We start from the raw sequence: 57,826 nt of genomic DNA on the forward strand, positions 1-57,826 counted from the left end.
TTGTTGAGTGTTCACTTCACAGTGCCCAAGGTCCTGGGTTCCACCCCCGGTCCTCACCTGCAGGAGGAAAGCTTCACGAGTGATGAAGCAGGGCTGCAGGTGTCTCTCTGTCTCTCCCTTGTTTGTTTTTTGCCTCTAGGTTATCGCTGGGGCTCGGTGCCTGCACTACAAATCCACTGCTCCAGGAGGCTACTTTTTTTCTTTTGTTGCCCTTATCGTTATTATTATTGTTGTTATTGCTGTCGCTCTTGTTGAATAGGACAGAGAAATGAGAGAGGAGGGGAAGACAGAGAGGAGAGAAAGAGAGACACCTGCAAACCTGCTTCACCACTTGTGAAGTGACACCCCCCCCCAGGCAGGGAGCCGAGCCTCAAACCGGGATCCTTACACTGGTCCTGGGGCTTCATGCCACCTGTGCTTAACCCGCTGCACTACCACCCGGCCCCCATCTCTCCCTTGTTTATCTCCCTTCCCCTCTCAATTTCCTTGTTTCTATCCAATAATTAAGGTGTTTTTTGTTTTTTTACTCCAGGGTTATTGCTGGGGCTCGGTGACTGCTCCTAGAGGCTATTTTTTTTCCCTTTTGGTGCCCTTGGTTTGTGTGTGTGTGTGTGGTTATTATTGTTGTTATTGATGTCATTGCCGTTGGATAGGACAGAGAGAAATCCGAGAGAGGAGGGGAAGACAGAGAGGGGGAAAGACAGACACCTGCAGACCTGCTTGTGATGTGAACCCCCTGCAAGTGGGGAGCCAGGGGCCCGAACCTGGTCTTTGAACTAGAAAAAGAACAATGGGGCAGAAGGTGGTGCATCTGGTTAAGCACTCATATTCCAGTGCACAAGGATCCAGGTTCGAGCCCCCAGTCCCCACCTGCAGGGGGAAGCTTCACAAGTGGTGAAGCAGGACTGCAAGTGTCTCACTGTCTCTATCTCCCCCTCCCTCTATTTCTAGCTGTCTGTCCGATAAAAATAATAAAAAAAATTAAAAAAGGAAACAAAAAGGTCTCAAGTTCATAAAAAGATGAAGAAAAACAAAAGCTGAAATATATATATGATCAGAAAATTACTGCAAATTTTTATAAGGAATTGAAAGAGTAAGGAATTTCCCCCAAAATAAAAACCCAATGCTAGATAACTCTCATGATGAGCTTTTTTTAAAACAATAGTTATTCAACAACTTTTATTGCCCTTGTTTTATTGTTGTAGTTATTATTGTTGTTACTGACATCGTCATTGTTGGATAGGACAGAGAGAAATGGAGAGAGGAGGGGAAGACAGAGAGGGAGAGAGAAAGACAGACACCTGCAGACCTGCTTCACCGCCTGTGAAGGGACTCCCCTGCAGGTGGGGAGCCGGGGGCTCGAACTGGGATCCTAATGCCGGTCCTTGTGCTTTGCGCCACCTGTGCTTAAGCGGCTACACTACCGCCCGACTCCCCAAAACATTTTATTATTGGGTAGAAACTAAGAGGGGGTAGATAGAGAGGGAGAGAGGTGCACTGTAGTGTGTGCACTCAACCAGGTGCGCCAGGGCCTGGCTTCCGTAAGGCTAGATTTTTGTGTGTCATTTTTGTGTTTCTTGAGATAGGCCTGGATGCTTGTCTTGCTCCCGCTTTTTTTTGTTTTTCCAGTTCATCCCAAAGATTTTGGTGAGTCCAAGTGTCATGTCTTCAGGTAATGTTTAATTTCCCTTTTGATAGGAGAATCCAATGCTTGCTTGGTAGCATTTTTTTGTTTCCAAATACTTTATTATTTATTTTGCTTCCAGGGTTATTGCTGGGGCTTGGTGCCAGCACCACAAATCCACTGCTCCTGGAGTCTATTTTTCCCATTTTGTTACCCTAATTGTGGTTGTTGTTATAGCTGTTGTTCTTGGATAGTTGAAATGGAGAGAGGAGGGGAAGACAGGAGAGACAGACACCTGCAGACCTGCTTCACACCTTGTGAAGCGACTCCCCTGCAGGCGGGGAGCCAGTGGGGGGGGGGGGCTCAAACCGAGATCCTTCCGCTGATCCTTGTGCTTTGCACCATATGCGCTTAACCTGCTGTGTTACTGCCCTGCCCCCTATTCATTTTTTTTTTAATTTTATATTTAATAAAGGAGACATTAACCATATTCATTTTATTTTAATGAGAGAAAGATACAGCACTGGCTGATGGTGGTGCTGGGGATTGAACCCGGGAGCTCTGAGCTTCAGGCAGGATAATCTTCTGCAGAACCCCTGTGCTGTCTCTCTTGATCTCTCTGTGATTGTGAGATTTCCGGTACTGTTTATTCATCCACTGGACAGAGAGAAGCTGACACAGAAGGGGAAGGAAACACCTGTAGCACTATTTTAGCCACCCCAGTGGAGGTGGGGACTGAGGGCTTGAACCTGGATCCTTGCATTCAGTTTTTTTTCTGCTTCCAGGACCATCACTGGGACTGGATGCTGGCACTACACATCTACTGCTCCAGGCGGCCATTTCCCCCATTTTATTGGATAGAAAAACAGAGGGGAGATAGGGAGACACCTGCAGACCTGCTTCACTGCTTGTGAAGCACCCTCCCTGTGGGTGGGGAGCCATGGCTCGAACCCGGATCCTTGCACTCAGTACTATGTGTGCTTAGCCGGGTGTGCCACCTCCAGACCCCCACATCCAGTGTTGTTTTTTTTAAAATATATTTTATTTATTTTAATGAGAGATATGCAGAGAAAGACGGGGGCACTGCTCAGTTCTGGTTTCCAGCGGTGCAGGGACTGAACCTAGGACTTTGGAGCCTCAGGCATTAAAGTCTTGTTGGGGAACCAGGATGCAGCCTCCCCCTCGTCCCCATCTAGAATGTTACCTTCTCTATTATGCAATTTTTAAATAGATCTCCGATTTAACACTCGAGTCTTTTCAACCCTCTTCAATCAATTTGCTTCTGCTGGTGGTAGAAGACAGGTCTGGGGTTCCTGATAAACTATCCACCCTCTTACCATAGTTTTCTCTGATAAGAATGGAACTGTTCTCTCTCTCGGAATGAAATGTGCCTGAATACTGTGTATGTAGACACCATATCCAGCTTTTTTTTTTTTTTTAAAGATTATATTTATTTATTAATGAGAAGATAGGAGAGAAAGAACCAGACATCACTGGAAGACATCCTGCCGGGTACGAACTCAGGACCTCATGTTTTGACAGCCCAAAGCTTTATCACTGCGCCACCTCCCGGACCACCCAGTTTTCTTTCTTGAACCAGACGTTATTCTGGTACATGTGCTGCCGGGGATCAAACTCGGGATCCTATGCTTGAGAGTCTGATGCTTTAACCATTGTGCCACCTCCTGGACCACCCACATTCAGTTTTCTTATTGCTGATTGCGAGTGGAAGCCCCTCCCCTTTCTTTTTTATTTGATAGCACAAAAAACCTGAGAGGAGAAGGGAAAGTGAGAGTGAGTGGTGGGGGTGCTTGGGGTCGGGCCCCAAGATGGTGCCTTGTGAAGGCCCCTGTTGTTGCTCTGGGGTGACGTGTCCTAGCCACACCCCTTCACCCACCTGGGCGAACGCATCACGTGGGGCCAATGTTTCCTGTGGATGTTCCGTCTCGAAGACCCAGCCACCGATGCCAGCGGGCGTTACTGCCAGTGTCACCCTTTGGGTCAGCCTCTGTTTTCTTCCTTCCTTTCCTTTTTTATTATTTTATTTATTTTTTTATCTTTATTTACTGGATAGGAACAGCCAGAAATCAAGAGGGAAGGGGCTGACACCTGCAGCTCGAACCCGGGTCCTCGCGCATTGTAATACGTGTGCTCAACCAGGTGCGCTACCACCCGGCCCCTCTTTTCTCTTTCTAATAATTTGTTTACTGGATAGACAGACAGAAACAGAAGGACAGAGAGACCTGTGGTGCTGCTTCACCTTGGGAAGCTTCTCCCCCCGCAGGCAGGGACTGGGGCTTGAACCCGGATCTTTGTGCACCGTACTGTGAGCGCAAGCGGGTGTGCCACTGCCCGGCCCTCCTGGCTCAGCTTCTGCAGGGAGTCGGAGCACAGAAATATCCCAGAAGCTTACTGGTAGACAGCCCCCCCCCCCCCCCCGCCATCATCCTGACAGCTGCTTCTGCTCTCCATCGGCTTTCTATTGTCTCGTCTGAGCATAACTGGACAACTTTTTTTTTTTAATTGCCACTAGGGCTATTGCTGGGGCTCAGTGCCGGCACTCAAATCCACTGATCCCAGCGGCCAGTCCCCACCACTGCCTTCTTTTTTAAAAAATTCTGTTGCCCTTGTTTTTTTGTTTTTTTTTAATTGTTGTAGTTTTTATTGATATTGTTGTTGTTGGATAGGACAGAGAGAAATGGAGAGAGGAGGGGAAGACAGAGAGGAGGAGAGAAAGACAGACACCTGCAGACCTGCTTCACCGCCTGTGAAGCGACTCCCCTGCAGGTGGGGAGCCGGGGGCTCGAACCGGGATCCTTACGCCGGTCCTTGTGCTTTGTACCACCTGCGCTACCGCCCGACTCCCTCTTCTTCTTTCTATTATCTTGACAGGACAGAGACAGATTGAAAGGGGAGAGGGGGACAGAGACACCCGCAGACTTGCTTCATCACTCACGTTTCCACCCCTGCAGGTGGGGAATGGGGGCTCGAACCCAGATCCTAGTGCATGGTAGTCTGTGCGCTTAACCAGGTGTGCTACCGCCTGGCCCTGCACAATGTCAGTGACACCGGAGCGTGTCCCCGTCTGTGCGTGCACGCACTCTTAGTGCCACGTGCGCTTTAATCCAGCAGCTTCAGTTCACTCGCGGCTCAGAGGCAGCTGGGCCACAGGGCAGGGCGTCAGAGCCCAGATGAGAGGCTTTTCTAGAACCCGCGCCAGTAGCTGGGGGACAGAGGACTGGAGAGCGAGGTGGAGAAGTTCAAGTATTCTTTATTCAAAGTTGAAAAAATGTGCCATGCTGCACTATTGCAAAAAAATTCACTCGGCACAAACAAAAACACTTTGCAGCTGGTGAGAAGGCCATAAGAAAAGGTCAATTTTCCAAACCCATTATTATAAATTATTCTTACAGTACTTTTGCAAATTCAGAATTTCAAACTGCGTTATTTTCTTCCCTAAATCGCCCACAGTACTTGAGGTTCCTGAAGCTAAGGCAGCTGTTCCAGAAGGGGGGGGGAGGTAGCTGGTGTCAAGGGACCTCCATCTCGCGCTCAATGCCCACGTACTTGAGGGCGTCCGCCTGGCTGTATCTGGAGGGGCAGAGAGAGGGGCTGACACCCCGGCCTGTGCCACAGGGGTCTGCGGGGTCCCCACCCACGCCTCTCAGCTGTGGTCGGGTTGGGGAGGAGAGACTGGGGCGCTGGGGGGCGGTAATTCGGGGCCTCTGGTGGGAAGGTAGCAGCAACAGCAGCAGCAGCAGCGAGAACCAGCCTGTTCCCTGATGGCCCCCAACCCCGCGGTGAGAGCCGGGCACCCACCCCCGGAGCCCTGAGGGTCGCACCCGCTCTCAGCCCACGGCAGACAGGAGGCACGGGCTGTCGGGCGGCCGAGAGGCAGTCCCACCTGTAATCGAAGAACAGCTCCTCTCCAGTCTGGATGGCCCTCTTGGCGAAGATCCCTATCCTATGGTCGCCGTTGACCATCATGACTGTGGTGAGGCAGGGCAGGGTGCACGGTGAGAGGGGGTGAGAGGGCGGGGGGTGTGGGGTGTCTTCCCCGCTCCCTCGTCCCCGGGCCACCCGGCGCCCAGCACCCACCTTTTGCGTAGCAGTTGGGGTTTACTGAGTGATTCGCGAAGCGGATCTTGTTACCCTTGCGGGTGGCGTCCACCACGAAGTCTGTGGAGCAGCGCACAGGGGTGGGCGGTCAGGGAGGAGGTCACCGAGGAGGAGGAGGAGGAGGAGGAGGAGGAGGAGGAGGAGGGCCCGCAGCCTGTGCCGCTGCCCCGGGGGCACCTACCATTGTTGAGGTTGAACAGGAAGCTGCACATGTACTTGTCATAGACCTTTCCTCTCCTGTCCGCCTCGTCCTGAGAGATGATCTGGGGGGACACAGCGTGTGGGTGAACGGCCACCAGGCAGAACCCCCCACCCCCACCCCGGCTCCCTCCCGTGCGGTCTGCCTGTCACCTGGTAGCAAAAAGCAGCTCGCCCTGGTTGAGCGCACGCATTACTATGTGAGGACCCGGGTTCAAGCGCCCCTCCCCTGACTGCAGGGCAGAAGCTTCCTGTGGGTCAAGCAGGCCTGCAGGTGACTTTCTGTCTCCTTCTCTTTCTCTATTTTAGAAACAGTTTTATTTACTTATTATTGGATAGAGGGAGAGACAGAGAAGACACCTGCAGCCCTGCTTCACCATTTGCAAGACTTCTCCCCTGCAGGTGGGGACCAGGGGTTTGAACCTGGGTCCTAGTACTCTGCAGTGTGCGCGCTCAACCAGGTGAGCCACCGCCTGGCCTCTTCTCTGTCTCCCTCCCTATCTCTCCCCTCCTCTCAACTTTTCTGTTTATTCCAAAAATAAATAAGTAAATAGTAAAATAAATGAAATATGCTAAGAAATTTTCCCAAGACCTATTTGAGAAGATTTCTTCTTTTTTTTTTGCCTCCCAGGTTATTGCTGGGGCTTGGTGCCTGCACTATGAATCCACTGCTCCTGGAGGCCATTCCCCCCCCCCCTTTTTGTTCCCCTTGTTGTTATTGGAAAAGCCAGAGAGAAATGGAGAGGAGGGGAAGACAGAGAGGGGGAGAGAAAGATAGACACCTGCAGACCTGCTTCACCACCTGTGAAGCAACTCCCCTGTAGGTGGGGAGCTGGGGGCTTGAACCAAGATCCTTACGTCGGTCCTTGCGCTTAACCTGCTGCGCTACCACCCGTCCCCTTAAAAGGATTTCAACAATTTTAAAAGGATTTTACAGATTTCAACCATTTTAAAAGGATTTCAACCATTTCCACACCCCAGCGACACGCCCTGAACTCAAACCATTAACTGTACAGCCCAGTCTGGGGCTGCTGAACCTACTGGCCCAGAAAGGAGACACCTCAGCGGCTTGTCCCCAGCCGGCCCCGGATGCAAGGCCTGGCCTCGAGCGCTCACCTCTCCGCAGTACTCTGAGATGAACTCGTTCTTCTGCACCGGGTCTTTGATGAAGATGCCCCAGCCGGCCACGTCCGACGGCGCCAGCAGCAGGTGCTGGGAGCAGGCAAGCAGGGTCAGCGGGGGGTGGGGGACCCGGGGACACAGCTGAGCGTGAGCCCCGGGGTCCCCGGCCCCCCCCCCCAGCAGAGGCTGAGCTGCAAAGAGCGACCCCAGGACACCCCCAGGCCCCTGCACAGCTACCCCGCCCCCTTGCTTTCCTAAACAGGCCGTACTCAGTTGGGGGTTTAAACGAGGTCGCCCTCCCAGCACCTCTGGGACGCCCTCCCTCTGCCCCAGCACTGTGCCCCGCGGCACATCCCAGAGTCTCCACAGGGTCTCCTCTTCCTGCTGCGCTCCACACGGGAGGGGGAGCTCACAGCGGGCCCCAGTCCCCCCACCTCTGTGCTGGCCGCCCACCCCACCACCCGCGGCCCTCGCCCACCTTCTTGGAGCCGCGCTGGATGCTGCAGTTCTTGCAGGACACGTTCTTGCTGTCCCAGTGGTCGGCCGCGCCGCAGGTGAGGCAGAGGTCGGGGTCACACTCGCGCACGGCCAGGTAGCAGGGGCACTGTTTGGTGTTGCACTGGGCTTTGCAGCGGCAGCCCGGGAAGCGGTTCTGGCCTGGGGGGTGAGGAGGGGGGGTGCTCAGGGCCCGAGACCCCGCCCTATGACCCCCCCCCCCCGAAGGGAGTGCTTGAGCTAAGTAGCCCTGGCTCCTGACCACAGCCCTCAGCTCTACGTGTGTCCATGGGGTCTAAGTCCCACGTGCAGTTGCACTCGAGGATTGTGTTCGAATAGTTCCTTTTCTTTTTTTTACCAGAGCACTGCTCAGCTCTGGCTTATGGTGGTGCAGGGGATTGAACCTGGGACTTTGGAGCTCACGTAAGAGAGTCTGTATAACCATCATGCTACCTAACCCCGCCCTTTCTTTTTTTTTAAATAGCATCTTTCTTAAATAATTTTTATTTATATATTTTCCCTTTTGTTGCCTTCATTTTTTTTTTTTTTACTGTTGTTGTAGTTATTGATGTTGTCATTGTTAGATAGGACAGAGAGAAATGGAGAGAGATGGGGAAGACGGGGGTGGGGTGGGGGGGATAGACACCTGCAGACCTGCTTCACCTCCCCTGCAGGTAAGGAGCTGGGGCCTTAACCCACTGTGATACCGCCCGACTGCCAGTTTGTTTCTTTTAATAAAAGAATTACAGAGAGAGAGACAGATGGAAAGAGAGAAAGGTAGGGAGAGAATAAGCCCAAAGCCCTGATCAGCTCTAGCTCGTGGTGGTTCTGGGGACTGAACCTGGGACCTCAGAGCCCGGGGAGGAGTCTCTGAGAACCCCAGCCCTGACTCCAGCATCACAGCCCCCAGGTGCAGAGTGCTGGGGCAGCTCCGTCTAGAGGCCCCCTGCGTTCTGTGCCCGCAGAACTGAGACATGGCTGGCAGGGAAGGCTCGGAGCGCCACCGTGCCCCCAGCCCGGGCAACAGGAAGCGCCCTAGCTGCGCTGTCTCCGCCTCCTTTATGTGAACGAAAAAGCCACCGGAGCTGCGAGGTCTCATGTGTCAGGCCCTGGCTCTGCTCGCAGGGGAGCCGGGTGAGAAGCTGCCGGTCTGTGCGTAGACGCACAGACACACAGACGCACAGACGCACGCACCCAGCCCCGGGAGGCCGAGTCACTCACACTCCGAGCTGCACTGGCAGAACTTCTCGCAGAAGTTCTGCGCGATCACGCAGGGGCAGGAGCTGTCGCACGGCTGGCGCGGGTGGTCGCAGGGCTGGTAGTTGTAGACGTGGTTGGAGGAGCCGTCTGCGGAGACAGGCCGGGCACCGTCAGGGGCACGGCGGCTCGGGGCCTCAGGGCCGGGCACCGTCAGGGGCATGGCGGCTCGCCCAGGGCCAGGTCCCTCCACGCACAGTCGCTCCCGGCCCACCCGCAAGTGAATAAGCAGGGGTGGCGAAGACATGAACGGACAGGCGTACTGACCCTTCTTGAGCTGGATCTTCCTGCAGTGCGCAGCCCACAAGCTGCAGACAGAGAAGGGAAGGTCCTGGGGTCCCGTCCGCGGCACTGGGCACCGGGGCGGCCCGCCCCCCCACCCGCAGAGGGAACGACACGTGGCGTCCTTGCTCTGATCTCGGGCCTCGCCGGGCAGCCCGGCCACAGAGCGGAAATCCGAGAAGCCCCGACGAGCCCCCGAGCCCAGGGGGAGACCCCTGTTCCTGCTGCTCTGGTCAAGCTGGCTGTTTGCTTGGGACAAGCGTGACGTGTGCATGCGATGCTGGGGCGTGACTCAAGCCCCCAGTCTCACTCACCCCACACCCCCCTTGGTTTCTCTCTCTCAGAACATCTGGGTGCGGGGCAGGGAAGTGGCATGGCGGCAGCACACAGGGCTGGCGTACGAGGCCCTGGGTTCAACCACATGAAAGGACAAAAGCGGTGTGCTGGCCTCTCGCTCTACTCCCTGCGCGTCCAGCTGTCCCAGAGGCACAGTCCAGCCAGGGACAGACGCCAAGGCCACTCACTGTGTGCGCGGGCTCTGGGACTCTTCACAGCAACCCCCTCAAGCTGCTGAGTCTGTGGGGCACGGCCTCCAGCCCCCCTCAGGGGGTCGCCCCGCTCTGACCAAAGCCCAGGTGGCTGGTCAGGCAGACAGACAGACAGACAGACTCACTCACCGGTGTTTCCTCTTCTTCTTGCGGGGAGGCGTGTCCACATCCTCCGCGGGGACCGGGGCGATGATGCTGGACTCCTTGACTCGAAACTCGTACACCTGCCACGGCCACAGGCTAGTAACCTGGCGGCCTGGCACACGCCCCTCCCAGGAGCCAGCCAGCCAACCTGTCGGTCTGTCTATCTGTCTTTGTCTGCCTGTCTCTGGGACACAGCAGCGAGTCCCCGGCAGCCCCGCGGCTGTGCCAAGCCCGGGTCCTCTCTGGTTTCTCGAACCGCCTCTAGCCAGAGCGCCGGGGGCTCCGTGCTGAGACCCCCGGCCCGGCGCCCACACCCCGCCCGCCGCGCTCACCTGCCTGCACGTCTTGGTCCCGATCAGCCTGGCGATGGCGCAGAAGTTGTCGTAGTAGGTGCCGATGAGCACGCGGAACATGGAGGCCTCGGCGCCGCTCCACTCCACGTTCTCGGGGGGCTCGGCGTTCGGCTTCATCTTGATGGGTGTCTGACAGCGGGAATTGGCCTCTGCGCAAGGCGGCCGGTCGGGAATCAGGAACCCCGAGGGGAGCGGACCCGGGGGCTGAGCGTCCTGGAGGCACCCCGCCCGCCCGGGCCCCAGACTCACCCGAGGAGCTGGAGGTCTCGTCCTTCTTCTCCTCCTCCTCCTTGTCGTTGTTCTCACCGCCCGTCTCCGCGCCGGCCTCACGGTCGCTGTCGGTGTCCTTGGACTCGGGCGCGTTGATGGTGGGGGTGCTGGGCCGGCTGCTGGTGTTGGGGAGCCTCCCCCTGCGGCGCCCCCCGGGCCGCTTGGGCGGGGTCTTGATGCGCTCGGCCGTGAGGGCGGCGGCGAACTCCTTGGCTCCCTCCTACCAAGCGGAAGAGGCAGCCGTCAGGGTCAGGGGTTCGGGCCCGACTGGGCCCAGGGCGGGGGAAGGAACGAAATGAAATGGAAGCAAAGCAAATCGGGACGGCACGCAGCGAAGGCCGATCGGGGGAACCTCTGGAGAAACAGCCAGTTTCTCGCACACAACCCCGTGCACACCCAGACTCGCCGGCCCGGACGCACCGCCTACACGCCGCCGGCTGGGCTCGCACCCGGCAGGCCCGGGAGACACCTGACTCTGAAGCGTGGCCAGCGCCGGGGAGGCGAAGGGGAGAGATCCGAGGCAGACTCGGGGGGTACAGACATCTGGAGTCAGGCTCGGCCTCGGAGGGGGGGGTGCTGAGGTGAGGCACGCCGGCCCCCCCACCCCCCGCAAGACTTGGTGTGTGTGTGCATGTGAGTGTGTGTGTGTGCGTGAGACCGACCGACAATCAGACACATGCTGGGGCTTGGCGCTTCCTGCTTCACTACGGAGACACCCCGCATCCCCCCCGCCCGAGAGGACACATCACCCCAGGGAGATAGGACAGGAAGTTGGGGGGGGAGGCCATGAGGGTCACAGCCTGCGTGAGGCCGTATCCCCACCTCAGAAAGTATAAAACATTGGTAACAGACCACAGAAAGGTTCAGAGGAGCCGAATAAGATTCTGCCTTGTCAGGACTGCAACGAAACGGGGGCTCGAGAATTCTGTTTTGTTTTGGTTTTTTTGTTTTGGATGTTTTTTTCGGTGGTGGCAATAGGAGGGGGCAGTTTGAGAGCAGCCAACAGTTTTATACTTCGTTCTACAAAAAAAAACCAAATTGCTTAAAGAATCGGATACCTTCTGCAGGTGCCATTCACTGAATCTTCTGTCCAAAATCCAACAGGCAATCTATACCCACTTAGTTCCTAGGTAGGAGTGGCTTGGTTCAAAGAGGGGAAATGGTAAAAATAAGATAGTACCCGTCAAAAAGCAACCTTCCTACCTCCTTCCTCATCTCCTAGCCCCTTGCCTGGTCTGCTCGTCACTCGGGGCCTAGGATCTAGCTACCGACTCCAGTGGGCCTAGAACTCGAGGAGGGAGGGCCCGCGGCTGGACAGAGACAGAGCAGGGCGGGACTGCGGTGTGCGGCCCCGGAAGAGACAGAGGGGGCGAGGAGACTCGGCTACGCTGTGGCTACAGTGTGGGCCCGACGGGCCCGCTGACCTCGGGGACCCACCGGGACCCTCTGCAGCCCCCCGCGCCCGCTCACCAGGTGCTGGTAGCACTGCGGGCCGCACGGCTTGTTGTCCAGGGCGCTTTCCGTGTTCTTCCGCTTGTAGGTGTTGGGCGTCGCGTGGAAAGCTGCAAAGCAGGGGCCGCAAAATCAGGGACCCGCACGCACCTGCGAGCCAAGGCTCCCCGGCTGCTGACACCCCGGCTGCCGACACCCGGAGAGATTCTCCGTGGCCCCGAGAGGAGGCACGCTGGATTTAACACTGGACTTGCAAGCACGAGGTCCTGAGTTCGATTCCTGGCCTCGAACGTCAAGGGTGGTACTTTGGCTTCCCACCCCTCGTGAATAAACACACGGCCACAGGGGTTAGACAGCGTAGTGGTTATTACAGAGACTCTCATGTCGGAGTCTCCGACGTCCCAGGTTCAATCCCCTGCACCACCAGAAGGGCTCTGGTCTGTCTGTGTGTAGCTGTCATGAAAGTAAATAAATAAAATATCTAATAAAATAAAAGAGGCTGCGGAGATAGTATAGCGGTTCTGCTAACACTCTCATGCCTCAGGGCCCTGGGTCCCAGGTTTAGTCCCCACACCACCATCTGCCTGAGCTGCGCGGTGCTGAGCTAACATAAATCAATGAATCCGTGAGCACACGGCCACATTCACCAAGACAGACACGACCACCTCAGAGGCCGACCCAGCGGCAGAGAAGAGAGAAGAGGGCTTGGGAGGAGACAGTGCTGTGGTTTGAGGTCCCCACAGGACGCGAGGCAGGGCGCACAACCTCACCGCACTCCGGGACCCGGGTTCAAGGCCCCGGCGACCGTGTGGGGGTGCTGTGGACAGGGAGGCTTCGTGGGCAGGGAAGCAGCACTCTGGTTTCTCTCCCCCCGCCTCGGCCCCTCTACACAAACACACAGGAAACACCTATTTAAACCCAGTCTTTGATATCACCAGAGACGGTAAAATAGAGACAGAACCGGGGGCCAGGCGGTAGCACAGCGAGTTAAGTGCAGGTGGCGCAAAGCCCAAGGACCAGCTTAAGGATCCTGGTTCGACCCCCCGGTTCCCCACCTGCAAGGGAATTGATTCACCAGCGGTGAAGCAGATCTGCAGGTGTCTATCTTTCTCTCCCTCTCTCTGTCTTCCCCATCTCTCTCCATTTCTCTGTCCCGTTCAACAACAATGACAACAATAATAGTAACACCACCACCAATAAACAACAAGGGCAACAAAAAAGGGGGGGAAGGCCTCCAGGAGCAGTGGATTCTTGGTGCAGGCACCGAGCCCCAGTGATAACCCTGGAGGCAAAAAAAAAAAAAAAAAAAAACAGACAGAACTGTGCAGACGGGAGCCAGGCGGTAGTGGTGCGAGTTAAGCGCACGTGGCGCAAAGCGCAAGGACCAGCATGAGGCTCCCGGTTCGAGCCCCCGACTCCCCACCTGCAGGCGCGTCGCTTCACAGGTGGTGAAGCAGGTCTGCAGGTGTCTGTCTTCCCCTCCTCTCTGTCCAGCAACGACATCAGTAATAACTATAACAATAAAACAAGGGCAATAAAAGTGAATAGAATAAATTTAAAAAGAACCATGAAGGCACAAACAAAAGCAAAACTAAGCCAACCCGACAAGCAAAACGTACCAAACCAATAATAGCTCTGTGGTTCTCAGAGTGTTGTGATGAGTGGATCTTAAACTCCATCACATCTCCATGGTTTTGTTTTTAATTTTTATTTATTTTTGCCTCCAGGGTTATTGCTGGGACTCGGTGCCTGCACTATGAATTCACTGCTCCTGTGACCACTTTTTCAATTTTTTTTTTTGATAGGACAGAGAGAAATTGAGAGGAGGGTGGAGACTGAGGGGGAGAGACAGACAGACACCTGCTGACCTGCTTCACCGCTTGTGAAGCGACCCCCCCCCCCCAGCAGGTGGGGAGCTTGGGCTCAAACTGGGACCCTTGTGCTCTATGTGCTTAACCAGTGCGCCACTGCCTGGCCCCCTCATCTCCACACTTTATGACCCTTCAGCGAAGTCTTTCTTAAAATTTAATTTATGTATTAGACAGAGACACAGAGAGAGACTGAGAAGGGAGGGAGAGACAGAGACACACCTGCAGCCTTCCCCCTGCAGGTTCAACTGGGGGGCTTGAACTTGAGTCCTTGTACACTGTGACGTGTGCGTACAATCAAGTGCGCCACCGCCTGGCCCCTTCACTTCTCTTTCTTTGGTTCTGTTGTACAACAACAACAAATGGCCCATGAAACGCTCCAACCACCACCAGCAGATTGGAGATGTCACTTCACTGACTGGAAAAGTCTCCTACTTCCTGCCACAGTCACACGCGAGCACAGCTTGGATATTCTCAACCCAACTCGGAGACACTGTGCAGATGACAGTGTGCCCAGCAACTCCAGAGACTGGTACAGGGACAGCGCAAGGACAGCGTCACAGGCCCAGCAAAGATACTGGCGAGATGTCGAGGGGCTGACTTTTAGTAGAGACTCTTCAGGCTGCAGAAGCAGGAGCCGACTCAGTAGAGCACACACCAGCCACCACTCCCAGGGACCTGCGGCTGAGCCCTGAGTCTCCATGGGAGACAGCTGGCGGGAGGGTGGGGAGTGAGGGTTTCATGGGAGTGTGGCAGCGGTGAGATGTCTCTCACTCTCCATCAAGGCAAAGAACCAGGCGTGTGTCCACGGGCGTGGTGATGTCACGGAGGCAGCGATAACCCTGGTGACAACTGTAAAAGTACAGCCCTAGCGGGAGTCAGGCAGTGGCGTAGCGGGTTAAGCGCCCGTGGTGCAAAGCGCAAGGACCGACGTTAAGCATCAAGGATCCCGGTTCGAGACCCCCCCGCCCCCGGCTCCCCACCTGCAAGGGAGTCGCTTCTCAGGTGGTGAAGCAGGTCTGCAGGTGTCTATCTTTCTCTCCCCCTCTCTGTCTTCCCCCTCCTCTCTCCATTTCTCTCTGTCCTATCCAACAACGACATCAATAACTACAACAATAAAACAATAAGGGCAACAAAAGGGAATAAATAAAGAAAAAAAAGTACAGCCCTAGCTACCAGGACCCCTTCAGTGGCCGGCAGCCTGAGAGCATGGCAGCGTGACTCAGGACGTGGACCCCCCCCCCCCCCCCCCGGCCAGGGGCGGTTCAAAGTCATCGTGAGTGTGGATGACAAGAGCTAAGAGGCCAGATACAATGATCCCAAAATCTCTCTTCAAAAAAAAAAATTATTTGTTTATTCATGAGAGAGAGAAAGAACCAGACATCACTCTGGTACATGTGCTGCCAGGGATCGAACTCGGGACCTCATGCTTACGAGTCCAGCGCTTTATGCACTGTTCTACCTCCCAGACCACTGACCCCTAAATCTCTATCAAGATGTTTCCAACACGAGAAAACTACACCACTAGTGTGGGGGGCTAGATAGCATAATAGTTATACAAACAAGACACTGATGCCTGAGGCTCTGAAGCCCCAGGTTCAATGCCCTGCACCACTACCATCAGCCAGAGCTAAGCAGTGCTCTGGTTAAAAAAAAAGTTTAAACTGCTGTGTCTAGACAAAAGAAGGGGGGAAATACTGTCCGATAAATTAAGAGCTAAAGCTAATGTAACGAGAAAAAAAAAAAAAATCCAGGAAGCTTCACAAGTGGTGAAGTAGGGCTGCAGGTGTCTCTCTCCCGACCTTCCCTCTCCCCCCAATTTCTGTGCCTGGGTGAGGGGGCCAGCAGCTCAGAGCCTGTGGGTCAAGGGGGAGGCAGACCCAAGGAGACACAGAAGCCACAAGGCAGGGCCAGGCCTGTGGCCGCTCAGCTCAAAAAAACCCAACGTGATACACAAGGTCCCAGAGTCCCCGGGGCAGAGCCGCCCCGTGGGAAGCGAAGGCTCCGCAAAGGGGCTGGTGCTTGTCCAGCTGATCTGGAAGAATAAAGTTACCTGCCAAGTTTTCCCAGAAGCTCCGGTCCCCAGCAACGTCAGGAACACAAAGCAGTCTCGTTCTATGCACAACCCCACCAACCCCACCAGGGGCACTTCATGCTGCCTTGGGCTAAAACGCAGGCACTCTGTTTCCCTTCCCACTGCCCACTTTGATTTATGTGTTACTGCCAACACGGTTACTTAATGCTGGGGCTTGGTGCTTGCACGGCAAAACCACCGCTCCCGGCAGCCTTTTTCTCCCCCCCCCCTTTTTTTTCTCTATGATTGGAGAGAATCAGAAGGGAAGGAGAGAGACAGAGAGACACCTGCAGCCCTGCTTCACCACTCATGACGCTGCCCTCCTGCAGATGAGGAGCGGGGGCTTGAACCTGGGACCTTCCTTGCACATGGTAACGTGTGCATTCGACCGGGTATGCCCCTGCCCAGGGTCCCCTGTGGGTCCTTTAAAAAACCCCCAACTTTGTGGTCCAAGAGGTGGCGCAGTGATAAAGCTTTGGACTCTCAAGCATGAGGTCCTGAGTTCGATCCCCAGCAGCACATGTGCCAGAGTGATGTCTGGCTCTTTCTCTCTCCTCCTGTCTTCCTCATTAATAAATAAATAAAGTCTTTAAAAAACAACAACAAAAAAAACAACCAAAAACCAACTTCCTCAGAGGACCACATAGAAAAGAGACTTGACACTGAAACAGACAAGAGGGTCTCGGGACACGCTTTCTTAGCTACAGTCCACTCGTGCCCCGGCAGCTGTCTGGCGGGAGTTTGCGGTTGCGGGCAGCCCACGGACACCCCCCCCCCGCCCCACCATCGTCGGCAGCCCCCAGAGGCAGAGCCACGGCGCCCTTCCCCTCCCTCTCAACCCGACTCGGTAGCAGAGAGAGAAAAAGGCGACGTACAAGGACTGCACTTACGATGGAGGAAGCAGTCGTACTTGAAGCAGCGCCTGCAGAACAGCGTGTGGAAGGAGTGCAGGCTCTGCTCTCGCTGCACTGACCTGGCGTTTGGCCCGTCGATGTTGGGGGTGCACTCCGGGGGCAGGGCGCCTGGGAGCTGCTGCTCCGTCAGCTCTTTGTACCTGGTGGGGGGGAGGAGATGGAGGTGGAGGGGCAGGACCGACCGACCCCTCGGGCAAGCAGGGCCCGGGAGGTGGCCTCGCATCACGCCCGGCACCCCCCGTTTGGCTTGAAGTGCGAGAGACCTGCTGGCCAGGGGTCCTCGCCGAGAAGACACAAAGGTGGGCGGCTCACGCTGTGTCCGGGGTCAACTTCAGATCTGTCTACGGGACTCAGACCCGGCACGGAAAACAGCATCATTGAATTTTTTTAAATTTAGTTAACTGATTGATTTTCCCTTTTGTTGCCCTTGTTGTTTACTGGTGGTGTCGTTACTATTACTGTTGTCGTTGTTGTTGGACAGCACAGAGAGAAATGGAGAGAGATGGGGAAGACAGAGAGGGGGAGAGAAAGACAGACACCTGCAGACCTGCTTCACCGCCTGGTTAGCAACTCCCCTGCAGGTGGGGAGCCGGGGACTCGAACCGGGATCCTTATGCTGGTCCTTGTGCTTTGCATGCACCATGCGCTTAACCTGCTGCGCTACCGCCCGACTCACATCATTTGAATTTTAAATCCACGCTAAGTGTGCTCTGAAAAGACATCTATGGGGGCTGGGTGGTGACGCACCTGGTTGGGCGCATGTTACCATGCCCCAGAACCCGGGTTCAAGCCCCCGGCTCCCACCTGCAGGGGGAAAGCTTTGCAGGTGGTGAGGCAGTGCTGCAGGCGTCTTTCTGTCTCTCTCCCTGTCTTCCCCCTTCCCACTTGATACCTGGTTCTCTAGCCAATAGATAGATTACAAAAAAAAAATAAATAAAAGACATCCACCAGGTGCCCAGGAATTAGCCCGCCAGCGTCTCATCCTCTCTAGCAATGGTGGTGAGATGCAGAGCTGCCCCGTAAGGTTCAAGTCCTTTGCAAACGCTGTCGGTGAGTGCCATGGGGGGGCTCAGGCCAGCTGCCAGCGGCTCATCTCTAATTAGCAAACCCGACGGCAAGTTCACACACGAGGTAGGAGGGCCTCAAAAAACCATGTCTTACTTTTCCTTTAGCTCTTCTGCAGTGCCCTTATCTGGAAACATTGAGGAAATGGCTTCAAAGATTTTATCGGAGGGAAATTTCCGAGGCGGACAGCTTTCTTTGTCTGAGGAGGAAAATGAGAGGGGGGTGGGGGGAGAAGAAGTAAGGAGAGTGAACCAATTTGGAGTCTCCTGTTTCCTTCACACAATTCCTGCTAAATGTTAACACTGATTTTCTCTGATTTGGGCCAAGAGACAGCTCACGTTACCAGGTGCCAGGACCCGGGTTCAAGCCCGCCAGCACCAGATGGGAGCCAAGAGAAAACGCGGGGAACGCGGGGGCGGCGCTGTGATGTCTCTCCTCCTCCCTCTCTCCTACTTTTTATGTGAAATTAAAAGGGAAGAAAAAGTTCGAATAGGAGCAGTGGAAATCAGAGCCTTGGTAGCCAGACAGACAAGCAACAGCAGCAACTCATGGGCTCTGTGTTCCGTTTCCTTGCCGCCTACTCATGCCTGTGTGGGGCCAGTCAGCCAGGCATCCAATTCAGACGGAAGCAAGGGCAAACCTCATGGGCAGCGGCCGTGTAGGCGCCACCGTGGCCCTGCTACTAAGTGGGTGCGTGCAAGCTTGGCTGGGTCCTTCAGCACACAGCTCTGCTCGCTCTGGATAGGGTTTTATTTTATTTTTTTATTCCCTTTTCTTGTCCTTGTTGTTTTATTGCTGCTGTTTTTTAAATATTCATTTCTTTATTCATTCCCATTTGTCACCCTTGTTTTATTGTAGTTATTGTTGTTGTTATTGATGTTGTCGTTGCTGGATAGGATAGAGAGAAACAGAGGAAGGGAAGACAGAGAGGGCGAGAGGAAGATAAGACACCTGCAGACCTGCTTCACCGCCTGTGAAGCGACTCCCCTGCAGGTGTGGAGCTGGGGGCTCGAACCGGGATCCTTATGCCGGTCCTTGCGCTTTACAACGTGCGATTAACCAGCTAAGCTACCGCCCGACTCCCTATTATTGCAGTTATTATTGATGTTGTCGTTGTTGCATCGGACAGAGAGAAATGGAGAGAGGAGGGGAAGACAGAGAGGGGGAGAGAAAGACAGACACCTGCAGACCTGCTTCACTGCCTGTGAAGCGACTCCCCTGCAGGTGGGGAGCCGGGGGCTCAAACCGGGATCCTTCCACTGATCCTTGCGCTTCGTGTCAAGTGCGCTTAACCCTCTGCGCTACCGCCCGACTCCCTGGAAAGGGTTTTTGTTTGTTTGTTTGTTTGTTTGTTTTCCGCAAGAGTGTGCCACTCAGCTCCAGCTTACGGGGTGCCGGAGATTGAACTCGGGGCCCTGGAGCAAGAAGGAACTGGCCTGGTTCAAGTCTCAAGGCGACTGTCGTCAGGCTCTGCATGTCCCTGAATGCTGCAGTTCTCTGCAGAGCCCCCCTGCGCCGTCAGGGTGACCGAGCTTTGCCGAGCCCCCAGCAGCGACGGTGTCCATCTCGAGGTTCACCGGCTTCCCAGCGAGCCTGCACTCGGTCCGGGGTTGAAGGCGTCCGGATCACCAGGCCCGGTGGCCATCGCCACGCTCTGGCTGTTTCTTCTGGGTCTGCACACAGTGCCCCGTCGGTCCCACTGGCTACAGGGGGTCCGGCTGCTGGGGGCGGGACGGGGGGGGCTGCTACAGCGATGCCCACGGGTCGACGGCACCGGGACTGACGTGGAGGTGACCGGAGGCGAGGGAGGAAGGGGCTCGGGTCCGGGGAGCTCCAGGATGCCGCCGGCTGGCCGGATAGACGTACCGTCCTGGGGGTCCTCCGGGTCCTTCTTCTCCTCTCTGCTGTCGGGGTCGTCCCCGTCGTCCCCGTCGTCCCCGTCGTCGTCGTCATCGTTGTACTGGCCCAGGGCGTTCACCAGCTCCACGAAGATCTCGTCGTTGATGAAGCCACACTCTGAAAGTCACCAAGTCAGACATCAGAGACACAGGAGAGTCCTGGGGCCGCTCCTGGGAGAGCCCACGTGGTACCAAGCGCTCGGATACAGGTTCGACCCTCAGCCCAGTTCCAATCTGGGGGTAGGGGGAGGAAGCTTCATGAGTGGTGAAGCAGTGCTGGAGGTGTCTCCTCTCTCTCTCTCTCTCTCTCTCTCTCTCCTAACTGTATTTCATTTGACAGGACAGAGGGAAATTGAGAGGAAGAGGGATAGAGCAGGAGGGAGAAAGAGAGAGAGGGAGAGGGAGAGAGAGGGAGAGACAGAGACACCTGCAGCACGGCTTTGCCGCTTGTGAAGCTTTCCCCTGCTGGTAGGGCCGGGGGTGAGGTGGGAGGGCTTGAACCGGGTCCTGGTACACAGTTAGGAACGTGCACTTAACCGGGTGCACCACTGGCCAGCCCCCAGTGTCTCCTCCTTTCTCTCCTTTCCCTGGCAATTTTCTGTCTCTCTCCAAAGGGAAAAAAAAAACTCATTGCTGTGAGTGGCAGGTGTGAGCAGGCACCGGGTCCCAGTGATGACTCTGGTGGGAACAGTTCTGAGTGTCCTCTGAGACTGGGGGGGGAAGAAAGGCTCCCAAGCTGCCAGTCAGCCTCCCGAGTTAACCAGGTAGGGGGCAGGGGCTCTGAGGTGTGCACTGAGGCCGGGTGGGGGCAGAGCTGGCCTCCGGCTCCGGGTACCCAGGGCCAAGCGCTGACGGGGAGAACCTGAGCCTGCAGACACCAGCGGTGCCGGCCTTGGCTCGCTCCTGTGCCCTGTGCCCTCTGCCCCGCAGGCCCCGCTTCCCACTGAGCTGGAGGCTGGAGGGTACCGTCACCCGGAGGCCCTTCCCCCAGCAACATCAGCTAAACGAGACTCTCAAAACCCACAAACATATCGCAACAAAGTCAAAGACTCTGGGGTGGGTGGGTGGGCAGAATACAGGTCCAAGGATGGCAGAGGACCTAGTGGGGGTTGTATTGTTAAATGGAAAACTGGGGAATGTTATGCATGTACAGACTACTGTATTTACTGTTAAATGTAAAACATTAATTCCCCAATAAAGAAATTAAAAAAAAAAAAAACAACCCACAAACAGAAAAGCCTCCTTAAAGACCAGAAACAAACGCCCAAGTCAGGACCCACTCTGCATGATTACCCAGTGGTGACCGCATTTCAGAAATGGGCGAAATAGGGAGTCGGGTGGTAGCGCAGCGGGTTAAGCACAGGTGGCGTGAAGCACAAGGACAGGCGAAGGATCCTGGTTCGAGCCCCCGGCTCCCCTCCTGCAGGGGAGTCGCTTCACAGGCGGTGAAGCAGGTCTGCAGGTGTCTGTCTTTCTCTCCCCCTCTCTCCATTTCTCTGTCCTACCCAATGACAGCAACAACGACAATAATAAAAACCACAACAATGATAAAAAAAAACAACAAGGGCAACAAAAGGGGAAAAAAATGGTCTCCAGGAGAAGTAGATTTGTGGTGCAGGCACGGAGCCCAGCAATAACCCTGGAGGCAAAAAAAAAAAAAAAAAAAAAAAAAAATGGGTGAAACCGGGAGTCGGGCTGTAGCGCAGTGGGTTAAGCGCAGGTGGCGCGAAGCACAAGGACCTGCATAAGGATCCCGGTTCGAGCCCCCGGCTCCCCACCTGCAGGGGAGTCGCTTCATAGGCTGTGAAGCAGGTCTGCAGGTGTCTGTCTTTCTCTCCCCCTCTCTGTCTTCCCCTCCTCTCTCCGTTTCTCTCTGTCCTATCCAACAACAACGACATCAATAATAACCACAACAATAAAACAAGGGCAACAAAAGGGAATAAATAAATAAAAAATAAAAATAAATTAAAAAAAAAAAAAAAAAGAAAAAGAAATGGGTGAAACCACTGAAAACTGAGGCTTCTGAGTCCAGGACAGCCCTCCGAAAACTTAGCTCTACTGCTAATTTCCTCCTGTCCTTAGGCTTAAAAACTCAAAGTGTCTCTCATGCCTCTGGTCCCCCTTCAAGGAGAATAAACTATGACTCACCTCTGTCTCCGTGGACTTTTCCATCATAATTTTTTATCAGTTCTTCAATGAAAGTTCCATCCTGGTCTAGCACTTCATCCCCCATGTAAGGAATGTTATGTAAAACAGTCTCATCTTCTACCTAAAGGGAAAAAGAAAAAGGAAACAAACAAACAAACAAAATCCTATGTTGGAAACGTCTGGTTTATCCCAAGCATCGAAATAGCTACACAGATTCACTAAATTAAATTAAATCCACCTGTCCCCACAAGCGGACGTAGTTATTCTGATACCATATTCTCCCTATCTAAAAATTACAGGCAGGAGAGAATCTAACAACTAAGAAATAGGGCGGGGGGAGGAAGAAAGCATAATGGGTATCTCATGTCTGAGACTCTAAGTCCCAGGTTCAATCCCCCGCACCACCATAAATCAGAGCTGAGCAGTGCTCTGGTGAAAAACAAACAAACAATAACAAAAAAAGAAACTAAGTTAAAGACCTCTTTAAGAACAGGCAAATCTGGGAAAACAAGTTGTTAGAAGGGAGGAAAATTAAGAAAAAGTAGTGTTATTGTTCCTATCAGTCATCATCATCATCACATTAAAACTTATTTTATAGACCTCTACGGAAACACAGTGAATTATTATATAATCCACATTCAGGTTACACATACACACACACACACACACACACACACACACACAGAGATGCTAGCTTAGCATGAAAGAAGCAATGCCAAGAAGTCGTGGGAAAGGGGTGCTTAGGGAATGGGGGCAGAGAGCTGGCACCCAGGGAGGAGGGTTCTCGGCAGAAGACAAAGAACACTGGGTCCAGATAAAGACCGCGGGCTTCTCGAGTGCACACTCGAGGAGACAAATTTAAAATGAGGCTCGATCCAAGTCTTGAGAGCCTGTGAGCAGGCTGCTGGGGTTGCCTCAGATGAACAGGAGGAGCCGGCAGACTGTGGGAGCCCACGGTCCATGGCGACAGCAGCTCAGGGTGTGTGACCAAGTCATCAATCAGTCGGGGAGGTGATCCCCCAAAGGGCCGTGAGAACGAGGAGCAGACAGGAAATGTGGAGAAAGGATGCTTTCAAATAAGCCCTGGAGAGCAAAGGTGACAGGACTGGAGACCAGCAGGAAGAAGACCCATGAGGCAAGGCGCCAACAGCAGACACGGTGACTCCAGTCCTGCTGTGTCCGTCTATCCGTCCATCCATCTATCTGCAGCCCAAGACCCCGGCCCCTCTGCTCTCACTGGATTAACAGGCAGGAATAAAGCCCCGCGTGAAAAACAGCAGATCAGAAGAAAGCAAGAGCCTGGTTCACCCTGGCTAGAAAGTGATCGGGCTTTTCAAAATTTCCAAATACTCGATTACCCAGTAAGCAGGAGAGAGACAGGAGTCACCTACCATGAAATTCTGTTGCAAGGGAGACCAGGAGTACATGATGGGGACCGAGGCCACCGCGTTGAGCGTCTTTAGAGGGATGACTTGCGTTGGGAAGTCCAAGTCACTGGTCACTGAGCACTGGGACAGAAAAGCGGACACTGGCTGGTCAGACTGGTCGGAAGGCCACCTGAGCGTCTTAAGAAGCAACAGCTTCGAAACTCATATAAGCGCATGTAAAAAGGGAGGGGGGGCTTCCTGCCCAAGTCACAAGAGCACAGAACATAAAAACCAAAAGGGGTGGTCCGGGAGGTGGCGCAGTGGATAAAACATCGGACTCTCAAGCACGAGGTCCTGAGTTCAATCCCCAGCAACATATGTACCACAGTGATGTCTGGTTCTTTCTCTCACCCTCTTATGTTTCTCATTACTAAATAAAATCTTAAAAAGAAAGAAAGAAAGAAAGAAAGAAAGAAAGAAAGAAAGAAAGAAAGAAAGAAAGATCTCCCTCCAACCCCACCTCTTCTATCTTTAGGTGGAGGGAGGGGGTTAAAAAATTCAGATCTTACAAATTTCCCTCCAATCTCTCGAACCCTTCCATACTTACCAGCATCAGAATTAAAACCTGTATGTACGTCAGCCTCAGCCTAACTGCTCCCTGCTTTCAAAACAGGCTTCCTGGTTCAGGATTTGAAGTTCTCTGTCTCTGACAAACCCTGAACATGCCAAACAGGGACGGCTGCCAACTTCTCTCTGTCTCCCTTTGGAAGCCCCAAGCATCACCGGCTGGTGTGACCAGGCGATACACGCACACCGGAGGGGAGGGGCATGAGGCTCAATCACGAGACAAGACTCAGCTCGATTCTGCAGAATCAGCACAACCACAGCAACGAGCTCTTCCTTTTTTTAAAAAAAAAAATTTATTTATTTCTCTCCCTTCTGTTGCCCTTGTTGTTTCATTGTTGTAGTTGTTATTGATGGTGTTGCTGTTGGATAGGACAGAGAGAAATGGAGAGAGGAGGGGAAGACAGAGAGGGGCAGAGAAAGACAGACACCTGCAGACCTGCTTCACCGCCTGTGTAGCGACTCCCCGGCAGGTGGGGAGCCAGGGGGCTCGAACCAGGATCCTTATGCGGGTCCTTGAGTATGTGCCACCTGCGTGCGCTTAACCCGCTGCGCCACCGCCTGACTCCCAGCTGCGAACGTTTCCTATGTGCGAGGCACTGTCCTGAACACACGCCCAGGTCCGGCACGGGCCTCATCACAGCTCTGCGAGGCGAGTCCTACTCTTGGTCCATTTTACAGGTAACGGGAGACTGGTCACCAGGGTACGGGCGTGTGCCAGACAGATTTCATTCAAACATGCAGGAGCCTGGCTCTGGAGCCCCTGCTCTGCCCACACAGAGGCACACTGTCGCCACACCAGGCTTCACTGAACGCCTGCCCCCTCGAACACCACGTTCCAGCCGGCGCACCGACACCACACTGACATCAGTTTTCAACAAGCACTGTTCTCTTCGTATCGATAGCCAAGTCATGTCGCCACCAGAGGAGACCTTCCTATCACAGCGATTCGGAGACGAGGGACAGTGTCAGACGTGAGCCATCGACAAGTTCTCGCACCTCTGAGTCTCGGGAACACAGTGCAAGTCTACGCCTGGCCCGCTGCGGGCAGAGTCCTCTCTGGGGACCCAGTTCCTCTCCGGGACGCCCACTGCCCAGTGGTCAGGCCTCCGGAGAACCTGGGCAACACCCACCGCAAGCTGGCAACTCTGAAGACAGAGCAGAACCAAGCCCCAGGCTGGACCCAGATGACTCAGGAGGCCTGAAAAACAGCCATGCAGGCAGTCGGGTGGTAGCGCAGCGGGTTAAGTGCATGTGGCGTGAAGCCCAAGGACCGACGGGAAGGATCCCGGTTCGAGGCCCCGGCTCCCCAAATGCAGGGGGGGTCGCTTCACAGGCGGTGAAGCAGGTCTGCAGGTGCCTGTCTTTCTCTCCCCCTCTCTGTCTTCCCCTCCTCTCTCCATTTCTCTCTGTCCTATCTAATGACGACAACAACTACTACAACAATAAAACAGTAAGGGCAATTAAAGGGAAGAAAGAAAGAAAGAAAGAAAGAAAGAAAGAAAGAAAGAAAGAAAGAAAGAAAGAAAGAAAGAAAGGAAGGGGAAGGAAGGAAGGGAGGGAGGGAGGGAGGGAAAGGGGACATTTATTAAAAAGGGGGAAGGGGGAGATGAAAAATTGCAAAGATCTTGAAGACTTACTTTGAAAGGATTTCTACGCCTTTCTGGAACCCAGAAATCAAAGGAAGACACTCTCATTTCACTGTATACACATTCACAACGTGAAAATCAAATCGCCAAAAATTACACCAAAATGAAAAGGGGGGTATCTACCAGACTGGCGATAAGTTGGGCATTAACCCCTGGATTTTTTTTTTAAAACTCTTCATGAACATGGAGGCTATTTGTGTCTTTTTCTGAGGCTGTAATTTATTTGACATTCTGAAGAAACCCCTTGCTAAAACACACATTAAAAACTCCGACGCTTTTCATTACTAAATAAGATCCAGAATTCTCACAGGAACGTTACGCTCCCCCTCCCCTGGGGACTGAGCAATCACATTGGGCAGGGTATTTTTAAACCAACTTAAGCCAGTCCTGCCGCTTACCCAGGAGAGAGACACTATTTGAGCAAGTCTCACTCACAGTCCAAGACAGAGAGGTGGGAAGATCCCGATTGGAAGTGTCAGTGAAGGGGGAAAAGCGTCTTGTGCTTTTCTTGGGAGAGATAAGAGATTAAAAAATATATATATATATATATATTTTTCATGTTAAGTGAAATAAGTCAGAAACAAAAGGATGAATATGGGATGATCTCACTCTCAGGCAGAAGTTGAAAAAACAAGATCAGAAAAGAAAACACAAGTAGAACCTGAAATGGAGTTGGTGTATCGCACCCAAGTAAAAGACTCTGGGGTGGGTGGGTGGGGAGATTACAGGTCCATGAAGGATGACAGAGGACCTAGTGGGGGTTGTATTGTTAAATGGGAAACTGGGGAATGTTATGCATGTACAAACTATTGTATTTACTGTTGAATGTAAAACATTAATTCCCCAATAAAGAAAGAAAAAAAAATAGGGGAGTCAGGCAGTGGCGCAGCGAGCGGGTTAAGCGCACATGCCACAAAGCACAAGGACCAGCGTAAGGATCCCCATTCAAGCCCCCCGGCTCCCCACCTGCAGGGGAGTCGCTAAGCAGACCTAAGCAGGTCTGCAGGTGTCTTTCTCTCCCCCCATTGTCTTCCCCATCTCTCTCCATTTCTCTCTGCCCTACCCAACAACGATGACAACAACAGAACAAGGGCAACAAAGGCAGTAAATAAATATTTAAAAACAAAACCAACAAAGAAATCACGGGGCTCTGGCTTGGGATTAAAATTCCACAGGGGACGCTGCTTAGGCTCCGCAGCCCTGGAGACAAAGGTGGCCCCCTGAGCTGTGGCCTCCGGGTGGGAGCAGCAGCCTGGTAGGTAGGTCAAGGCCGGCCCGGCCAGGGTGCGGGCAGGCCTGGGCCCCGGGGTCTGGGGCAGCGCCGCCGTCCAGTGCGCTGCCAGGCCTGTTCCGAGGACGGCCTTGGAGAAACAGGCTGACTTTCCCCTCCCACTCACTGCCTCTGACCTACTGCTCCAACTTCCAAGGCTTCAGGCACGTGCTCTCGGCCCAAAAGCAGGAAGGCACCGTGACTGAGGGCACGTCTGATGCCTCCCCAGAACTGGGACAGCAGCCTCCATCGGGTCGTGGTGACAAAGAACGGCTCTCAGGGCAGAAATCCGAAGCTTTAGAGCTGAGGGTGGCTTGAAAGGGGGTGGGGGTGGGGGGGCGCAGAGGGAAAGATGGGTCGCCTGCAGTAGTCTGCTGTCGAAGGCTGAGAGGCCTCTGTGTGTTGTTTCTTCTCAGCTTTTTAATTTTATTTATTTATTTATTTCCTTTTGTTGCTTTTGTTGTTTTATTGTAGTTATTATTGTTGTTGTCGTTGTTGGACAGGACAGAGAGAAATGGAGAGAGGAGGGGAAGACAGAGAGTGGGAGAGAAAGACAGACACCTGCTTCACCGCCTGGGAAGCGACTCCCCTGCAGGTGGGGAGCCGGGGTTCGAACCGGGATCCTTATGCCGGTCCTTGTGCTTCACGCCACTTGCGCTTAACCCGCTGCGCTACAGCCCGACTCCCTCTTCTCAGCTTCTATGGGGTACTGTGGAGGACTAAAGTTTCAGAACACTTTCGTTTTCTTCAAAGGCTCCTTCCTTCCTTCCTTTTCTTTCTTAAACCCAAGCACTGCTCAGCTCTGGCTTATGGTGGTGCGGACGACTGAACCTGGGACTTTGTAGCCGCAGGGATGAGAATCTCTGCGTAACCATTATGTTATCTACCCTCACACCAAATACTCATCTCTTCTCACGATGTCTGTCTGTCTCTTTCACACAGACACACACACACACTCACACACACACACACACACACACACACGATTACCCTTCCATTCAATGACTTGCCTCTCCGTTCGACACAATTTAAATTCAATTACTTAACCGTTCGTCTGGCCGCACAACCCTCTGTTTTGAGCAGCTCAAGCTGTACGTAAACAAGGAACTTCACTAATGTCTTTAATGCACTGAGCAGATGGGACTCTTCTGGGCCCACGTCAGATCATTAGAGCAACCAAGCTGACTTAATGCTTCGAGGGTTCAATTTCTTGGCGGGGGTGGGGTGGGGGCGGTGGTGGGCCGGGGAGGCCGGGGTGGGGGGGTGAGGGAAGGTGGAGGGTTAGTAGCAGGACGGAAATCAACCCAGTGAGGTGAAGTGCGCAGAGGACCGAGCTCCAAGCCAGAACTCCGCACGGCTTTGACCTGTGTTACAAACGCTAAACTGGGCTCTTGGTAGCATTTGAGATTTGTAATGGCTGTAAATATAAAAGATCCCATGAGTTTCTACTTTATTTCTCCAAATATCTAGGATTTAGTCGGCCAAGGAGAAGAAATGGGGCTTCTTTTCCCTTGACATCAAAATTTCACAAAGGTCACTTTACAAAAGTTTGCTAAGAGTGACTTAGCCCTCTTGAGGACAGACACCCTGACTAGCACAGAAAGACACTCCTTTTTTCTTCCAGTATCTAGGCCCTGATATGTCCCAGATTCTTTTTTTTTTCTTTGAGGGGTGGGGGGAAGGAAGGGAAGAGAAGAACTAATATATAGAGTACACAAGTCAGAACCCACACCTGACAAAATGCAGAATGCAGAAAAAAGATCCCAAGTCCCGTGTTGTCACCATCAAGACCACTGTGACACCGCTGAAGCCACTAGGATGCTGAGTATACTACGGCACACTGCTGCAGGCTCGGCCGCGCCCGGTGTAGGTCTGGGCCCTGTCAGCACACGGGCTAAGGGACATGCTACTCGCTGAATGGTGGCCAGTGTCCAGTCGCCTGCCACACCCTCTGACCTACATTCTAGGCCACTTCGTCCCTCCCATCCCAACGCGATTCACGTGCTGCAGACACCTCTTTCTAGGGAGAGGACGGGCACTCAACCAGACCCCTGTGACTGGGTCCACCCCATTTAAACTTTTTTTAAAAAAAATGTTTCTTTAATGTCTTATTTATTTATTATTGTATAGCGACGGAGAGAAATTGAGAGGGGAAGATAGATGGAGAGAGACAGAGAGACACCAGTAGCCCTGCTTCACTACTCATGAAGCTCTCCCCTGCAGGTGGGGACCAGGGGCTTGAACCTGGATCCTTGTGCACTGTTATGTGCGCGCTTAACCAAGTGCACCACCGCCTGGCCCCCCATTTAAACTTCTAACACTTTCTCCTCATCTTGCAACTGTCTGACTGCAGAGACCGCCGCGGATCCATCCCTTTCCTGTGAAAACAGGAAACTCCTGGCATGACTGAGACCTACCCCCTCAGAAAATGCCACGGAGAAAGAAATTCCAGTCTCTCAATATCCCATCTCAAAAGTCTTAAAGAGTTTCTGAATTGAGGTAACCTATGTACTAACAGTAAGCTTCTTGGTCCATGGGTATGAAGGGAAAGAGCCTTTTTTTATTCTCTCTTCTTCACAGCACAGCTAATGCATGCTGAGGGGAAGAAAAAGCAAGATGACCGTGAGCCAGAGATCCTGGTTCTGATGAGGACACTAAGGAGCATTTAGCGTGACAGTGGCATCCGGTCTGAAACACCCGGGTTCCGTCGCGGCCTTGCAGTGTCACCTCAGGGCCTGAGGTTGTGCGGCAAGAAGAGGGACCCTCTGAGGCCGGCCACCCTCCCTACTTCCCGACAGCAAAAGCCAGAACGCGCTGCGGCGAGGGCAGCGGTGAGGGCACCAACCTCCCGGGTCCCGCGCAATGAGCTCACAGAAGTCAGGATGTGCACGGGCTGGATCCTCCGCTGCTTCCACTCCTGGTTCAGGGTCTCCGTCCTTTCCAGAATTTTCTGCCGGTTGGAACTAAACATACTCTTGAAACACAAAGACGAAGAAAGGTGCTCATTGTTAGAAAACTGGCCGGGGTGGGGGTGGGGGTGGGGGGCTAAAAACCTTAAAACCTAGCAATTCCAGGAGTCGGGCGGTAGCACAGGGGGTTAAGCGCATGTGGCACAAAGAGCAAGGACAGGCTTAAGGATCCCGGTTCAAGCCCCTGGCTCCCCACCTGCAGGGGAGTCGCTTCACAGGCGGTGAAGCAGGTCTGTGGGTGTCTATCTTTCTCTCTCTGTCTTCCCCATCTCTCTCCATTTCTCTCTGTCCTATCCAACAACGATGACATCAATAACAATAAAAACAAAGGCAACAAAAGGGAAAACAAATAAATAATTAAAAAAAAAACTAGCAATTTCTTCTAAACGGTAACAGTGGTGATGAGGGCCATTCCCATGGCCCAGGAGGTGGCAGAGTAGATAAAGCAGTGGGCTCTCAAGCACGAGGTCCTGAGTTCAACCCGTGGCAGCACAGGCACCAGAGTGATATCTGGTTCTTCCTCTCTCTATTTTTCTCATAAATAGAATTATTTTTTTTTTTTAAAAAGGGAGGGAGTGGTAGCGCAGTGTTTAGAGCACAGAGCACGAAGCACAAGGACCGGCTTGGATCCCGGTTCGAGCTACCAACTCCCCACATGTGTGTGGGGGGTGGTCGCCTCACAAGCAGTGAAGCAGGTCTGCAGGTGTCTGTCTTTCTCTCTCCCTGTCTTCCCCTCCTCTCTCCATTTCTCTCTGTCCTATCCAATAACAACAACAGTAAGGTAGAAAAAAATGGCCTCTAGAAGCAGTGGGTTTGTAGTGCAGACACTGAGCCTCACCCTGGAGGCAAAAAAAAAAAAGGGGGGAACATTCCCTCGAGTGCATGTGTGTGCATTTTTTTGACTAAACCGTGGATCGTGGAATTTCTAGATACGGCTGGACAAGACCATCTAGATAAGGCTGGAAAAGACAATCTGTCAGAAATCGGTCCCTGCTTTTAGAAACACTGTGTCTATTATTTATGGAGGGGAACAGGAAATTACTTCCATCCTTTGTTAACTCTGTAAGACAGGCGTGAAACTCCACTCGGTCTGTGGAACACGGAAAAGCTGACCGACCCAGTGCGGAGCCCCCGCCCCACTGTCGGGAAGGTGCCTGACATCGAGGCCTGGGATGCGGGAAGGGCCTGAGCTGGGAAGCCTTCGCCCGTCGCGCTGCACACAAAGGCGCCCTTGAGAACCCCCCAGGGCTCCCCCTCTGGCAGACAGGACTCCCCCCCCCCCCCCCCCGCCCCTACCTTGACCTCATCAGCCCTCCGGAACCGCTTGAGCTGCCGCAGCCGCATGTATTCGGATTTCACACGCTTCCGCCAACAGACTGGTCCCTTCTCAGATTTCTTCCCAGTCTGGCCCATGATTATTCTAAAAGCAATGGATTTCATGTTAACAACAACAAAAATCACTCATCCGACCAGCCCCGACCACGATCGCTTGTGTTCCGACCCCTGGCCACCGGCAGACCCGGCTAAAGGAGAGGAAGAAAGGGACAGGTGTCCCTTCTCCCTGCCTCCGCCTGCTTAAACCTGCGAGCTCTCACCCGGGCCCGCTGGCTCCTATGTAGCGGCCATCCTGCAGAAATCTCGGCCCCCAGCACCGGGACGGCCTGGAGGAGGCCCACACCTGGACACACCTGGACACACCCTTCAGGGCTTCCAACACTGACTTTGCAGTTGTGGACGTCAACAGCCCACGGAAGACAAGGAGCCTCGAGCAGTGAGAGTTGGTCGTGCCCACAAAGCCCTGGGCCCCGCAGGTGACGCCCCACGCAGCAACGAGCCTGTCTCTGGACGTCTGCATGTCTGTCTGTCCTGCCACTCGACTCGTGTGGGGGCTCTCCTGGCCAGGCAGAGAGGAGAGGGGTGCCGGCAATCCTCTTATCTGTGGCTGCGGGTTCCAGAGCCCCCGCCTGAGGTCCAAACCAGGGTCCCCTTCTATCTTCTTGTCACACCCACGTCAACCAGTTGGACATTCCAGGCAGGGTGTGGGAAGCAGAAGCGGGAAAGGGGTTTTTATTTATTTATTCTCATTTATCTTAGCCGGATGGAAGGCCAGGGGCAGGCATTGTCCTGAGTGAGGTGGAGGATGAGCCTGCGTCCCAGGCCCCACACAAGAGACGTGACCCTGTCACCGAGTTGTGACTAGAAGACAAAGTCACAGACGGGGCCGGGGAGACGGCATAGTGGTTACGGAAAGACTCCTGTCTGAGGGCCCGGGTTCGAGCCCGAGCACCACCATTAAGCCAGAGCTGAACAGGGAGGGTGCTGGTGCCTCTGCGTTTTTCTCGTTAAGTTAATCAAATAAAATATGAAAAGAAACAAAGAAAGAGTGAAAGTTAAGGATCCCAAAGGTTTGGGGAAAGCTCTGCCAAAGTGTGGTGATGGGGGGACTGAAGAGGCCGGGGCTCTCTGATCAGAAAACTAGCCATGCACTCACACAAGGCAGGAGAGCAGAGGGGGTCATCCCAGGAGGGAGAGGCTGACCCAGGGGACTGAGGAGCCAGAGTGACAGCCCGGCCCGAGGAGACACGGGCCACGATGTAAGCCCTGGGGGAGCGCACAGCGGAGCCAGTCTGGGGGTAAATGGAGGCAGAGTGGACGGGGCCCTCAACCTGCTGGGAGAAGGACAGGGATGGAGGGCTGGGGTGGCCCGGCCCTCTTGAGAAGGAGTGAGAGGATGCCCTGAGGTGAACCCTGAGAGGCAGAACGTGAGGGCTAAGTGAGACCAAAGCTAGCACCGGTTCACTGATTTATCTATTTACTTATTTATTCACTCACAGAGCCAGGACCTCACATACACACAATTTCACTGCTCCTGGATGCCTTTTCATTCAGCCAGCGAGGTGCCACACCGCCTCCCAGACCCGAGCATGTGTCAGGGCCAACCCCCACCCAGTGGACCATCTGGCTCCGAAAGTTTCACATTCAAAGACAACTTGGTTGGCAAGTGTTTGCTTTCACGCCTGCTCTGTTAACAAATATGATTCCATGTAAATCACTTTCAGGCATCTAGCAGCTCAAAGGGCTAGGAGCTGGGGGGAGGGGGTGCAGATCAGATAAAGGAAAGGGGGAGGGGACTATCTGTGGCTTCATTAACTCTCAAGCAGTCCATCTGCTGAGTCCTGGTTCAGGGAGGGATTCCTGTGCTGAGAGGCCCGGTGAGGACTGGTGCTCAGTCTCCTCCAGAGGGGAGGCAGGTAAAGGCACACCAGCTCTGTGCCCCTCCTTGGATTCCCGAACTGCGTCTGGGGCCATGGGTGCTGCGAGCCATGAGACCCGCAGAACATTCCAGAAACTGCAGATGCAGCTTCTGTCAGACGGCACCCGTGGACTGGGAGTCCCCAGCTCCACCATCCAACCCAGGGCGAAGGCAGAGGGCGGCCTGCTGGGAACTGCAGAGCCTCGGCCCCCTGGAGCCGAAAATCAACATAGAAGGGGCCCTCCGGGCAGGGCCACACGGGAGACCCTGAAAACAGACGCACTGGGTCTAAGGATGTTTGTGCTAACACTCCTTCCTGCCCTGCTGTCTTAGAACTTACGACACAGAGAATCACATTTCCCTGCCTGTCCTCCACTTCATTCCCACTTCAGCTGACGGAGGCATTTCTACCTACTTGGAAAAAAAAAAAATCCTGGTGGGTCAGAAAAACAAACTCAGGGAGTCAGGAGGTTAGCGCAGCGGGTTAAGCGCAGGTGGCGCAAAGCACAGGAACCTGCATAAGGATCCCGGTTCGAGCCCCCGGCTCCCCACCTGCAGAGGAGTCACTTCACAGGCGGTGAAGCAGGTCTGCAGGTGTCTTTCTCTCCCCCTCTGTCTTCCCCTCCTCTCTCTCCATTTCTGTCTTATCCAACAATGACATCAATAACAACTACTACAACAATAAAACTACAAAGGCAACAAAAGGGAATAAACAATTTTTTAAAAAGGAATAAATAAATGAGTAGGAGGCAAACATGTATGTTCCCTAGAGAAGTAACTCTGGAGCTTGTAAGGATGCAGGCAAGAGGGGGGCAGGAGGCTGCAGATTCACCCAGAAGCCGGGGGCAGCCTGCCTAAGGAGTCATGCAAGGCTGGCGTGGTCCTCAGGCCCGGGGTGGCCTGGGGCCTGTCTCCCATCCTTCCAGCCTCCCCGTGCCACTGGCTCCGGTGCCCAAAAGGGTCCACCCGGCAGCTGATGCTCAGGATATGTGCAGACGAGCAGCTGAGGCCCGCTGTGAAGACCACTTCTGTCCATGGTGAGCAGGAGAGTGGACATGGACAGACAGACTGCCATCCCCACCACCCTCCTGAGTACAGACGCCACACCAAGGTCCTGGTCCCCCGGGCCGCTGGGGCAGGGAGAGGAAGGGCGAGTGTGGGAACGCTCACCAGATGCCAGGCTGGGGACAGGGCAGAGGCAGGAAACAACGTGAAGGGACCGCAGTGCCACAGGATGACGGGGCAAAAGAGAGACATGAGACCACCTTCCCCGGGAGATTCTGACACACGTGCTCTACGTGTCTGCCACCACACAGGCCCCTCCTTGGGGGGAAGTCTAGAAGCCAGGAAGGGCACCCCCAAACAGAGTCTGGAAAGGGAGCTGGGGTCCAGCGTGCCGCCACCCATCAAGCAGGGTGGGACACCAGTGACACCCCTTCTCTGTGGGAATCCTCTCCAAACACCAGAGCCCATGACCCAGCGGGGGGAGGAAGGGGAGTAAGAGGGGAATGGAGGGGGGAGGAGGAAGGGGGAGGAAGAGAGGGAGGAGTAGGGGGAGGCCCAAAGCAGCTAAGCCCCCAGAGAGCCGCTGTGACAGAGACTCAGGTGGACAGAGACGTGGCTTTCCCATGGGGCAGTGGCTGCTACAGACACAAAGTGCAGCCCAGCCAGGACTTCCTCCAGGGCACCACATACCAGAGGGTGGTCTTGGTGCTTCCTGGAGCAACCTGGTCTCCAGGGTCCCTTCGGTTTATCAGCACTGAAACTGAGCGAACCAGAAGTGGAAACAATTTAAAACATTAATTCATTTAAAAGAAATAGGTAACGGGGGTTGGGCGGGAGCACAGTGGTTAAGCCCACATAGCACGAAGCACAAGGACAGGCGTGGCGTTAAAGATCCCAGTTCGAGCCCCGGGCTCCCCATCTGCAGGGGAGTCGCTTCACTGGTGGTGAAGCAGGTCTGTAGGTATCTGTCTTTCTCTCCCCGTCTTCCCCTCCTCTCTCCATTTCTCTCTGTCCTAACCAAAAAAACAAATTAACAACAATAACAACTACAACAACAATAAAACAATAAAGGCAACAAACAGATAAAGGCAGATTAACATGGTGATGCCATTAGCAGCCCCTTGACCTCATAGGCCCAGTGCTAACTGTGAGGAGAGCTGCTCTGCGTCAGGGAGACAGCAGAGTGGCCAGAGACCACAATGCCGCCTCCTCACCCGCCGAGCAGAGCCCAGGACAGGCAGCGTGTTCAAATCTCTCTCAAAGACACACTCCTGAGAATGAAGTCTAGAAACCACCATTCTTGCAGAACAGAGAGCAAACCAACCCCCCTGAAGAACACTGGAGGGTGGGGGGCTGCTATCCTTGTCCAGCTGCATAGTCCAAATCCAGGTGAACGTGCGTGTGTCTGTGCCAAGCTCAGGGCCAGCCGTGGAGCAGAGCGTGCTAGGACCTTGGGGGCACTCCTGCCCCGTCACCCTAAGTCCACAGTGGCCAGGGATGCTCTTCTCTACTCCCGGCCTGACCCGAAGTCACCCCCTTCCTAACAACCAGCCCCTCACAGACTCAGACTCGGCTCCGCTCCCCATTAGGATAAGACCGAAACTGTGTTCCAGGGTCCTTTCAGCTCCCTGGAATGCCTCTATTTTTATCTTAAAAGGAGAATGACAAAAATACCCAAGTTGACTACCGCTGCATCCAAGGACTCCTGCCCAGTGACTTGCAAAAGCGCCGAGTGAGCGCTCAGCACGCAGGACGAGGTGCAGCCAGGCACAGACGTGTCATCGACCAAGTCGGGGGGATGCTAGGGGGCTTCTTGCGCTATGCAGGAGAGACCCTGTGTAAAATACCACAGGCGACCTGGAGTCTGACCCCCAGGGGTGACCACTCCGTGGGACTGACAGCAGAGAGAGGTGTCCTGAGGGAGATGGCGTGTGTGTGTGTGTGTGTGTGTGTGTGTGTGTGTGTTTGTGTGTGCGCGCGATGGGGGGGGGGGGACAGACCTTCCTTTCCTCCCTGGTGACTAGGATGTGCTGGAAAGGCACGGCAGTGCTAGAAGCACAGAAAACCACAGTGAGCTCAGTTCAGTCCAGTGCGAGAGAAGAATGGACTGGGTTATCCTAACAATTATGGGACAGACCTGGCGTTTCCACAGAAGGAAGGCTGCTTGCCTCTTCCCAGCTCCGGCAGGAGAGCAAACCCAACAGTCTATAGCCCAGTGCTCCTGGGTCGCCCCCCCCCCCCGTCTTCTTTTCTTCTCTTTTCTTTTTAGTGATTTAACACTGATTTACAGAATTTTAAGATAACGGGTATAATTCCACACTGTTCCCACCACCAGAGTTGTGTCTCCATTGGAAACTGCACTGGTTCTCCCCAGGTCACAGACATGGATTGACTGTTATTTCTATAACTCATTGTCTATGTATAAATATATTTACCCATTCTTTCTGCCTTCTTTACCTTTCTAAGACACATTTAAACCTATTCCAACTTCCAAATATCCTTCAGTGCACGCTACAGTGCACAAGGAACCAGGTTCAAGGACGCCCCCCCCCGCGCCCCATCCCCACCTATAGGGGGACACTTCACAGGCTGTGAAGCACGGCTGCCAGGTGTCTCTCGCCCTTCCCAGATCCACTGTCTCTATCCAGAGAAGGCTCTGTCTTCTCTTCCATTCTATGTCACATTTAAATCTATTCCTACTTCCGAGTATCCTTCCTTCCCTTCTTTTTCTCTCTCAAGCTCCGGATGGAGTTGGAGTTCAGAGCTCTGGTCATCTGGTCCTAACATTTCTTCCCTCCTGGGAATATGGACCCCAAATCTTTTTTTTTTTTTTTTTTTTTTGCCTCCAGGGCTATCGCTGGGGCTCGGTGCCTGCACTAGGAATTCTCTGCTCCTGGAGACCATTTCTCCCTCTTTTGTTGTTGTCGTTATTGTTATTATGGCCACTGATAATGTCGTTGTTGGATAGGACAGAGAGAAACGGGGAGAGGAGGGGAAGACAGAGAGGGGGAGAGAAAGACAGACACCTGCAGACCTGCTTCACCGCCTGTGAAGGGACTCCCCTGCAGGTGGGGAGCCGGGGGCTCGAACCATGATCCTTACACCAGTCCTTGCACTTTGCGCCAGGTGCGCTTAACCCACTGGGCTACCACCGCCTGACCCCCTGGACCCGAATTCTTTACAGGGAGCGAAAGGTGGGAGGTGTGGCTTCTGTAACTGCTTCTCTGCTGGACATGGTCACTGGGTGGATCCAGCCCCCCAGCCTGTATCTATGTTTCCCTAGTGGGGTAAGGGCTCTGGGTTTCTGTAAGAGTCTCTTCCATCAACTTACAGAAGCAGGTCTTAGGAACAGCCAGACACATTTACAACCACTGGAGTTCCAAACTGTCATAAATGTCTGAATGCACTCACCGGAGCAACAGGGAAACAGGCTAATTAGCCAAACTGACACCTAGGGTTTCTTTGAAAACTGCTAAACCTATCTTACAAACTAAACTGGTCTCCTGTGGGTGGGTATGTAAACCAGCGGACTGTTGGGAGGGGAAACAGAACAAAGTAAGTGCCGGAAACTAACACGATGGCAGGCGGCCCGTTAGAAATGAGTCAGATAGGGGGAGCTGGACGGTAGTGCAGTGGGTTAAGCACACGTGTCACAAAGCGCAAGGACCAGCGTAAGGATCCCAGTTCAAGCCCCCGGCTCCCCACCTGCAAGGAAGTCGCTTCACAAGCGGTGAAGCAGATCTGCAGGTGTCTGTCTTTTTCTTCCTCTCTGTCTTCCCCTCCTCTCTCCATTTCTCTCTATCCTATCCAACAACAACGACATCAATAACAATAACTACAACAATAAAAAACAAAGGCAATAAATGGGAATAAATATTTAAAAAAAAAGAAATGAGTCAGATGAGAACGTGAGAGAGATGAGAGAGAGAGAGAGAGAATGCCCGGTGGGCACCTCCCCGGGCTCTGAGCCTCCTTCCAGGAAGCCTTTCACATCCCAGGCCGGTGTGTGACCTCGGCACGCAGAGGAGTGTGTGAGGGAAGCGCACTCTACAGAACGGCCAAGTTCTCCACAGCTGTTCCACTCAGTGACTCGTCCCAGCAGTAGTGTCGCCGCCGGTGGCACTGCTGAACTCTTTCTAGAACGTCACTTCCGCAAACTACTGAGCCCTGGGGAGAATGTGCTCAGAGTAGCTGTGGGGTGCTCCCCAGAGTCCAGCGCAACTTGGAGCTGCGTGCAGAGCTTCTGGATTTGAGATCCTGGGCTCTCTGCAGTGGCCAGAGCCATGCAGGAGCTGCCCTTTAAAATATTATCTTCGGGGGTCGGGCGGTAGCGCAGCGGGTTAAGCGCACGTGGCGCAAAGCGCAAGGGCCGGCATGAGGATCCTGGTTTGAGCCCCCAGCTCCCCACCTGCAGGAGTGTCACCTCACAAGTGGTGAAGCAGGTCTGCAGGTGTCTTTCTCTCCCTCTCTGTCTTCCCCTCCTCTCTCCATTTCTCTCTGTCCTGTCCAACAACAACGACAACAATAAAACAACAAAGGCAACAAAAGGGAATAAATAAATAAAATAATTTTTAAAAATATATTATCTTCATGTGGGCCAGGAGGTGATGCTGTGGATAAAGCATTGGACTCTCAAGCACAAAGTCCCGAGTTCTATCCCCGGCAGCACATGTACCAGAGTGACGTCTGGTTCTCTCTCTCTCCCTCCCTCCCTCCCTCTCCTCCTAATAAATAAATCAAAAATCTTTTAAAAAATAGGGGTCGGGCGGTAGCGCAGCGGGTTGAGCGCACGTGGCGCAGGGACCAGCGTAAGGATCCTGGTTAGAGCCCCCGGCTCCCTGCCTTCAGGGGGGTTGCTTCACAGGCGGCGAGGCAGGTCTGTGGGTGTCTGTCTTTCCCCCTCTCTCCATTTCTCTCTGTCCTGTCTAGCAACGAGTGACATCAACAACAACTACGACGATAACCACGACAAGGCTGCAACAACAGGGGCAACAAAAGGGGGGGAAAGAATGGCCTCCAGGAGCGGTGGATTCGTGGTGCAGGCACCGAGCCCCAGCAATGACCCTGCAGGCAAAAATAAACAAATAAATAAATAAATAAATAGTCTTTAAAAAAACAAACAAACAAAACAAAATGTTATCTTCATAGTGTAACCTGAGCTATGGTTTCTCGGGGAGAGGAGGAGAGCTAGAATGGCTGCGACACGGTGCCTCCAGCCGGTGTCTCTCTGGCTTCTCTCAAGCACCTCACCCTCCCCGGCGGAGCCTCCACCAACCTCAGCAGAGAAACCTTCACAACGGGAAGCCGGTAGACAGGCCATCACAGGGCCGCCTTCCCCAGCAGTTGGGGCAAGTCAAGCCAGCAGCCCGCATGTCTGCGGTGTGCTTCTCTCTGATGCTCCACGCCGGAAGCCGAGGCACTAAAGTGGGTGAGACGGCCGCTCTGCCTCTATGACACCCCATTTCAGACTTACTGGATACATCTTGCATGGGCACGCAGATGAGCTTAGCTCCTGTGGATGTGGCTGAGGAGCAGAGGCCACCCTGAGGTCAGTCTGCAGAATCACTGCTAACTGCCGCCGCCTATCAGTGTCCCAGATGGGTTTCTGGCATAAACGAGACTTTAAGCTGACAGGAGGAAACACTGAGAGCAGGTAGCTAAGTGCACTCGGCGGGGTCTTGGAGATTCTGCTTTTTTTATTTTATTTTAATATTTGTTTATTCCCTTGTGTTGCCCTTATTGTTTTATTGTTGTAGTTATTATTGTTGATGTTATTGCTGTCGTCATTATTGGATAGGACAGAGAGAAATGGAGAGAGGAGGGGAAGACAGACATGGGGAGAGAAAGACAGACACCTGCAGACCTGCTTCACCGCCTGTGAAGTGACTCCCCTGCAGGTGGGGAGCTGGGGGCTCGAACCGGATCCTTGCATCGGTCCTTGCACTTTGTGACACGTGCGCTACCACCCAACTCCCAAGATTCTGCTTTTAAGGGGTGATCTGACAGCTGAAGGATTATTCACGACTGATCTCTAGTTGCTGTTAAAGAGGCAGTGTTGGGGCCAGGCAGCGATGCGCCTGACTGAGTGCACACAGTATAGTGCGCAAGGACTCAGGTTCAAGCCTCTGGTCCTCACCTGCAGAGGGGAAGCGTCACAAATGATGAAACAGGGCTGCGGGTGTCTCTCTCTTCCCCGTTCTATGTTCCACTCCCATCTCGATTTCTCTGTCTCTATCTAACAATAACTTCTGAAATACGTATTTAAGAAGAGGAGGAGGAGGAGAGGCCTAACGGTCCGATGGAGGTGCACCAGGTAGAGTGTACACGTCACCGTGGGCAGGGGTTCACTCTGGGCCTTTGCTGGTTTCTCCCGTTTCTCTTGGCCCACACCATGTGATCCTGCGCCTGCGGGGCTCAGTCAGACCAGTGCAACCAGTGCCACTTGGACATGTTTCACTTCGGACTGTGTCCAGAGACGCCAGGCCTGGGGTGTCTAGTCTCACTCTGGCGAGACCGTTCCTAGCTCGCAGGACTCCTTTGTTGCATTCTGGGTGGCGCACTTCCTGACCAAGTTACAGTACCTAGACATAGACCAGGGCCCATGAGGTGGAGCACGTGTGCACATGGATCACAAGTTGGGGGAAATATACACCTTAAAGTAGAAGTGCCAATAGTCTTCAGTGACTCAGTATGAGCAGCAAATACGTGGAAGGACAAAAAAGAAAAAGACACCATATAGGGGGGGAGTTGGGCAGTAGCACAGCGGGTTAAACGCAGGTAGCGCAAAGCTCAAGGACCAGCGGAAGGATCCAGGTTTGAGCCCCCGGATCCCCACTTGCAGGTGGGATTGCTTCAAAGACAGCGAACAGGTCTGCAGGTGTCTATCTCTGTCCTTCTCTGTCTTCCCCTCCTCTCTCCTTTTCTCTCTGTCCTATCCAACACAACATCAATAACAATAATAACTACAACAATAAAACAACGGCAACAAAAAAGAAATAAGTGAATCTTAAACAAAAAAGACACTATAAAGAACCTAATCAAATAGTTTCTAGTTAGACCTAGCTACCCTCCTCACCTACTTCCTATTTCACACCCCTCAATCACTCTAAGTCCAACCTCGGCAGATGAAGTAAGGACTACAGACGCTGGGTAAGGGCAAGAGACTGGCACACTTTAATGAGGGCTCTTCTTGCCGGGCTAGCTTCGCGGGCGGTGGAGAGAGACGACCAGGGACTCATGGCTGAGTGGTACGCAGTTCAGTCTTTATTCATGTGGAACGCAGCGCAATCTAAACTATCTCTAATCACAATCCTGTCCTTATATATCCTGAGGCAGAAGAGTCAGGTCTGAAGAGGACGTAAGTAGGATAGGGGGGTGGGGAGGAGGAAAAAGCGTGCAAAACAATGAGGATTAAACCAATGCCCTGGAGGGAGGGCGGTGCTTAGTTAACAGTGGTTATGTAAATAGAATGCAGTGTTAAGCAGGGGGGATTAAACCAATGAAACAGAAGGGGTCTTAAAAGCAGAATTTAAAAGCAGACCAACACTTCTGGTCACTACCAGGCCACCCCATCATCCAGGTCCTAGTCAGGGAATCCTGGGATTCCCACAGACATGATGGGCTGAGAACCCTAACAGATCCCTCTCTCTACCATCACTGGTCATCTCCTTCAGGGACAACATTCCCCTGATCCAGCTTTCTAGTCCTATTCCCAACTCTGACACGTCTTCCCAGACAATTCCTTTAGCCCACCAGCATGTTTAGCTATTGGGCTCAGGCAAACATTAGTAAAGTCATGGGCCCCATGGAATAGACCTAAAATCCATCTACTAGCTCCTCCAACATTAAGACCCCAAATTCCGTCTGCTCTATTCTTACCTTTAGGTTCCTGACTATTAAACCATTTATTCTGCTTGATATCTTAATGCTTTTCAGCCACCAAGTTGCAGACGCTGCCATGACGCCAACCTGACTTCCCTGGGCAGATGACCTCACACCAATGTATCCTGGAATCTCACCTCCCCAGAGCCCTGCCCCACTAGGGAAAGACAGAGACAGGCTGGGGGTGTGGATTGACTGAACTCAGACCTTCCACCCTCTGCTCTCCATAAAGAATTCTGGTTCGCCATGTCAGTAAGAGTAGTCTGAATCCAGCTCTCCCGTATAGCTACACGTCCCAGAAAGGAAAGGGAAGAGTGACCAGGTGCTGTGAGATAAGCTTTCTTCTCCAGCTGAGCTCTATTTTCAAGTTTATTCTTTGAAAGGTAGGGGAACAGGTTATTTTTTTTGTTTCTTAACATTGAAAAAAAAACAAAAATTCTCCTCTATACTCCCAAATTCTCTTGGACAAATCACACATTTGAATTTGTCCTTGTATTTCATGGTTTACGAAATAGGGAGTGTCAACAAGGGCAACAAAAGGGAATAAATAAATATTTTTTAAAAACTTAAAAAAAAAAGAGTGTGTGTGTGTGTGTGTGGTGGCAAATCTGGTTGAGTCCACATTACCATGAGCAAGGACCGAGGTTTGAGCCCCAGCTGCCCCCCCGCAGGGGAGACATCTCACAAATGAGGGAGGGCTATAGGTGTTATTGTTCTCTATCCTCTATCTCCCCTTCCTCTCTCAATTTCTGTCTTGTCAAATAAAATGGGGAGGAGGGCATCTTATACAGTATTTGTGATTAAAAGCAAACAAATCGTTTTTGCTTTAATTTTTTTTTTAATTGGACAGAGACAGCCAGAAATCGAGAGGGAGGTGGAAGAGTGGGAGAGAGACACCTGCAGCCCTGCTTCACCACTCGCAAAGCTCTCCCCCTGCAGGCGGGGGACCTGGGGCTCAAACCTGGGTCCTTGTACATTGAAACATATCCACTCAACTAGGTGTGTCACCACCTGGCCCCAACAAATTGTATATAAAAGGGATAGACTGAAAAAAAAAAAAAAAGGTTTTTCTGGCCTTTTATAATTCTCATTAAAGGGCAGGAGTAGATAGCATAAAGGTTATGCAAAGTGACTCTCATCCCTAAGGCTCCAAAGTCCCAGTTCAATCCCCTGCACCACCATGAGCCAGAGCTGAGCAGTGCTCTGGTAAAAAACGTAAATAAATAGGGAGTCGCTTCACAGGCGGTGAAGCAGGTCTGCAGGTGTCTGTCTTTCTCTCCCCCTCTCTGTCTTCCTCTCCTCTCTCCATTTCCCTCTGTCCTATCCAACAACGATGACATCAATAGCTACAATGGTAAAACAACAGGGGCAACAAAAGGGAATAAATATTAAAAAAATATATAATTCTCATTAAAGGATTATATGGCAACTAGAGTTATCTGCTTTTTTTAAAAAAGATTTTTTTATTTAATTGTTATTAGATAGAAACAGAGAGAAACTGAGGGAGGGGAGAGAGACAGAGAGACACCTGCAGCCCTGCTTCATCATTCGTGAAGCTCTCCCCCCACCCCACCCCCCCGCAGGTGGGGACCAGGGGCTTGAACCTGGGTTCTTGCGCACTGTAATGTGTGTGCACTTAACCAGGTGTGCCACCACCTGGCGCCGTTATCTGCTTTTAAGTACAACTTTCTGACTGGCCTAAATTCACTCTTCTTTGAGGCTGGTGGCTTTAACAGCCCAGGAGGCTGGGAGTGTCGCCCCCCACCCCCCCACGGCAGAGCCTGGGCGAGTCTTCAGTGCCCAGACCCGTCCCCTCACCCAGGAGGGACTCCGAGTGCATCCCTGGACCCGTGCCATCCCAACTGTTTCCCACTGAGTGCAGGACTTGGTGGCATTAGCACATCTGCAGTACTGCTCGAATAAGCCTGGCCCTTCACGGCAGGTCTTCACACACCCCCCAAGACACTAGGTCCAGCTCCTCCCCACCCCTGGGTGACACTTGTCTCCATGACGCCTGTTCTGCACCCCCCCCCCCCCCCCGCAATACACACAGAGGCTTCAGGTCTCCTTCCTCAGTGTCTGGCCTACTTCATTCAGCAGGTTTTAGGGTTCAGAGTGCCACACATGTGCCCACCCCTTCAGTGGCTGAATGACGGACCACTGTGCGTGTGCTTGGTCCCGCTGACCCTGTCAGTAACATATGAAACAGTAAGAAAGAAGCACCGTCGAGATGACCGTCGTCACAGTGAAAAGCTAACCAGCCAGATCCATGAACCTGGCAAAGAGCCGACACTGGATGCCACTTCAAGTGTCACTTCTGCAGCGGCAGGAGGCGCCAGCCTGCGCCTGTCACGTGTGGAGAGGACCCAGGACAACAGTGGCTGTTCCCTTCCGTCTCCAATGGAAAGCCTGTTTCACATGATTCCACTCAACCAGCGTGCTGGCTGATCCTAGATGTCTTTCCGTGTCAAAGGTGTACTTCTAGGAACCAGAACCCATGTGCAAGGCCCTGGGTTCGAGCCACAGCACACCACCACACAGGAGCACCAGGGAAGGCTCTCTGAGCTCCAGAGCTGGTGGAGCAGTGCTACAGCGTCTCCTGCTCTTAAAACAAAAAACAGGGAGTCGGGCGGTAGCACAGCGGGTTAAGCGCATGTGGCACAAAGCGCAAGGACCAGTGTGTGGATCCTGGTTCCAGCCCCCGGCTCCCCACCTGCAGGGGAGTCACAACAGATGAAGCAGGTCTCCAGGTGCCTTTCTCTCCCCCACTCTGTCTTCCCCTCCTCTTTCCATTTCTCTCTGTCCTATCCAACAATGATGACGTCAATAACAACAATAACTATAAGGGCAACAAAAGGAAATAAATAATAAATATTAAAAAAAAAAAAAACAGAATAGAAATCAGGCCAGGGGTAGACAGCATAATGGATATGCAGAGACTCTCATGCCTGAGGCTCCAAAGTCCCAGGTTCAACCCCCTGCACCACAATAAGCCAGAGTTGAGCAGGGCTTTGGTTAAAAAAAAAAAAAAAGGAAAATCAGGCCAGGGGACTGCCCAGCAGTACGCCCCTTACTCAATGCCCTGGGTTCAATCCCCCACCCCACCCCACCCCACTGAAAAGTTTTGCTTTACTTCAAACACTTTCTCCCCACATTCCTGGTCCAGGGGTCAACCGGGATATCAAATCAAGCAGACACTGCCTGCCAGGTACCAGAGGATCCGTGAAGCTTCTCTCACACCCTGGATGCCCATGGTGTGTGATGACTAGGAGAAGTGGCGACGTTCCCTCTCAGGGAGGAAAAGCACCTTTCACACTTCCTCAGACCTGGGGGGAACACACCCTGCCTGTTGCCTTAGGGAGCCCCTTCATTCATCCCGCCTCCGTGTGAGCCCTCAGCCTGAGCAGGACGCCAGGGCCACGGCCACCAGGGCAGCAGGCCCGACAGACAGACAAAGCAGGGTCCCAGCTCTAGACTACAGAGCACCCCCCCTCCAAGAAGTAAACAAGTGATGACAGCACAATTTGATACCGTGGGATAATCTACATGGAGACAAAGCCCAGGGGGGCTGGGGGGGGGGATCCTTGGTCCGCCTGGGAAGCTTCTAGAAGGGTTAGCTAACCTCTCCTCTCCCGCTCGCCTCCAAACTAAAGCTCTAACAACGCCCAGACAGACTCCACACATGATCACTGGCATCAGTCCCCCCCCCACATATCATTTCTAAAGACCCCCCAGAAGGCAAGCCTCACGGGAGCCTCCCGCTCGGGCTTCTGAAAAGCCACAGATCAGATCAACTTCCTCAGCCGCTGTGTGTGTGGACCCAGGTAGACTCATCCAGGCCACCCCTGCAGGGGGAGAGACCTTGGTGTCACTCTGGGGACAGGCCTGACATGCTGAGCAGGAGGGAGGGACGCTGGGCAGGGCGGGCGTGAGGCCACGAGCTCATCCCCCCCATCAGGCAAAACCAACAAGTGCCTTCACCCCCTTGGACTAAAGACTAAAAGACGACGCTCTCAGACTCAGCCAGGTTAAGAAAAAGGTCAAGCGAAATCTTGACATCAGCCCCCCCCACCAAAGACCTTTTAGAAAGCCCCCCAAGAAAGAAACAAAGAGAGTAATTATCAGGTACGCCAGACACAAGGGGGGAATTCTTTTTTTTTTTTTCTTATCCTCAAAGATCCAAATCTCAGCCAACATCTGCCTAAGTAGCTGTCTCACAACAGATGACCAGCCCACTGTGCTGAGACAGTTTCACAGCTTCCTCGACAGCAGCTCGGTGAACCCATGCCCAGGCAGGGAGCCCCGGGAAGGCTGGTTCCTGGTGCCCTGCCCCACCAGACGCAGGCGGTGAGTACCTTCCCCCGAGCCTTTCTTTGTCTGCGGTTTTTTGTGTTTTTTTTTTTTTTCTGACTCCATCCTTGTTTCCCACACAAAACTAGAATTCCTGGCGCAATGCACCCTCGAAATGACATTCCCGCAGGTGTGTGTGTCCCCTACTCCCACCGTGCCCAGGAGAACAGCCCCCCACCCCAAGCCAAACGCGCGTGTATTTGGCTCTAAGTTTCCCTCCAGTATGTTCATTTTCTGACCAATAAATCCGCCCGGTGCGCCAACGAAGACGCCTGATGTTTTCGTCCTCAATAGGAACATGCGGCTTGTATTTAGGAAGAGCTGGTGGGCAATAAACTCAGGCTCCCCCCACCAGGAGACATGGGGAGCACCAGTACTGGCCACACTTTCTAGATGTGCCCTTGGGGGGGAGGTGTGGACACGCTTGGAAGTGACTCTAGTAGCGCTTCAAAGTCAACCAGGGAGTGAAAACATTGTTTTGTCTTTTTTTTTTTTTTAACCCCAAAGTACCAAAGGCTCGGGTCCCTTCCCCCCCCCCCACCCCCGCCCCCGCCCCCGCCTTTCTTTTCTTTTTTTTAACCAGGGCACTACTCAGCTCTGGTTCATGGCGGTGCAGGGGACTGAACCTGGGACTTTGGAGCCTCAAGGCACAAGTGTCTCTTTGCATAACCATTGTGCTATATATCTACCCTTGTCCTTTTTTTTCTTCTTCTTCTTTCTCCCTTTCCAAATGAACCTGGTGAGAAAAAGAAAGCCCATCTCCACTTCCACCCCCATGCTGGGCTTGCAAACTGGGGTGCCCACACCCCATCTTTCCAGATCCCTCCGAGGCTATTATCCGAGGGGAAGCCCCCACCTGCACCCCCACCCCCACGCCGGGTGACAGGCGACTTCCGCGAGCACCTGTCGCCCTTCCCAGAAGCGGGACCCAACTTTGGCCCAAACTGCTTGAAATCCTTCTTTCTTTTCTTATCTTTCCTTTCCCTTAAGCGGAAACTCGCCGCCGGGCGCGCTTTCACCAAGTTTCTCTCCCCGAATCGCGCGCTTCTCCGCCGTCCCCACCCCCCAGCCCCCCGCTTGTTCTGCAGGCAGCGGCTCCGGGGCGCGGGGTTTTGGGGGCGCGGTGCACGGAGCGGGGAGAAGCCGTGCCAGCCAGCCCAGGCCACGCGATGGGGGACAGCCCCCCCTCCCCCCCGGCTTTCAACTTAACCCGGGGCTCCCCCCGGGACCTGCTCGTGCCAGCGGGTACGGGGGCGGGGGCGCCCCGAGGGCGCGGAGGCGGGTCTGGGGGTGTCAGCCGCAGCGGGGGCGCCGGACCCCTCCCCGCGCCCAGCCCCCGACAGCGCCGGCCTTTGTCTGCCGAGCGCACTCGGCGAGCTTCCCCCAACTTGTGCGCGGGGGGACCCCGACGCGCCACACAAAGGAGGGGCCCCGGGCCGGGACCCCAGCACCCCCGGCGCCTCGGGACCCCCGGGCGCCCCTCCTCCCCGCGAGGCTCGGTCCCCCGTCCCGGCTCGAGGGGTGCGGCTCCCCCCGCGCGGCTCCGAGGGCTCCCGACAGCCCGGCCCGGACAGCGCGCCCCGGCCGCCGGGGACGTCCGCCACCCCCGCCGCCTTACCTGCGCCCCGCGCCCCTGCCCGCGCCACCCCCGCGCGCCGCCGCCTCCTCCTCCGCCGCCCCGGCCCCGCCGCCGTCTGCGCCCCGGTGGGTGTCGGGCGCTCCCGGCCCGGGCGCCAAAGCCGGCAGCCCAATCGCCATCGCTTTTATTTGGCCCCCCCGTCGCAACCAAGCGCCGCCCCGATTGGCGGGCCGCGGCTCGGCCTCTCGACCAATCAGGGCGCCCGCCGGGCTCGCAGGCGCGCTCCCGGGCCCGGGCTGGAGGCGCGTGAGCGTGCGCGCGGCGGGAGGGGGAGGGGGAGGGGGAGGGCGCGGGGCCGCGGCGCGAGCGGGAGCGACCGTGCCGGCTCTTTGTTCTCGCGCCGGAGCGCCCGGGCCTCGCGAGGCCGCGCGCGGGGGGTTGGGGGCTGGGGGCGGGCCGCGCACTGGCGGGAACCGGCGGGGGCGGACCGCGCGCTTGGCGGGAACGGCGCCCGCCTCGGAGTTCCCTGCGGGGGCGGGGCGCGGCCCGCAGCCAAGTTGCGGCCGGTTCAAACTCGGCTGCTAACGGCCGAGACGGCCCGCGCGCCAGGGGCCCTGATCCGGGGGTGCGGGGATTCCCCCCGGGTTAGCTCGGTGCATTTGGAGGGGATCTCAGCTCGGTGCATTTGGGGGAACCTCAGCTCGGTGCATTTGGGGGAACCTCTGCTCCGTGCATTTGGGGGAACCTCTGCTCCGTGCATCTGGGAGAACCTCAGCTCGGTGCATTTGGGGGAACCTCTGCTCCGTGCATTTGGGGGAACCTCTGCTCCGTGCTCTGGGAGAATCTCAGCTCGGTGCATTTGGGGGGACCCCCCAGGGTTAGCTCGGTGCATTTAGGGGAGCCTCAGCTCGGTGCATTTATGGGGACCCTCCAGGGTTAGCTCGGTGCACTTAGCGGGCACACCCACGGATAGCTCCGTGCATCTGGGGGAGACCTCTGATCTGTGCATCTGGGGGACCTCTGTGCATCTGGGAGACCTCCGATCTGTGCATCTGGGAGACCTCCGATCTGTGCATCTGGGGGACCTCCGATCTGTGCATGTGGGGGACCTCTGATCTGTGCATCTGGGGGACCTCTGATCTGTGCATCTGGGAGACCACTGATCTGTGCATCTGGGGGACCTCTGATCTGTGCATCTGGGGGTCCTCTGATCTGTGCATCTGGGAGACCTCTGATCTGTGCATCTGGGGGACCTCTGATCTGTGCATCTGGGGGGACCTCTGATCTGTGCATCTGGGGGGACCTCTGATCTGTACATCTGGGGGGACCTCTGATCTGTGCATCTGGGGGACCTCTGATCTGTGCATCTGGGGGACCTCTGATCTGTGCATCTGGGAGACCTCTGATCTGTGCATCTGGGGGACCTCTGATCTGTGCATCTGGGGGACCTCTGATCTGTGCATCTGGGAGACCACTGATCTGTGCATCTGGGGGACCTCTGATCTGTGCATCTGGGGGTCCTCTGATCTGTGCATCTGGGGGACCTCTGATCTGTGCATCTGGGGGGACCTCTGATCTGTGCATCTGGGGGACCTCTGATCTGTGCATCTGGGGGGACCTCTGATCTGTACATCTGGGGGGACCTCTGATCTGTGCATCTGGGGGACCTCTGATCTGTGCATCTGGGAGACCTCTGATCTGTGCATCTGGGGGACCTCTGATCTGTGCATCTGGGGGAGACCTCTGATCTGTGCATCTGGGAGACCTCTGATCTGTGCATCTGGGGGACCTCTGATCTGTGCATCTGGGGGAGACCTCTGATCTGTGCATCTGGGGACCTCTGATCTGTGCATCTGGGGGAGACCTCTGATCTGTGCATCTGGGGGACCTCTGACCTGTGCATCTGGGGGAGACCTCTGATCTGTGCATCTGGGGGACCTCTGATCTGTGCATCTGGGAGACCACTGATCTGTGCATCTGGGGGACCTCTGATCTGTGCATCTGGGGGGACCTCTGATCTGTGCATCTGGGGGACCTCTGATCTGTGCATCTGGGGGACCTCTGATCTGTGCATCTGGGGGACCTCTGATCTGTGCATCTGGGAGACCACTGATCTGTGCATCTGGGGGACCTCTGATCTGTGCATCTGGGGGACCTCTGATCTGTGCATCTGGGGGACCTCTGATCTGTGCATCTGGGGGACCTCTGATCTGTGCATCTGGGAGACCACTGATCTGTGCATCTGGGGGACCTCTGATCTGTGCATCTGGGAGACCACTGATCTGTGCATCTGGGGGACCTCTGATCTGTGCATCTGGGGGGACCTCTGATCTGTGCATCTGGGAGACCACTGATCTGTGCATCTGGGGGTCCTCTGATCTGTGCATCTGGGAGACCTCTGATCTGTGCATCTGGGGGACCTCTGATCTGTGCATCTGGGGGGACCTCTGATCTGTGCATCTGGGGGGACCTCTGATCTGTACATCTGGGGGGACCTCTGATCTGTGCATCTGGGGGACCTCTGATCTGTGCATCTGGGGGAGACCTCTGATCTGTGCATCTGGGAGACCTCTGATCTGTGCATCTGGGGGACCTCTGATCTGTGCATCTGGGGGAGACCTCTGATCTGTGCATCTGGGGACCTCTGATCTGTGCATCTGGGGGAGACCTCTGATCTGTGCATCTGGGGGACCTCTGATCTGTGCATCTGGGGGAGACCTCTGATCTGTGCATCTGGGGGACCTCTGATCTGTGCATCTGGGGGACCTCTGATCTGTGCATGTGGGGGACCTCTGATCTGTGCATCTGGGAGACCTCCGATCTGTGCATCTGGGGGACCTCTGATCTGTGCATCTGGGGGGACCTCTGATCTGCGCATCTGGGGGACCTCTGATCTGTGCATCTGGGGGACCTCTGCTCTGTGCATCTGCGGGACCTCTGATCTGTGCATCTGGGGGGACCTCTGATCTGTGCATCTGGGGGACCTCTGCTCTGTGCATCTGCGGGACCTCTGATCTGTGCATCTGGGGGACCTCTGATCTGTGCATCTGGGGGACCTCTGATCTGTGCATCTGGGGGACCTCTGATCTGTGCATCTGGGGGGACCTCAGCTCGGTGCATTTGGGTTAGCTCGGTGGATATGGGGTGGGGGGACATTGGGACCCCCGACGGGGGGGGGACTGGAGAGCGGCTCATTGCCGTGGAACCCCAGACCCGCATGACAGGCTTTTTAGGATGACCCCAAGAAGCAAGACACGCTTTTTAGGGGGGTACCCCAGGCCAGAGGCTCACGTCCTTTTCAGGGGACCCCATACTGGAGGGTTACAATTTAAGGGGGACACCAGGTTGGAGGAGCACGCTTTCGGATGTGGGGGAGAAGAACCCTAGACCAGAGGGCCATGTTTTTTGGGGGAACCCTGAGATGGAGGGGCTTGCTCATGGGGGGGACCTCCGGGGCCTGCGAGACACGTTTTGGGGAGGGGTCCCCCAGTCTGGAGGGTCACGCCTTGTTGGGTAACCCCACGCGGCTGGACATGCCTTGGGGGGGGGGGGCTCAGGCTGGAGGGACTCGCTCACAGGGTGTCACCCTGGGGTTAGCTCGGTGCGTTGGGCTGGAGGGGAAACCTCTGGGCACTGGCGGGGTGCGTGCATTACAGGGGAGCCCCAAGCCGTCAGGGGACCCCAGACTGGAGGGACACGGTTTGGAGGGACTTGCTCTTTGGGGAGGAGCCCAGGCTGGAGGGGTTCGCTCTTGGGTGAATCCTCCCCCTTGCCCAGGCTCAGGTCTGTGCATCTGGGGAGAGCCTCCGGACCAGTGGGAGGGGGGGAGTGGCCGGGCGCACTTACTGTAGCTGGACCCCAGGACAGCAAGCACTTTTGGGGGTGTGACCCCACGTGGCAGTGCAGTCTTTGGGGGACCCCAGACTGGAGGGGCACGCCCTTTGAGGAGACCTCATGCCGCTGGATCGTCCTCTTTTGGGGAGACCCCCCCTCAGGGTCGACGGCACATGTTGGGGGATTCTTCAGATGGGGTGATCTGCTGGGGTGGGGGTGTTGTCCCCCAGGACCTATGAGCATTTCTTGGGGGTGGGGGACGGGACGTACGTAGAGAACCCCACTTCTACCCGCTAGTTCACACCCCCAGCCCCATATGCTAGCATCTGAGCAAGTGTCTACAACGTGGGGCCCCAGGAAAGGGGGCTGGCTGGTAGGACACCTTTCAGTTAGTAAGAAAATGATGGGGATGGTGGGAGCCCGCCTCTGTCAGGAGGTTTCCCTGTAAGGAGATGCAGACTGGGACCCCCGCATTTGGGCGGGTAGGCTATAAATGGGTGGCTTAGAAGCCTAAAAAAAGAAAGGGGGAGGAGAGGGGTTTTCCCAATTTCAAATTGTATTTTCACATGACTCAGGCTTTTGGTGACTGTCACTCCTCACGCAGGAGCTCCTCCTAAGGCAGCCCCTCCTCTTAACATAAAGGCTAAAGAAATCTGTGTAGTGTGTGGAAGCAGGACAAGCCAGAAAGGCCAGCGGCCCAAGGGCAAGCCAGGATAAGTAGGTCATGGGCTGGGAAGGCAGGGGAAGGACTCTGCAAAACAAGACTTTCCCCGCCTGAGGCTCTGAACTCCCAGGTTCAATCCCCAGCACCACCATAATAAGCCAGAACCAAATAGGGCTTTGTTTTCTCCTTCTTTTACCTCTAAACATTAAAATAAAGTAGGTTATTCGTCTCAGGCATAGCTGTAAAATTGTGAAATGGGTTCTGTGTGCTGTGTGCCTCTCATGACCCGACATTTGCTCTTGCTGACGTCCCCCAGACCAGTCACTTCCTGCTGCTTTTGTAACAGCCTTGCTGCCTTTATAAACTGCCCCTAGGTTGCTTTTCCAATCCCTGAGTTTGCTGTCCTTTGATGAAGTATGAGAACAATGCCGGCATTCGTGGTAGAGGAAGTTAGAGCAACAGGAAGGACCAGGAAGAACGTGGAAGCATCAGCTAGTGGGGAAACATCAACTGTGAAGGCATTTAAAATCGAGGAATAGGGTTGGATGTTGATACCCCCCCCAACACACACACACACACACACACACACACACACACACAAAAGGAGGACGCCGAAAAGACTTAAGTTCTAGACTGGTTGGGTGTAGTAGGCACCTGAGGACGGTGAATATAGGGGGTCCCGGCAGTGGTGCAGCGGGTTAAGCATGCATAGTACAAAGCACAAGAAAATAGAAAGCTCACACTGAAGTTAAATGGAAGAATGGCCAGGAGCAAGTCGGGGTGGGGGAGGCCCCAGGTTAAGTAGAAATTGGGAGGGGGGGTATCCCCGATTCCGTGGCTTGGGCTGGGTGGCACAGCTTCTCCCCGGTCCATGTACCCACACCCATGCGTCACTATGGTGTCCTCTTTCAGTGGTGACATTATTTGTTGAGACATCTGGGTGGTAGAAAGATCACTTTAAAACATGGCAGAGGACTCTATAGTTGGATGTCACAGGATAGCTTCTAACTCTGTGTGTTGACAAAGACAGGGGCACTGGGAAGGGGTTACTTTGTTTTCAGTCTCTGGAGATTTCCATCTGCAGAAAATAAAAGTGTGTGTGTGTGTGTGTGTGTGTGTGTGTGTGTGTGTGTGTGTGTGTGTGTGTGTGTGTGTTAGATGAAGCCGAAATCCAGGCTAAGTGCCAAGCTGAGCATGTAAGGAAAGAGTAACAAGACTCATTTCTGTGTGAAGGTGTTCAGATCCATTAAGACGCCACTGTTAAGTGATCCGTCCCCTGTTAAAGATGGAAACACAGCTAATTCAATTACAGGACAAGACAGACAGCAGAAAGTTAAGCGATAAATCAGGAAGCCTCGCCTGCCTCCTCACTGCTGAGTTTTGGGGTTTTTTTTTGGGGGGGGATGGGGGCAGGGCAGGAGAAACTCCTCACTCATTCATTCCCTTTCTCCTTTTCAATGCTGACCCCCTTTCAGAGCTACTAGGAATGTGGTTTGAGCACTAGAGGAATCCCCACCTCCCCTCCCCTGCCTGGGGCTGAGAAACAGGCTCATCAGAGAGCCCTAAGAAGTGGATGGATAAAACGGAGAGACAGGAGGGAACTATGTGGTGCAGATCTCTGCAGCAGCCTGAAATAATAGCTGGGTCAGAGAACCTCACGCTGAGAAAGGAGGCAAGCCCGGAAGGAGGGGCAGGGAGGTGACTCCATATGAAGTGCACTGGACTTGTATTCTTGAAGACCCTGGTTCTATCCCCAGTACCACTTGAGACACAGTGCTTCGACCAAAAAAAACTTTTAAAACAAAAAATAGGGCAGGAGAGACAGCATAATGGTTAGGCAAAGAGACTCTCACACCTGACATACCAAAGATCTCAAATTCAATCCCCCCTCACCACTTTAAGTTAAGGCTGAGCAGTGCTCTGGTAATAAACAAACAAACAAATAAATAAATAAGGGTGCATCCAGTAGAGTCAAGTCTCACCATGTGTGAGGCCCTGGGTTTGAACCCTGATGCCACATGGAAACGGGGCAGGACGTGGGGAGCCTCGTGGGTAGTGGGACAGACAGCACTGTGGTGCCTTTTTCTTTCTTTCTTTCTTTCTCTCTTTCTTTCTTTCTTTCTTTCTTTCTTTTTGTTTTAAATTATCTTTATTTATTGGATAGAGAGAGCCAGAAATCAAGAATGAATGGGGAGAGAGGCAGAGAGACACCCGCAGCCCTGCTTCACCACTCGCAAAGCTTTCCCCCTGCAGGTGGGGACCGGGGGTTTGAACTCAGGTCCTTGTTCATTATAACATGTGCAGTCAGCCATGTGCACCCAGCCCCATCTTTTTTTCTTTTTAAGATTTATGGGGAGAGGAAGATTTATGGTTAGTTTTTTTGTTTTGTTTTGCCTCCAGGGTTATTGCTGGAGCTCCGTGCCTGCACCACGTATCTACTGCTCCTGGAGGCCATTTTTCCTATTTTGTTGCACTTGTCGTTATTATTGTTGCCATTGTTGTTGTTGGATAGGACAGAGAGAAATGGAGAGAAGAAGGGAAGACAGAGAGGGGGAGAGAAAGATAGATACCTGCAGACCTGCTTCACTGATTGTGAAGCGACTCCCCTGCAGGTGGGGAGCCTGGGGCCTGAAACCCGGATCCCTGCACTAGTCCTTGCACTTTGTGCCATGTGTGCTTAACCCGCAGCACTACCCCGGCCCCCAATTTATGTATTTATGAAAGGGGGGAGGAAGAGAGAGAACCAGAACATCACTCAAGGAATGCCGGGGTTTGAACTCAACACCTTGTGCTTGAGAGTCCAGTGCTTAATCCACTGCACCACCTCCCAGGCCATACTGTGGTATCTTCTGTATTTATTATCAAAGGGATGAGGGAGTTGGCCCAGGAGATGTGGTATTGCACTTGTGTGAGACCCGGTGCCAAAGCTAAAATGAACTAATGTTGAACAGAGAGAAGTGATGGTGGGTCATTCCAGAGGCTGTGCTGAGAGTAGAAGCTGCCTCAGGGCAGGGGCCAGGTCAGAGGGCCCCTGGAGATGTGGTGTCATGATCCCAGCATAAACGACTAGGGCCAGGACCAAGGGGCTGACACTGGGTCTAGTGGGAGGTGGACAGTGGATCTTTCTCGAACGCACTGGCAGCAGGGTTCACAGACACAGTGGACACGGGAGGCAAGAGAGAGGCCATCGAATTAGAAGCAAGCGGGGCAGGATGGCTGGGAGGATGGATGGGTTGTGGAGATGGGAGCTGTGAGCACAGCCTGGGACACAGTCTGAGGTGAGAAGCTTGTCCTTCAAGCAGATGGCAATGTCGCTAGTGCTAAGTTGTGGACTAGAGGAGAAACCTCCCCTTGGCTGATTCAGGTCCTGGTGATGCAGATCTGTGAATTAAATGCCAACAGATTAAAGAGGGAACTCTGGGATCAGGCGGTGGAGCGCCTGGGTGAGTGTACCTGTTACCATGTATAAGGACCTGGGTTCAAGGCCCCGATCCCCACCTACAGGGGTGAAGCTTCACAAGTGGTGAAACAGGGCTGCAGGTGTCTCTCTGTCTCTTTTCCTGTCCACCCCCCTCCTTCTCTCAATTTATCTTTGTCCTATCAAAATAAACCTATGACTTTTTTTTCTTAAATAATAGAAACGAGAGAATTCTACAGAAAAGCAGTTTTCCGAAATAGCGAGAGGCGAAACCTGATCAAGCAGATAATGTGGGTGGGTGGGGCAGAGAGCTTAAAAGATGGAAGGTTCTAGTCAGACGTGTTTAAAAAGGATTTTATTGGAGCAAGCACAGCCCTGCCAGCAACCCCTGAGGACCTGTGCCTGCTGACTGTGAGCGATCCCTTGGCCAACTACAGGTGTTTGAAACATGAATCGTTCACTTTTCCTGGCTGCCCTTGGCTTAGGGATAATTTCAGCTGCTCCAAGATTCAATCACAGTTTAGACTCACAGTGGTTTCACTGGAAAGCCAAACATAAGAAAGTATATGGTGAGAATGAAATGGCTCGGAGGAGAGAAGTGTGAGAGAGCAACATAAAAATGATTGAACAGCACAATCAGGAGTATCAACAAGGGAAACACAGCTTCACATTGGGAATGAATTCCTTTGGTGACATGACTAAGGAAGAATTCAAGGAGGCAATGACGGGCTTACTGAGGCAGAAGCGCGGCCAGACCAACCTACTAGGTTCCAGATGCCATCAGGATGCCGGCCAGGCTTCCCTGGACTGAAGACCCCACCAATGCGTCCTGGAGCTCTGCTTCCCCAGAGACCCACCCTACTAGGGAAAGAGAGAGGCAGACTGGGAGTATGGACCAACCAGTCAATGCCCATGTTCAGCGGGGAAGCAATTACAGAAGCCAGACCTTCCACCTTCTGCAACCCACAATGACCCTGGGTCCATGCTCCCAGAGGGATAGAGAATGGGAAAGCTATCAGGGGAGGGGATGGGATACGGAGATTGGGTGGCGGGAATTGTGTGGAGTTGTACACCCCATCTTATGATTTTATTAATGTCTTTTTTCTTAAATAAATAAAAATTTTTTAAAAAGGATTTTATTGGGGGAATTCCGGTGTCCAAGGTTAAGCACCTCCCTCCCTGTGGGAGTGTGAGAAGGAGGGAAAATGTCTGTCCTCAGACTGTAGTCAGATGAGACCAGTTCAGGGGTTTTCGCTGGCTCATCATCCTGTACCACTACAGGTGTAAAGAAACCCCCTGCCATAAAGAAGTGTGCATACCTATGTTTATGGCAGCACATTATTATTTTTTTTTTTTTTTACCAGAGCACTGCTCAGCTCTGGCTTTCGGTGGTGTGGGGGATTGAACCTGGGACTTCAGAGCCTCAGGCATGGGAGTTGCTTTGCATACCATTATGCTATCTACCCCCACCCATGTAGCACAGTTTGTAATAGCCAAAACTTGGAAGCCCCACAGATGAGTGGTTGAGTAAATTGTGGTCTAGAGGGAGCCGGGCGGTGGCGCAGCAGTTAAGCGCAGGTGGTGCTAACGCAAGGACCAGCATGAGGATCCCAGTTCGAGCCCCCAGCTCCCCACCTGCAGGGGAGTCGCTTCACAGGCGGTGAAGCAGATCTGCAGGTGTCTGTCTTTCTCTCCCCCTCTCTGTCTTCCCCTCCTCTCTCCATTTCTCTCTGTCCTATCCAACAACAACGACATCAACTACAACAACAAAAAAGACAACAAGGGCAACAAAAGGGAAGATAAATAAATAAAATTACAAAAAAAAATTGTGGTCTAGATACACAGTGGAATACTACTCAGCTATTAAAAATGGTGATTTCACCTCTTTCCCCCCATCTTGGGTGGAGCTTGAAGGAGTCATGTGAAATGAGATCAGCCAGAAACAAAAGGATAAATACGGGATGATCTCACTCGTAGATGAAAGTTGAAAAACAAGATCAGAAGGGAAAACACCAAGCAGAACTTGGACTGGAGTTGGTGTGTTGCACCAAAGTGAAGGACTCTGGGGTGGGGGGAGTGGCCTCAGGTCCTGGAACAGGACGGCAGAGGAGGACCTTGTTCATGTAGTTCAC

The 57,826-nt window shown here is 53.8% G+C and overlaps 1 protein-coding gene across 4 annotated transcripts; it reads right to left on the bottom strand.

Moving 5' to 3' along the window:
* Positions 1–4,877: 4,877 nt before the first annotated feature.
* EZH2 (enhancer of zeste 2 polycomb repressive complex 2 subunit) lies at positions 4,878–47,964 on the bottom strand. 4 transcript variants are annotated; one of them, XM_060184573.1, is made up of 20 exons: positions 47,818–47,964; positions 31,007–31,130; positions 29,614–29,715; positions 23,219–23,339; positions 21,832–21,948; positions 19,652–19,801; positions 17,882–17,984; positions 16,697–16,860; positions 11,883–11,974; positions 10,392–10,632; positions 10,122–10,291; positions 9,775–9,869; positions 9,083–9,123; positions 8,780–8,905; positions 7,542–7,720; positions 7,058–7,153; positions 5,925–6,006; positions 5,723–5,803; positions 5,529–5,613; positions 4,878–5,215 (listed from the first exon to the last, which is right to left on the bottom strand). In XM_060184573.1, exons 1-20 carry the CDS (start codon positions 47,955–47,957, stop codon positions 5,155–5,157), a joined length of 2,370 nt encoding a protein of 789 aa, XP_060040556.1. In that variant the 5' UTR covers positions 47,958–47,964; the 3' UTR covers positions 4,878–5,154. The 4 variants fall into 4 exon arrangements, with proteins under 4 accessions (XP_060040556.1, XP_060040555.1, XP_060040554.1 ...); XM_060184572.1 differs by having other exon boundaries at positions 16,682–16,860; XM_060184571.1 differs by having other exon boundaries at positions 29,587–29,715.
* Positions 47,965–57,826: the final 9,862 nt, after the last annotated feature.

Source organism: Erinaceus europaeus, unplaced genomic scaffold (assembly GCF_950295315.1).
Source record: "Erinaceus europaeus unplaced genomic scaffold, mEriEur2.1 scaffold_277, whole genome shotgun sequence".
In the NCBI taxonomy this organism is placed as follows: domain Eukaryota; kingdom Metazoa; phylum Chordata; class Mammalia; order Eulipotyphla; family Erinaceidae; genus Erinaceus; species Erinaceus europaeus.

Bases quoted from the DNA above. Each gene is read 5' to 3' on its own strand.
- EZH2 (XM_060184570.1), bottom strand. From the start codon at position 47,957: ATGGCGATTGGGCTGCCGGCTTTGGCGCCCGGGCCGGGAGCGCCCGAC. The intron at 9,870-10,121 runs GTGAGCGCGGCG...TGGCCGTGGCAG, and splicing joins GGACCAAGACGTGCAGGCAG to GTGTACGAGTTTCGAGTCAA. The intron at 8,906-9,082 runs GTCAGTACGCCT...CTGTCTCCGCAG, and splicing joins GAAGATCCAGCTCAAGAAGG to ACGGCTCCTCCAACCACGTC.